This window comes from Trachurus trachurus (assembly GCF_905171665.1).
Source record: "Trachurus trachurus genome assembly, chromosome: 3".
Classification (NCBI taxonomy): domain Eukaryota; kingdom Metazoa; phylum Chordata; class Actinopteri; order Carangiformes; family Carangidae; genus Trachurus; species Trachurus trachurus.
This window is the reverse complement of record NC_139893.1, coordinates 32,688,762-32,760,850: the sequence shown is the minus strand read 5'-3', so window position 1 is coordinate 32,760,850 and position 72,089 is coordinate 32,688,762. Positions and strand designations below refer to the sequence as shown.

Below are 72,089 nucleotides of genomic sequence, written 5' to 3'. Positions count from 1 at the left end.
CTAACATCTCGTGGTACTTTTCAGTATTTACTCTATTTATATTTACTGTCTTGGAGCGACATTCCCGCGCTGGCGCACAGGAAATGATGCGTTCTACTCTTTACCTGGCAATGAGAAGGGAGGGGGAGGAGAGCGCTGCTAGTAGCAACATGGCGGAAAACCCGAAGAAGCGACCAAGAGGTGGATCCGAAGTGGTGGATCCCACTAAAAAGCCTAAAAAACCTTCACGTTCGGCAGAAGGTATCTTGGCAAAGAAAGAGAGTGACAAAAGGAGAAGACAAACACGGGTTATCATCGGTGTCGCTTTTCCTCGATGGAGAGCCCTGAAGGAGGAGATTGGACAGTTGTAGCCCGTGTACCGTGACGAGAAGTACACGTTGTGTGGACAGTTATAGCCCTTGTACGTGATCCGTGACCAATAGCATGCGAGTGTTACTCCGTGTACGTGACGAGCAGTAAACATTTTGGTTACACCCCGCCTTTCCGAAACCCCGCCTTTCCGACAATAGACTTCCATTCGTCGTAATAGCGGGGTTTTCTATTTTTTCTAAAGACCCCGCTACTCCGATAAGGCTATTGGGGGAAACCCCCCCACTCCGAACGGACAGACGGACGTAATCAGAAAGGAACCGGAGGCTGTGCAGTGCGCAGTGATCCTTTTTTCCTTTTTGGGATCAAACGGATCATGTGCATAATTAACTGCAAAACAAGCAAATAGCCTACTTCATATTAATGACATATAATGTTCATTAAGGTTCTAGCCTGTCAAGCCTCTACCTGGTCTTTTTTACTAAACTTAACCAACTCCTTTCTGCATTGCCTAAGCCCAACCAAAGCATCTCCCTCAGTCAGCTGTCAGCACGAGCGGCGGCTGCAGCAGCCTCGCGCCCGTATGAGCTCAAGCTGGGTTCAGCCGCGCTCGAGAGGAGCGGGGGGGCGAGAAAAAAAGTGTATTTCTATTAGCCTACTGTGTGGAGATCTCCAACAACGGAGTCGGGGAGAAATAAAGTGGGACAGATCTGCCCAGTCCCTGAGCAGCGCACGTTTCATAGACAAGCCACAAAGCAGAATGTAGCCTAAACAGATCACACGGTTCAGCACCTTGGACAGCTGCGGGGGGGAGGGTGTCGGAATAGCGGTGTTTCGAAGTGGGGGTATTTCGGAACAGCGGGGTGTTGAAGTGGAGGTGTGTCGGAATGGAGAGCTGTCCCCAAACATTTTGTAGCCAGTGTTACTTTGTGTACCGATACAAACAGTATGCTGTGTCTGGTGAGTGTTACTGTGTGTGATGTGCATTACATGGTACCGTTACGTGGAGAGCTCCACTCCAACAGAATTTACAACTTACATAATTTTCATTACAGTTACGAAAAGTACTCTAAGGGGCCATTATCATCAACCCCCATGAAGACTGACAGAAATATCCGCCCACCTCCTCCCCCATCACTTTCCGGCAATGGCACTGAATCTCAAAGGTACAGTAGTTAGTGTCTGTGTGAGTATGTGTCCTAAAACCAACATACAGCCTGAATTCGTAGCTGTATGGCTCTCTTGTTTTGTAAATATCCACACGTGACATTTCTACATGCTCTTCTGCTAAGTGTGTTTGCTTGCTAATCACATTATACCTACAAATGTATTTGCACTTGTAGGGATGATATCTTCAATGTGCTGGGGGTTGGTCCTCTCCCTGATCCAGAGGATGTGATTGATATCTTACAGGAAAGGTAAATCAATCATCTGCTAAATGTAAAAGAGGCATTCTTTTTCCTGTTATATTATTTTGAAATAATGAGAGAGTTACTCATAAATATTATCACCTTTTATGTGCAGCATGCACTCCCTGAGTATGGAGGACAGTAACATTGTCGATGAAGATGAAGCCAACAACCTCAAGAACAGTGTGTAAGTGCTGCTGATAATGTACAGTTAGCTTTGTATGCTATGCTTGTTGTATTTATAGTGTGACTTGCGCACATATACACGACATGTGGACATTGTTGTGAAGGAAGATTTCAAGGCAGCACTGTTGACTGTTTTTATGTTGACTGCACATGTGTAGCATAATATTTCTCTTTTTTTTTCTTTTTCAAATTATGTTCAGTCATTATGGAATGCTTACAAAATGTGTGTTTTCTTTTTAGTATTGAGTGGGAGAATGAGGGAGAAGGATCTGACTTTGAAACAGAAGTGTCAAAAACAGAAGAAGAAGATGATGGAAGCTCTGATCCAGATTATGTTCCCCCTCTTTGTCTGCGGTATGTTGTCTGCAGTGTGGCCTAGATTGCCTCTAAAATAGTGAAGATATTTCATGGTGCAATAGTTATTGAAGATTATACGGCTCTTACGTCTGGTTAAAATGTGTGTATGACTCGTATAATTACTAACAATTCTAAAATATGTCGTTTCTCAACATAGAACCGGTGCTGCTCTAAATATGCCCTTCGCTATTGAAGCACTCCCAACTGTAAGCATTGACGAAATGGTCCACGATTTGAGAGAGAAGGAAGATACTCCACCTGAGAGCATGTCTTTTCCTGATTACCAGAGGGTTTTATGTGAAGATGACATTGTTGGAGAGAAAGCTGCAATTGCATATGAGAAAAACCTGAGACAACTTACAGGCTTTCTGAGATTCCCACTGGAGAAATGCAAATTCAGTGATCCTCTACTGGGAGTTGAATGTGATGCTGTGCAACCCTTTGAGGTTATCATCAAGTCACGGGGAACAGCAACAACAATTGAATGGGTGAGTAAGCTATTGTAGCCCTCAAGTTTTGTGTGTTCCATTTTATCTATAGCCATGTCCATCTGACACACTCTTGACTGTAATTTTGTATAAATGTTGAAATTATTTAGGATTTTTTTCTTTGTCACTTTTATGCACAGGTGTGTTCGCGAGGTCACATCCTGTGGACATGGAACTCGCAGCCTATTTTCAAGTTTGGCCTTCAGGCAGGGGACTTCATGCTGGCCACGAACATCCTACTGTCTGGAAACAATTATCACAAAATATCGCTGCTGTTCAAATTCACGAACATGGGCATTGTAACGAAGTCCACTTTCTTTGCCGTGCAAGACTCTTATTGTGTGGATACTATCAAGGAGTTCTGGCAGTAGAAGAGATCCGCAATCATCAACCGGCTGCGTGAAAAGGACCACATTGTGGCCATAGGTGAGTGCACTGACATACATGAGATGGAAATAAATTGAGTTTAGCACTTTTGAAAATGTTATAAAGTGTTTGCTTTTGACTAACTTTCTCGTTATTTTTTCCAGCTGACGGAAGGATGGACTCTCCAGGTAGGTACTGCAGTTATTATCATTCTGGTATCATATTCCTTTCTAACATTATTTGGGATTGCGCACAAACATATGAAACATTTTATCAGTTTATATATTTAGCATAACATGGTTCCCACCTTCTGTATTTCATGTACTCCCACTCATTACAAAAATGTATTCTGATAATGTTACCATACAGGGCACTGTGCACAGTACTGCACGTACACAACAATGGACTTTGAGACCCGGAACATAATCAACATAACGACAGTTGACAAAAGAGAGACAAACAGAAATTCTGTTGTAATGGAGAAAGAAGGCTTCATCAGAACAATGGACCAACTTCTTTGTGAAATACCCCTGAAAGAGATGTGCACTGATGCACACATTCAAATCAAGGCTCTGATGGGTGCCCTTGTACTGAGATCTTGTTACTAATACCTGTAACCCAGCTGCATTTAGGATAAATCACACTTACAGCAGCTTTTTGTTTTTGTATGTTACAGATCCCAAGCGTGGGAAGTATGGTGACCAGGGAGTAATGCACACCTTGGACATGTGGCACGGAGCAAAAAGCTTGGCCAAGAAACTTCATGCATAATCACTTTTATTAAAAGTGGTTTGAGCTGTGGCTTGATTTAGGCTCTGTTTTATTTATTTTTTGTCTTTTATTTTTCTCAACTCTCTGGTCAGAATAATGCCTTACAAGGCCATGTCTGCTTGTTTACATACGTTACTGCACTGCCTGTTGTTAAAGCAGAAGTAAGTGATATATTTGTGTTAATATAAGTCTTAAATAGTTATATCTTCTGACAGCAATCACTTACATAGAGTGTTTGGACCGAAACACGGGTCTGTCAGTCACTCTGCTCTGCTCTGAGTCGAGGAGAAAACATTTATCGTATCCTACAGTTTTTATCCAATGAGGAGAGAGAACGGCATGCAGGGCTGTGTGTGCAGCCAAGGGACGCCGTGAATGTGGTGACGTAGGGACGAGGACTGTTATGGTGCGTTCAAGGAAACTCATAACTCGTGTTTTTCCGACCTGTGAAGTTGTACCAGTTCGATCTGGTACGAGTTCACGGGTCGGAAGTTACGAGTGGCCGTTATAGTGACTTTCACAGGTAAAACAGGTCGGAAAAACACGAGTGGGTTGCCTGAAACGCTACAAAGTCGTAAGTTGTGACTTGAAGCTGTAATTTACGGTTTCAAAAGCCTACCTGGAACGCAGCATTAGCCAAAACGACCGGATCGCTTACTTCTGCTTTAAAAGGCCATTTGGGACGTGTAAGTAATAGTTCACCAGTGAGAGTGCTTCTGTACAATGTTCAAATCAGTGCAGTTGGCTACTTGCATAGCTACTTCTCAGAGCGGTGTCCTGATTTTTGTTTATTGTTATTGCCGTTTCCTGTTTTTTTTTTTTTTTTTTTTTTACAGCTCTACATATATTTCAAAAAACAATGTAAAATCAGAACAAATGCTTTTTGTAAGTAATTGTTGTTTACTTGAACATTGAATCAGAAAATAAATACAACTGTAAGTGTAATATGTCTCCATTTCACTTCCACAATTAAAGTTGCCAAATCTGAAAATTCAAAAGAACCACTTTTTTGGACATTATCCTGTAATTTATCTCTTGAAGCAATTTGTAAATTTTGGATCACATTTATGAATGGGAAGTATTTTTCAAAACTCAGGCATTTATAGTCCACCAGTCATTTACTGATGAGCATTAAGATGCATTAAAGCAAAACACTAAATAAGGAAAATATTGTCTTAATACGTCCATGTTAATGTGGGATACCTAAGAAAGGTAGAAACAGGGGTTCCAATAGTCCATATCTATAGCCCAGCTATTTCCTTCAGAGTGATATACAGTTCTGAGGCTGTCTTCCAGTCTTGTGGCTGTTGTAGTCCGTGTTGTTGCACTGCCTGTTGTAGGTATTCCTCAATGTCTGGATCACCGCCTAAGTCAATCACTTGCCTTGCCTCAGTAAACACATCCAGTTCCCTGTCTTCAACAACAAATCCACAGTCCCTTGAACCAAATCTGCAAAATTAGATGACAAATGATATAAAGGACAAGGTTTGAAATGGTCATTGTTAGATTTGTTTGTTTGTTGATATACAGATATTTATAAACAATGTTAGAAACAGATAGCTTCTAAATTCAACAATGGATTATACGAACACATACAATTGTCCAAATATATCCCAGTTTAGGCTATACCACAACACCTTACATTTTTTTGTAATGTATATGATAATTACTACCTGTGAGGCAAGAGATACAGTTCATTTGGAATCCCTCCTGGACATGATGCATGTCTGCTTGGTCGAATCCGGTGCTTGTTCCATAGGTCCACACATTCATCCAGGTCTTGCTGCAGAACATTACTGAAGCAAAATCTCAGTAAGCACTGGTGTTCGTGGGTTCCATTGAAGAGTCTCTTAGGTCTCCAAACAAGTCCATCCAAAACTGAGACCTGTGGATGCATTATAATAAATAATAATAAGTTATTTACAATGCGATTTTACAAGTGGTCAAAGAGACTTACATACAAATAACACTTAGTTGCGTCTTCTGTACAGCCCCGCTTCTTTTAAACGCGTCTTCAGCGTACGCAGACTCATGTTTACGTTGTGATAAGTTGACAGCATGTCCAGTATCACTTCATATTCATGTCGCCCGATGGTACCTACCTTTTCCGGTTTGGTTAATGTCGTTGTGTTTTCTCATTTTGTGTTGTGTTTACTCTTTTTGTGTTGTGTTTTCTCTTTTGTCGTTGTGTTTTCTCTTTTTGTGTTGTGTTTTCTCTTTTGCCGTTGTGTTTTCTCTTTTTGTGTTGTTTTCTCTTTTGCCGTTGTGTTTTCTCTTTTTGTGTTGTTTTCTCTTTTGCCGTTGTGTTTTCTCTTTTTGTGTTGTTTTCTCTTTTGCCGTTGTGTTTTCTCTTTTTGTGTTGTTTTCTCTTTTGCCGTTGTGTTTTCTCTTTTTGTGTTGTGTTTTCTCTTTTGCCGTTGTGTTTTCTCTTTTTGTGTTGTGTTTTCTCTTTTTTGTTGTGTTTTCTCTTTTGCCGTTGTGTTTTCTCTTTTGCCGTTGTGTTTTCTCTTTTGCCGTTGTTGTCTGATTTGCCGTTGTGTTTTGCACTTCAGGGCCACCGTATTAAGGTCCTGACTGGCTACAATAACAACACCACAGCCACAATACCATCAGACAGCACTAGGGCTGTCAGAACTTCGCTATTCGAATACAATTAGAATGTTAGTCAAAATGAGAACATTCGAAGGTGGAAACTGACATTCGAACGTTTTTAACGAGGCAAATTAACGTAGCGTCGCGACGTTCGGAGTAGTACACATGTTGATAAAACAAAATGCAGTTGTAGTTGTTCACAAGGTAAAGCTGCAGCTTCAAATATACGAGCAGAGTTTTTTTAATTGCCCGTTCATTCGGCTGCCACGGTGCGCGTATGTGTCCCCACACTACACGCACACCTTTTTTTTTTTTTTATCGATAGAACCGCGGACCACTTGTGTGCTGATCAGCTGCACGGATCAGCTGTGATCTGTTGCACCACTACTCTGTGCCCTAACCCCGCAGCCCCTGCAAGGAGGGGGACGCCCCCGCCTGTGAAGCCGTGTTTCCACCGAATCAACGATCCTCTTTTTTTTTCTTTTCTTTTTATACCGCAACATATGGTTCACGTCAAGATAACTTATGTATTTTTGCTATTCAAACTTCCACAGTCCATAGTTCTCTTTGTTTAACACTTCAAGAGACTTTTGGTTAAAGATGCGTTCACACCGGACCTTTTATTTGTGTCGCTGTCGCTCGTATCGCTCCGAAAAACCGCTCCGTCACTCAGGTGCAGACGCTCGTCAATTTGGCACAGAGCCAGCAGACTCATTTTCGCTTCGATGACGTCATGCCCACTGCCATGTGCCTCTGTTTACACCGGCACCACTGGGATTACGGCAGCCAATCAGCGCTGAGCGACGAGCGACTGACAGCCGGAGAGTTGGGATTTCTCATCTCGAGCGACAGGAACGTCTCGAGCGAAAAACGCTCCATCGCTCGTTTGTATTGACTTAACATGTAAACTCGTCGCTCGTTCTAAAACAATGGACAGCTCCTATGCAGGATTGTTCTGCTGTGTTGTTGTCGCCACCGTCATCCCTGCCCTTTGAGTGTCAGGAATGATTTCAAAGACGGACATACACATTGGACTAACTAAAAGCAGCGTTTATTGCCTTCAAACACAACTTTTCACCGCAAAACAGCGAAGGTAAGACATCGTTTCTGGTTCTAGCGGTAAAATAGTGTTTGTTATTTTTGCTCATCTCTGGCTGCTGGTTTGCAGAGTTTTGGTCGTAGGGTGACATGGATGGTACCGATGGAATCAGCTGAGTCTCAGCTTTCATATGACACTGTTTACGTGTGTAGCTTGAAGTAGCATGCCACTAGCGGTGAAAATGTTTGAATGGATGGTGAAATGGAGATTGTGATATGTGGTCATCAATTGCTTGGTGTTGGTGCTGTCTTCAGTGAATGTAAAAATGACTTATATGAGCTTGTAGCGGAGTTTCTTCTGATTGTTTTGATGTGTAGCATGAATATGTATAGTTATATGTTATGAATTATTAATATTCTGTTGGACGCTATTTATTTTACGATGCGTCGGTAGAGCCCAATTGGGGTCCGCTCGGGCTCAGACTTGCCCACTTTCATCCTGCAAAAGGGTTTCCACCGGATTTTCTTCACGATGTATTGGAAGGAATTGTACCCGTGGAACTATGCATATGTCTTTCAGATTTGATTGCTAAAAAATATTTCACATTGAATGACCTTAATGATAGGATGGCATAATTTCCTTTTCTGACAAAACTAACAGACCTCAGACACTACACACAAACTTCTCAAAAAAAGGAACGATCGGTGGCAACGGCCATGAGAACTGGGCCCTTCTGAGATTCCTCCCATTGTTGATTGGCCACCATGTTCCAGAGAGTGAAAAGACTTGGTCTGTGGTCCTTGAACTGAAAAATATTATGGAGCTGTTATCAAGCCCTTCCTTCACAACAGAAACCCTGTGCTACCTTCAAGCCAAAATCTCTGACCACAGACAGCTGCTTTTAGAAGTATTTCCTGGTACAAAATTACGTCCCAAACACCACTTTCTCGAACATTATCCTGTTCTTATCAAGAGATTTGGACCATTATTTGGCAACTGGCAACTTCAAAAATATTCTGCACACTTTGGCCACAAGGCATCAACTTATGTTGTCATATTATTTGGAGATGCCAACTATTTTCAAGCCAGACATCGGTATCAGCTGTGTCTGTGGCCATCTTAGATGCTGCCATCAGAGAAGCTATATGGAATAAGTTTGAAGGTCTGGACTCCATTTCACTCACCTCCATTGCTTACGTAAAGGGGACAAAGTATTCTAAAGGAATGGTGCTCTCAGTTGGACAGACATGTGGACTGCCAGATTTTGGGAGGGTATTGGAGATCTGTGTAGTGGGTGGCTGCATATCATTCATCATGGAACTTTTCACAGCGAGCTTCCTGGAGCATCTAAGGTGTTACCAGCTTGCCAGAAGAGACCCTGCAGCAACTGTGTGTTGTTGATCCTGATGATCTGAATGACTACACCCCCCTTTCTGCATACCCTGTTGAAGGAAAGCTGCTCATCACTCCAAGGACATTCATGTTACATTAAGGTAATCTTTGATTGGGGAGGATGTGTAACATCCCCAGCAAGAGGGTTGCTGTCAGTTGCTGTCTGTTGTACCTTATTTCACAATGATCAAAGATCAAGTCTAGTGAAGATGGTCGAGGAAAAAAACGCATTTGATGTTTTGGACACGTTTACGTCCGTGTGTTGTAAATCATGTTGGAGCAACAGTGTGTAAATAAAACAATTTGAAGTCGAGCTGAGTCGTAATTCATCACATCACCTGCCCACAATAAGTCATTAACATGTGTCAGCTGTGTGTCATCATGAGTATTTGGGTCGATCTAAATAATGGGTTGGACCTAATGAAGGCAGGAATTGTATTTAAGAGAAGTGAAGACAATTTGAAGACAATTCAGGAATCTTTGTCCTGGAAACCTTATATTAGAGCCAGTGGCGAAAGTACCATTAATGCAAGTAATGCCGTTGCATTAGGGCCCGTGGCCAAAAAAGGCCCGCGGTGAACGGTAGAAAAAAAAAAAAAAAAATTAATAAAACATAAAAAATAAAATAAAATAAAAGTTTTAATTGATGGTATAGGCTACTGTATTAAATCATCTTGGCTTTTACATCATTACTGTAATTCGTTAACGTTATTCTGGATTATGAACATGCGCGCGTGACAGGACAGTTCTCCTGTTGTCGGCAGCGCGGCGCCGTCCCTGACCGTCTCTCCCTGTCTCTTTCTCTCTGTGTCTCTCTGACGAGCAGTGACACGTTCAGCACCGAGACAGCGGACAGCGCTGTCACTCACTCAGGGCCCGGTCCAGATGGATTCGGCTTTTTTGAATCTGGATAAATACTTTATCAGATCGGCATCGCGTCCAGGCGGACGGCGTTTTCGGGGGGTGAAAACGGTATTTTTTTAAACATGTCCCAGAGTGGGAAAATCTGAAAACGCCGCCTCAGCGTATCCGTCCGGACGCCCAAAATTGATTTTTTCTGAAACGATGTCATGCCCCCCGCCGCTCTACCTGTAACCTGATGAACGCACCGTGAGACACACACACCGCTGCAGCAGCTGCACAGTCTATGGACGTAACAACAGCGGCCGACTGCCGTCGGGTCGCTCAGACGCTGCGGCTGAATCACACCTGTTTAATCATCAGTGATATTTACTCTGACACGACTCCCTGTCAACATTTAATCCCATGTCTGAGTTTGAATACAGCGGGGGACTTCCCGTCTTCTTCTCTGTCTTTAGTGTTTATGTGTGTGGCGCTGTAGCGCTCCACACAGGCCTGGAGTAGCCTATACTACAGTCTAACCCCCCCCCCCCCCCCCCCCGTTATTATTATAGGGCCCGCAATTTTTTTTTTTGCATTAGGGCCCGTAGCAGACAACTTTCGCCACTGATTAGAGCCATAACCACAAAGATGGCCAAAAGTATTGAAATACTTGGTAAAATTCGTCTCCTGATCAACACTGAGGTTGCTATTATGTTATATTATGCAATGGTTTATCCATATATAAATTATTGTAACATCATCTGGGCCAGCACTTACCAAGCTGTGCTCATCAAAGACATTCTTCACAGCCTTTATTCTTTCAGTCTGGTATCCTCAGTGTTTATCAAGTGAATCATCTTCAGATTGGTTTATTTGTTTTTGGTTCCCTAAAAAAACTCCTCCCATCTTTTCATTATATATTTGCATATAATGATCAATTTCACACCTATTCCACACGTAACTCTTGCCACCTTAGAACCCAATATTGTTGTACCTCCCAATCACAGTTCTGTATACTTTATCGTGGGCCAAGAATATGGAATTTATTACCTGTACATTTTTTTAATTTATCTTTACAACAATTTAGGAGGGCACTAAAGTCACTCCTGTTAACCAGTCAATACTTTCCACATGGTCTGCCTATCTAAACTGGGATTGTTTTATATTTCTTATCATATGTTTATCAAGCTTTTGTATTGCATTGTACAATGTTAAATCATGTTAAACCATGTTTGTATTTATTATGTATGAACGGTTTTTGTACCTCTCAAATGTATGCTCACTAGCTTAGAACTGTATGAGAATGCCACCCTACAAGCCCCTGGAGGTTTTCTTTTGGCATTTCCCCTTCACATTGTCTTGGATTCTATATGTTATATCTTTTTTAACCTTTGATATGTGAAAACAAACAAACAAGAGAAGTGAACATGAGTGAACAGCTACAACAATGGATGGCAAAATAGTCAAACAAATACGTGATTACTTAATCCATAAGAAGTTTCCAGTGGGCTCCGATAAAAAAGAGCGTTATATATCATAAAAAAGAAGAGCATCCAATTTCCTAATCAAAGGTAAATATCCCCATACCTTTCCAAACTGTGTTCATCAGTGACATGTTGTTCCATGGGCAGCAAAAGGGGGTGAAAAGTTAGGACGCCTCCAAGGGACCATGACTGACAGAGGCCTTGGTCATTAGAACATAAATTCATGTTTGTAAATTGTCATCGTTCATCATTAGTAGACATCAGAACCACATGTCTTGTAGAGGTTAGTCACTAAATATTGCACAGTTAGTGTTGAACCAAAAGAGTTGCCACCATGCACAGTGTAATTAAAGGGGAACTAAACCCCTCAGTTTTGGATGACGTGCTCTAAGCTTGAAATTCAAAAAATGCCTTGATTATGGGCGGGACTCCAGGAGCACTCTCCGATCCCCCCTCCCCCCTGCGCCCCATTCACACCCGCGAAATCACACAAGAGAAAAAAAAGTAATAAACACACATCGACACTTCTGCTAGCGCTAACGAGCTACTAACGAGCGACTCTACAGTACTAGTAGGGCGGACACTACTAGGAGAGGACGCCAGAGCCGTGACACAGCATCTACAGCTGATCCGCCGGCTCGTTAGCGCAGGCGGTGGCCGCAATAACGATTCCCGTTCAGGCAGCTGTTAGCAGCCGTTAGCTGCAGCAGAGCAGCTAGACTGCCTAGCAACCGTTAGCGGCAGGCAGCAGCCGGTGCTGATTGGTCGGGGAGCTGGTGGCCGGTGACGAAAGCTGCCTCCAAAACGTCATCTGCCTCCATCTCAGCCAATAGAAAAATTCGATTGTAATAGCCGTGTTTCAACCCATAGAGGGCAGTCACTCTACATTTTTACTACAAAATACACCAAATTGAAATATTTTGACTAAAATGTCAAAAGTTGGACCAGAATCAACTGACAACACCACCTTATACCCAAATATATTTGTTTTCAGCAGAAAAAAGTGGTTTGGGGGTTTAGTTCCTCTTTAAAAGTGCTGAATGGTGTGGTCACAGCTATTATGCATAGTCGATACGGCCTGTGCCTGGTGGTTTGGCCAAATCTCATGTCTTTTCATGGGCTCAAAATCCCTGGCAGTGCCCGAGTGTTGTTCCTCAGTCAATTCAAGAATCTCACCCTCTGTAGATGGAGAGCTGTTCTACATTTGTAGACGAAAAAAAAACCGAGGGGAGCATGTGGCCAAGGTGGTCACGTCACAGGAGGAGGCTGATAAGGTGTTCACCGATTTTCACTGCAGTGAAATTGGTGCCCATTATGGTATTGATAAGACACACCATCAGGGTCCGACATAACCCATGGCCCGCTGGCCCGGGGCCAGTAAAAGTAGGTGCAGGGCATGTCAATTGGTCGGGCCGGGCCAGTGACTGACCAATCGCTGATTATAGTGATTGGCCAGTCGCCCGTACGACAATCGTGATTTGCTAGAATGCACGCGGGAAAATTTAAATGCTTAGAGTGAGGACGCCGGCAGGACAGTGATTCTGAAAAATGTCCTGCTACGAGTCCGAGAGGAGGAAAAGGAGATTTCTCTCGAAGTGGAGGGATCAGTATGCATGGCTGAACCACCGCCACGTATTGCAGTGGTTTCCAACCTTTTTTGGCTCATGACCCCATTTTGACATCACAAATTTCAGGCGACCCCACGATCACGTGCAATGTGATCGCGGCCGTCAATCATGCGCATTTTATTTTTTTTTAGCAATTACTAGACATTTCAGGCGACCCCATTTGAATTCCAGGTCCCGACCCCAAGGTTGAAAAACACTAGCATAATGTTTTGTGATTTATGTCGGAGGTTTCCGGTGAAGGCTGACCGCGGTGGATCATTTTTTAAAGGCACCGACAACTTCCGTAAACACACACTGGACGCCCATGAGAAAAGCAGACATCACCTGCAATGTCATCAACAGCAACATCTGCTGTTCTTTGTCCTGGTGCAAAACATACTCGAAGCCTTGAGTTGGTAGGTTTCTTTTAAACGCATCTGTGAGATGTGTTTATTACTGTTTAAAGCTATAGTGTGTAACTTCTACGTGTCTGTAAATATCCGTTTCACCCAAGCCACTACAAGAGGAGATGATACAACGCTGATAAAGCCGTTCGGCTCCTCTAACGCCTTGCGGTATTTTTCAGTATTTGTTCTTTTTGTATTTGGTGTAGTTGGCGACATTCCCACGCTGGCTCACGAGAAACGACCGAAACGACGTGTTTTACTCGGTTTTAATGAGAAGGGAAGAGGGAGGAGAGCGCTGCTAGAAGCAACACGGCTATGAATGTAATTGTTAGCAGCCTGGTGTAGCCACATCGTTAGCCTAACGAGCAGTAAGTTACAAGGTGTGTAGCCTGTGTTGCTGTGTGTAACTTACTGCGGGGAGTCTGTGTGCTGCGAGTGTGAACGTGTAACGTGAAGAGCAGTACACATTTTGTAGCCAGTGTTACTTTGTCGAACAGTATGCTGTGTTTGGTGAGTGTTACTGTGTGTGATGTGCATTACCGGTACCATGGAGAGCTACAGGGGTAGCGGTGGGGAGGGGAGGGGAGGGGAGGGGCGGGTAATAACGCAGAAATCCTCTAGGGGGCGATAGAAGTTACGCACTATAGCTTTAAGTTGTAGAACTGAGGGAAATAATTTTGTTAATTGTTGTAGTCTGAGCCTCAAGCTTCAGGAGGATGGTCTTACCCTCCCCGGGGCACTGCATGCCTTTGAAACTGCGGTGCTGATGCTGATAGGCATGGAGACAGAGTCAGGAGAGCATGTTGCAGACTTTCTGGCACAAACTCAAGAGGGAAGCTTTCACAATGTGCAGTTGGTGAGGTTCAGAGAGAGAAGAGAGGGGTTCATCAGGTAAGCATGCTCGGTCTGGTGAAAGTAAATCTAGCCCGAGCATGTGTTTATGGGCATGATTGTATTGTATTGCATATGTTCAACGAACCATGTCAGCCACATCTGTATAGATATATTTTTATATTTTGATGAATCATGTCAATTGCAATTGTATACATTTCTTTTATAATTCAACGAATCATGTCAAGCACAACTGTATAGATTTATATTTTTATATTTAAATGAATCATGTTAATTGCAGCTATATAGATTATATATATATATATTTTTTTACAATTTAAAGAATCATGCCCAACCCTGTAACTATGTACCTTTTCTGTTATCTACTGGTCCTCCGTCTTTATGGACTTTTTATGTTAATTGTTGTATTGTTTTGGGGACTACGGATGTAATTTAGCACATGTGCTAAATCCGGTGTATTTACTGTGGGTACTCTAGTACTCACTGTTCATTAATATGCATTGTCCCGACTAAATAAACAAATAGAGTAAAGTAAGTAAAGGTAGATTGAAACATGATGATGGAAATCTTCTGTAAATTGACAATTCTAATTTAGCATATCTCATAAAGAGATCACATTTTCCCATTTTTGTTCCCCAGAGAGAAGAGAGAGCTCTAAGCCTAACCCAACCCTCTGTGGTCTCCACCCTGAAACACCGTTTCCAGGGTGTTGAATCTCATCAAGTATTGCTCGCTGCATCAAGGCTTGTGGATCCACGGGAGTGGCCTGTTGAACATGAGGAGCTGGCCAGCTACGGAAGTGACCATATTCAGAAAGTGACTGAGCACTGGTGTGACTGGGAGAAAGCAAGGACATGTGGAATAACTTTGTTTCCATTCATCTGGCAGATCAGTCAATGCCAAGTGTGCCAGGCAAGGTGGATCAGCCTCAAAGAAAAATCCCAATATATCCCAATAGAGGTGAGGTGATTAGTGTGACTGGGTGTGCTGACTAACATTTTCGATATAGTATACTGTGGTTAACCCTCAGTTGTATCTTTCAGGTATCAGAGCCATTTGAGCTTGTGGGAATGGATCTTCTCAAGCTCACTGTCACTGAGAGTGGCAATCAGTACATATGTGTAATGGTTGACTACTTTACTAAGTGGGCAGAGGCCTATCCTCTTAAAAATAAAACAGCAGATGAGGTAACCCATTGTATTCTTGATTTTGTATACAAATGTGGGGTACTTCTAAGACTGCTAACAGATCAAGGAACAGAGTTTAAAAACAAGGTGAGATAACAATGCATGTTTACTGTAGGCTACCCCAGAATGTTTATCCATGCTCACTTGTGTCTATTGGCATGTGAAAGATCAACACCACACTCTGTGAAAAATTGGGCATAAAAAGGAGCTACTGCGCACCCTACCACCCGCAGAACAATGGGCTGGTGGAAAGACTTAATAGCAGTATCCAAAGATAAGTTGCATTCATAATGCTCAGGACCACATCACAACAAGTCAATTGTAAAAATATAGAGTTGATGTCATACTCCCATGTATCTGAACATGTTAGATGTCTGGGCAAGCTGGCAAGAAACAAACCAGGAAAATGGGACCAATATCTGAAACAAACAATGTTTGGTCTCAGGACAAAGGTGCACCATACCACAAAATACAGCCCCTACTATCTAATGTTTGGGAGGGAGGCAAGGTACCCATCAGAAGTCCTGAGTGACTATGAGGTAAGGACATCAAGGTATTGAAATGTTTAACATAGGGCAATCATAGTGTGTGTGTGTGTGTGTGTGTGTGTGTGTGTGTGTGTGTGTGTGTGTGTGTGTGTGTGTGTGTGTGTGTGTGTGTGTGTGTGTGTGTGTGTGTGTGTGTGTGTGTGTGTGTGTGTGTGTGTGTGTGTGGCCTGTGTAGCCTGTGTAATGATGTCTCAATGTTCTCTAATGTAACAGCTAATACTCCTGATGTTGTTGTTGTTAATGAAAATCACAGAGAGGTGTTCATTCTGGAGGTCGGCTGTACCTTTGATTACAGCCTAGAGGAGGCCTTTCTGACCAAAGTGCTGAAATACCAGCAGCTGAAGCAGACAATCTCTCAGCTGGGCTACAGATGTAAACTTCTAGTCTTTATATTTGGTAGTCTGGGGCATGTGCATAAGTTGGTTGTGAGGGGCCTTCAGATGGCCGGCCTCCCTAAAAGAAGAGCTAAACAGTTGGCCAGGTACTGCTCAGTCTCAGTTATTATTGGTAGACATTCAATTTGGAGGAGACGTTGTTTTTTGTATCCTTGAATGTCTGTTTTCTATCTGACCTGTAGGTCATTTTGTATGTAACTGTGTTCAGCTGCACAGGCGCTTTGTGACTGATCGTCTTCCATTGTCAACTGCACTGGCAGTGTTTGTCCCTTGTGCAAGAACCCTTGTACTTCTTTATATGTGGGCATAAATAAATATTTCGTGTGTGTGTGTGTGTGTGTGTGTGTGTGTGTGTGTGTGTGTGTGTGTGTGTGTGTGTGTGTGTGTGTGTGTGTGTGTGTGTGTGTGTGTGTGTGTGTGTGTGTGTGTGTGTGACAGTCAATCAATAATGCACAGATGACAAAGTTGAAACGTTGGTGGGGACTGAGATGGTGTGTGATGGCATCCAAGACCTCACCAACGTCTACAAAGAAGTGAGAGAAAACGTCATCCGCTCGCAAAATAGGGTCAGAAAAAGGAAGGAGGCAAGGGGTCAGGATGAGAATTTTAAGGCTGGAGACCATGTTCTAATGAAGAACATCAGGGAACAGCAGCGGAAGGGGGGGAAACTGGAAAAGAACATGCTGGGGCCGTATGAAATTATGGACATAAGTGACAAAACCACACACCTTCGACCTCTCACAGGCACCTCCATAATCATGGCCAACATTGACCAACTGGTACACTACATTGAGCCAGAGGAGAGGGTTCCAGCCAAACTCAAAAAAAGAGAGGCAAGTCCCTCTCCTCTGGCCTCAGACAGCAGCCCATCAGTCACTGGCACCCCATCAGTTTCCACCATTGAATTGCCCTGCGGGGATCAATAAAGTCTCCTGTACCTGTACCAGCAGCCCAACTCAAACCTTTCAGTCTCCATCTGCAACCAGTAGCCCAACTCAAACCTTTAGTAGTATCATCATTCTGTGTTGTCTTTACATACAATGTTATTTTCCAGTCATGAACATATGGAACCAGAGAAAGGAAGTTTTGTGGGCAAAACTTGGGCCTTACAAAATCTTCACTGCAGATTTGCAAAGCCTTGCCCCAGGAGAGGAAATAGAGAATGATGTATGTATTCAGTCCTAAGCAGGTGTTCCAAATCTTAGGCAGATCTGCCTATTAATGTGTCAACTCTTTGCAGATATTGAATGCATATTTGTGGCTGGTGGCAAAAAAGGTGCCACTGAACATATTCGTAGTAGACAGCTTCGAGATGACAGCCATATGGAATGGCAATTCTCGTGGGCTGAGAAAAGTGAGTTCATCATTTTAATTGCAATAATGACTGGCATAGTGGAGTGTCTTGGTGGTTGAGTGGTTAAAGTGCATACCACAGAGGTGCGGTGTCGCTGGTTTGAATCCAGCCAGGGACCTATGCTGCAGGTCATTCCCCTCTCTCACCCATTTTCCTTCTTATCAGATACTAAATATCTAAATGAGCTCAGCCCAGAATTACAAAAAAAGAGAAAACAACTTGCGTATAATACTAACATTATTGTCACTCTTTGTAGCTGGACGCATCAAACATTCAACAGACACAGCCATTCATCTATTTTTAGAAAAAAACAGGCACTTTCTTGATAAAACAACATGTGTTGGTGCAGTATTTCTAGACTTGAAAAGGGAATTTGATACAGCACCCGAATGATCCTAGGAGCTATGTTGTCCGGGGCTTAATGCCCCTGGTAGGGTCTCCCAAGGCAAACAGGTCCTAGGTGACGGGTCAGACAAAGAGCGGTTCAAAGCCCCTTATGAAGAAGAAAACAGCAAGGAAGTGTACGTCGCCCGGACTGGCGTTACCGGGGCCCCACCCTGGAGCCAGGCCTGGGGTCGGGGCTCGCAGGCGAGCGTCTGGTGGCCGGGTCTTGGCCCACGGGACCCGGCCGGGCGCAGCCCGAACGAGCGACGTGGGCCCGCCCTCCCGTAGGCCCACCACCCGCGGGAGGGTTCATAAGGGGAAGGTGCCGTGTGATTTGGGTGGCAGCCGTGGGCGGGGGCCCCGGCGACCCAATCCCCGGACGACGACTCTGGCTTTAGGGACATGGAATGTCACCTCGCTGGGGGGGAAAGAGCCTGAGCTTGTGCGGGAGGCTGAGAGGTATCGACTAGAGATAGTCGGGCTCACCTCCACGCACAGCCTGGGCTCTGGAACCCAACTCCTTGAGAGAGGTTGGACTCTCTTCCACTCTGGAGTTGCCCATGGTGAGAGGCGGCGAGCTGGTGTGGGCTTGCTCATAGCTCCCCAGCTCAGCCGCCATGTGTTGGAGTTCTCCCCACTTAACGAGAGGGTCGCTTCCCTGCGCCTTCGGGTCGGGGATAGGTCTCTCACTGTCGTTTCGGCCTACGTACCCGGCCTTCCTGGAGGCCCTGGGAGGGGTGCTGGAAAGTGCCCCAACTGGGGACTCCATCGTTCTGTTGGGGGACTTCAACGCTCACGTGGGCAGCGACAGTGTTACCTGGAGAGGTGTGATTGGGAGGAACGGCCTCCCCGATCTGAACCCGAGCGGTGTTTTGTTATTGGACTTCTGTGCTAGCCACAGTCTGTCCATAACGAACACCATGTTCGAGCATAAGGGTGTCCATCAGTGCACGTGGCACCAGGACACCCTAGGACGGAGGTCAATGATCGACTTTGTAGTCGTGTCATCTGACCTCCGGCCGTATGTCTTGGACACTCGGGTGAAGAGAGGGGCTGAGCTGTCAACTGATCACCACCTGGTGGTGAGTTGGATCCGCTGGCAGGGGAGGAAGCTGGTCAGACCTGGAAGACCCAAGCGTATCGTGAGGGTCTGCTGGGAACGTCTGGCAGAATCCCCTGTCAGGGAGGTCTTCAACTCCCACCTCCGGGAGAGCTTTGACCGGATTCCGAGGGAGGCCGGAGACATTGAGTCCGAATGGACCATGTTCTCCACTTCCATTGTTGACGCGGCCGTCCGGAGCTGCGGCCGTAAGGTCTCCGGCGCCTGTCGCGGCGGCAATCCCCGAACCCGGTGGTGGACACCGGAAGTAAGGGATGCCGTCAAGCTGAAGAAGGAGTCCTACCGAGCCTGGCTAGCTCGGGGGACCCCCGAGGCAGCTGACGGGTACCGGCAGGCCAAGCGGACTGCAGCCCGGGCGGTCACGGAAGCAAAAACTCGGGTCTGGGAAAAGTTCGGGGAGGCCATGGAGGAGGACTACCGGTCAGCCTCGAGGAAATTCTGGCAAACCATCCGGCGCCTCAGGAGGGGGAAGCAGTGCTCCGCCAACACTGTTTACAGTGGAGGAGGGGAGCTGTTGACCTTGACTGGGGACATCGTCGGGCGGTGGAAGGAATACTTCGAGGATCTCCTCAATCCCACTGACACGCCTTCCGTCGAGGAAGCAGAGGCTGAGGATTCAGAGGTTGATTCATTCATCACCCAAGCTGAAGTCACTGAGGTAGTCCGGAAGCTCCTCAGTGGCAAGGCACCGGGGGTGGATGAGATCCGCCCTGAGTACCTCAAGTCTCTGGATGTTGCGGGGCTGTCGTGGCTGACACGCCTCTGCAGCATCGCGTGGCAGTCGGGGACAGTGCCTCTGGACTGGCAGACCGGGGTGGTGGTCCCTCTCTTCAAAAAGGGGGACCGGAGGGTGTGTTCCAACTACCGGGGAATCACACTCCTCAGCCTCCCGGGGAAAGTCTATTCCAGGGTGCTGGAGAGGAGAATTCGGCCGATACTCGAACCTCGGATTCAGGAGGAACAATGCGGTTTTCGCCCTGGCCGTGGAACGCTGGACCAGCTCTACACCCTCCGCAGGGTGCTCGAGGGCGCATGGGAGTTTGCCCAACCAGTCCACATGTGTTTTGTGGACTTGGAGAAGGCTTTCGACCGTGTCCCACGTGGCATCCTGTGGGAGGTGCTCCGAGAGTATGGGGTCGGAGGCCCTCTGCTGAGGGCTGTACGGTCCCTGTATGACCGGAGCAGGAGCTTGGTTCGCATTGCCGGCAGTAAGTCAGACCTGTTCCCGGTGCGTGTTGGACTCCGGCAGGGCTGCCCTTTGTCACCGGTTCTGTTCATTATTTTTATGGACAGAATTTCTAGGCGCAGCCAAGTGCCGGAGGGGGTACGGTTCGGGAGCCACTTGATTTCATCTCTGCTTTTTGCATGCACTGGGGCGGTTTGCAGCCGAGTGTGAAGCAGCTGGGATGAGAATCAGCACCTCTAAGTCCGAGGCCATGGTTCTCGACCGGAAAAAGGTGGCTTGCACCCTCCAGGTCGGGGGAGAGTTCCTGCCTCAGGTGGAGGAGTTTAAGTATCTTGGGGTCTTGTTCACGAGTGAGGGGAGAACGGAGCGCGAGATCGACAGGCGGATCGGTGCGGCGGCCGCAGTAATGCGGTCATTGTATCGGTCCGTCGTGGTGAAGAAGGAGCTGAGCCGAAAGGCAAAGCTCTCGATTTACCGGTCGATCTACGTTCCCACCCTCACCTATGGTCATGAACTCTGGGTCATGACCGAAAGAACGGGATCCCGGATACAAGCGGCCGAAATGAGTTTCCTCCGCAGGGTGGCGGGGCGCTCCCTTAGAGATAGGGTGAGGAGCTCTGTCACCCGGGAGGAGCTCGGAGTAGAGCCGCTGCTCCTCCACATCGAGAGGAGCCAGCTGAGGTGGCTCGGGCACCTGTATAGGATGCCCCCTGGACGCCTCCCTCGTGAGGTGTTCCGGGCATGTCCCACCGGGAGGAGGCCCCGAGGAAGACCCAGGACACGCTGGAGTGACTACGTCACTCGGCTGGCCTGGGAACGCCTTGGGGTCCCCCCGGAAGAGCTGGAGGAAGTGTCCGGGGAGAGGGAAGTCTGGGGATCCCTGCTCCGACTGCTGCCCCCGCGACCCGGACTCGGATAATGCGGCGGACAATGGATGGATGGATGGATGGATGGACTGGCATAGTGGAGTGTCTTGGTGGTTGAGTGGTTAAAGTGCATACCACAGAGGTGCGGTGTCGCTGGTTTGAATCCAGCCAGGGACCTATGCTGCAGGTCATTCCCCTCTCTCACCCATTTTCCTTCTTATCAGATACTAAATATCTAAATGAGCTCAGCCCAGAATTACAAAAAAAGAGAAAACAACTTGCGTATAATATTAACATTATTGTCACTCTTTGTAGCTGGACGCATCAAACATTCAACAGACACAGCCATTCATCTATTTTTAGAAAAAAACAGGCACTTTCTTGATAAAACAACATGTGTTGGTGCAGTATTTCTAGACTTGAAAAGGGAATTTGATACAGTGGATCATGCGGTTCTGTTAAACAAACATTAGCTTTTTAATCTCTAAGAACAGGCCATCATGTGGATAAAATCATACTTAGCAGACAGGAAGCAGTGTGTGGCTGTTGAAGGGATTCAATCCCCACACCTTAAGTGTACAATGGGGGTCCCGCAAGGGTCAATACTTTTCTAACTTTACATAAACGATATGCCACTTGCATGCAAAAACACTTACAAATGTATGCAGATGACGCAGTAATAATAACCTCATCAGAATCAACTCAAGAGGCTGCCAGCATACTTACAACAGAATTAATCCATATTCACGACTGGCTCAAGAAATCATGTCTCCTCTTGAACACAAAGAAAACCATTTGCATGTATTTCTCAAAACCTAACTCGCTCCGGTGTTTTTCTAGGAGGAGAGGAACTGGAACTTGTAACCAAGTTCAAGTACCTAGGAGTCACTCTAGACTCTACTCTCTCGTTCAAGAATCATATAAATAAGATCTCGAAAACAATCAAATTCAATCTTGCAAACTTCAAATCAATTAGGTCATCACTCACAACAGAGGCAGCAAGAGTATTTATGCATGCAATGGTACACACATTGAATACGGGTTCACTAACTGGTCTTTCACTTCCAAAACTGCACTCATCAGGTGGAATCACTGTGCAAAAGCGCAATACAAATACTGGACAAAAAAACAGTATCACATCACCACTGTCACATCAAAAATATGGTCTTCTCAGCTTTGACAATTTCACAACATTTAAGTATGCCTGCGCAACATTTAAGAACTTGAACAGCCTAGCACCGCCCCCACTATCTGCCTTGCCTATGTTAGACAGAATGAGAACGTCAGCCACACAACCAGGGCCACTACTAGAGGGGACTGTGTAATACAGTTCAGACGTACCTCATGCGGGCAGACAGTGCTGTCAGTCACAGGCAGTCGCATTTGGAATAGTCTACCTGTTATGATAAGAGACTGTAATACGTATGCCACATTCAAAACTAGTTTAAAGAAGTGGCTACTAAGTAAACAAAGTTGCAATCATGACCACTGATGATGAGTAATGTCACTATGCCACTTTCTTTCATGTAACTATGTTACAGTACTAATAATGTGCTATACCTCTATGTCACTTTCGCTTATGTAACCATGTTACAGTACTAAAAATGATATCATCATTTTTGGTACCTTATTTATTAAAGTGATAGTTCACCCAAAAGTCAAATTTCTACTCACCCTTATGTCGGCTAAGGGCTGGGAGAAGTGTCAGAGTCCTCTGTGCCTTCTCTGAGTTACAGCGGGGCTGCGTGCAGCACTGCATGTCCATATGACGGTTGCAAACGGAAGTCACTTTTCTTCGTCCAAAAAGACACCAAAAACCATCCAAATACCTCCATAGTGCTCGTCTGTAATGTCCCTCTTGTATTGAAGCCCCAACATGAGAAATTGTTCTGAAAAAAATTAAATAAGTCTATATTTTAACTTGTTTGTAGCGGAAGCTCCCAGCACTGCCCTGTTTGCAACCGTCATATGGACATGCAGTGCTGCACGGAGCCCCGCTGTAACTCAGAGAAGGCACGGAGGACTCTGAAACTTCTCCCAGCCCTTAGTCGACATGAGGGTGAGTAGATAATGAGTGAGTGAGTGAGTGACTGTGCAGATCTCCGGGTCTGCAGACACATGCTTCTCCCATGACATGTTACTGAATGCCATGCAAAACAAAAATGCATTTCTGATTTGTAGAACTGACAGTCATTTCAGTCTCAGTGTTGACCATTATGGCCTTATTATGGTGGTTTTGTTTTGTCCCAATGTAGTTACATTAACTGTGGTTTGTCCTTTGTCTGTTCTTTTGTTTTTGTCTTTTTTTGTTTTGTTTATTTGTTTTTCTATATTGTACATGTTTGTCTGATGAATCTATGTTTATCTATATGTTTGGACCCGCTCGAAAACGAGATGGTACATCTCAGGGGGTTTTATCCAAATAAACGAATTTTCAACACAAAACACTCAAACTGCTGAATGACACTAAAACAAACAATAAAACCCTGAACATTCAATGTTGTGCTGTGTTCTGTTTCTCTGAATAACTTCACAGATCATACCTTGATATATTGAAGCGCTGAATAATGTTCTCAGGCCTCTCCTGGCATAGGCTCATCTGGGCCCAGTTGTTCAAAAGGTGTAATCTGGATAAAAATTATCCGGATTTTGAAATCCCCTTTTTTGCTATCCAGGATCACGTAATCTGTTTTACTTTTATCCCAGTTGTTCAAAGCAAAGTTGGATTGGATCAGTCTGATCCAAATCCAAATTTTCAAGATTACCAAATCCGGATAATGAGTGCTCTAGATGGGACTGTGCATCACACTGAAGGCTGATTGGTCTGTTAACAACAGGTAGAACAGCAGCATGAGGTCTCTCAAAGTGTATGTATTGTTTTCTGTGCTCTTTGTTGTTTCTTCAATGTCTTTTAAACAGCCAGACTCCATCTGGTTGGGCTGTTCAAATAAATTGAAAAAAGCAAATATACAGTTCATTAGTGAAATTGTGAATATTTCCCCATGTGTTTCAAATTCAAACTTCAAATTTCAAAATTCAAACTTCAAATTTTCAAATTCAAACTTCAAATTTTAAAGTTCAAAGTTCAAAATTCAAACTTCAAATTTTAAAATTCAAACTTCAAATTTCATTAAATTCAGTTTGGGGAAAAGTAGTTGGGGAAAAGTTTTAGAAGTTGTAGAATATTCAAAAGTTAACATTATTTACTTATCACTGTTGTGGTTTAAAATTAGGTGCAAAATATAAATCAAGAACTGTATATATACTACTTTATGAATATTGTTTATTTGACCAGTTTGAATTTAATTTAAATCACATTTTGTTCTTGAAATCCCCCCTGAATCCACCAAACTGCTGGAATCAGAATAATCCTGATTTTTTGGATCAAAGTTATCCCGATCCTACTGAAAAGTTTTGAACAACACAAACTGAGGGTTTTATCCAGATCAAAACCAAGATTGGATTACGTGATCTAATCCGATCTCAGAATCCGTTTTTGGTTTTGAACAACCCATTTTCAAGATTTGATCCAATCCATTATCCAAAATCCGATTGGATTACCTTTGAACAACTGGGCCCTGGCTGTGCCAGGATTATGGCTAAATTCCACAGGAACGATGTGTAACCTTAGTGTTTGAGTTCATAACCCTGGCCATTTGTGTAGTAGTAGGTGGCTAGTAAATGAGCCCAATCTCATGCAGCTATTCACCAATTGTCATCAGTGTGGGGTTTCCATCGATGAAAAGAAGTTTGTAACACGTGGGTCAAAGATCAGGATTGGCTGGGCCCAGAGGAGTGTGGCAATCGTGTTCCCATGTTAGGGGACTGCCAGAAAACAATCTTTTGTCTTAAGCAGCCATTCTTTTCACAGAAACAACACTGTGTTACAGTTATAGTTGCCATTGAAGACTTAATAGGAATATGAAATTAAACAAGTATTATTTAATTGTCTCTAAGCATTTGTATGCTTTTTTCGATACAGGTGTTTGAGGCGACAAGTTCATCCATGATGAAGCCAGATGGTTTTCGCCAAGGGTTGGACCGTTCGATTGTCTCTGGGGTGTCTGCAGATATTGTAACGACAGACCGTGCACCTTCAATCCAGTTAGTGATGATACATTTTGTTAAAGTCATGCTGAAAATTGGACAGGGTTTTCTCATTTTCAGCCATAACTGTATATGTCCACTTTGTGTTATTTCTGTCAGGATGTGTGGAGAAGGACCCAAATGCAGACAGAGGTGGAGACACGTTTCGGTGACAAAAAAGGGATTTATTGTTTAACTCAAACCAAAAACAGGGAGCTGGCACACTGGGGAACACAGGGTAGAAACGTAGACGATCCAACAAAGACAAAGGGAGACACGCTGAGGCTAAACACACAAGGGAAGACACAGGTGGTGCAATCAAGACAGGTGAAACACATTAGGTAATCAAAAACAGTTTGAGTCGCCCTCACTCACTTGCCCTCAGCCCTTGCTATGACGTCACACGGAGGCCACTTGGAGGGAAAGTGGGCGGAGGAGGAGTGGAAGAGGTAAATGGAACACACCTGCCCTCGTTCACCAACAGCCCAGACAATCATGGATCAACCACACGTTGTTGGAGTAGCGCTATACTGCCTATTCCAAATTACACAAAATATGCGGAGACTCATTTCATTGAGACGAAGACGTATTCTGCGCTTGATGGCAATACGTCGGCACCTGGTAATTATCAGAATTATTCAGGCAATTCATTATTTATTCATTTTTTCTTTACCTTATAATTTGTAGACAGTTTTGTTGTTTAAATACATTTAACCTACTTTCAGTTTAGTTGACATTAGCTTTAGTTTTAGATTGTTTTTTCCTGATACTTATTAGGCCTGTTACCACAACCATCCTCCTCCTCCTCCTCATTGTCTTTATGGCCTTAATTGTTAAAGATTGTGGTTCAGACAACAATACAAACACAACACTTAAAGCAGAAGTAAGCGATCCGGTGGTTTTGGCTAACTTCTTTTCAGCCGATGGAGTTAGCAGTCCCCGCCCTCGTCCCTACGTCACCACATTCACGCGCATCCCTTGGCTGCACACACAGAGAGAACTGCCCCTTTATGCCGTTCTCTCTCCTCATTAGATAAAGGTTGTAGGATACAAGGAAAGTTTTCTCCTCGGCTTACAGCAGAGCAGAGTGACTGACAGACCCGTGTTTCAGACCAAACACTCTATATAAGTGATTGCTGTCGGAAGATATAACTATTTAAGACTTATATTAACACAAACATTCCGCTAACTTCTGCTTTAAATGTCATGTAGGATAGACGTTACAGGGAACAATAGTCTATAATACAATAAATGCTAAGAAAGCATAGTTTTTTGTGCATTCTTTTGTGATACTGACAGTTTTGATTTTATTTTTCCAGACACCCTCTGTTCATTATGCCGTCATCAACACAGCACTACCGTTGATGACAGTATATTTGGATCCACAGGAGGATCCAAAGAGGGATTTCCGTCTGTCACGTGATGCCATAAACATGTTGATGGAATTACTTGACATCAACAAAAGTCATGGCTGGGAACCTGACTTTGAAGTCCTTTTATTTTTGTACTGGCTGGCTCATGGGGCCTCTTATAGTGTTGTTTCCCGGACATTTGGTTCCCCGAAGACAAGTGTCTTCCGTGCTGTACATAAGGTGGCAGGCAAAATAGTGGAGAAGAGGAGCCACCGCATCAGCCTCCGCAAACCAAATGAGCTGGAGGCAACAGGAGAGGGGTTTGCTGCCCTTGCACAACATGAGGCATTCAAAGCATATGTGGGTGCCGTTGATGGCTGCCACATCAGAATAAAGGCACCTGCAGGTCCTGCCTCCATTGACTACACTAATCACAAGCTCTTTCATTCCATCCAGCTCCAAGCTGTGTGTGACAGTTGGACACATTTACAGGTTATCCTGGGTCTGTCCATGACACACGTGTGCTAAAGAACAGTCCCATTTACACAGGTGTAATGATGGTGGACACCCCTGCATTGAGCAGCCAGTTTGCCTAATGACACCATACAGAGAGCCACTGCAGTCCAGGGCCCAGGAGCGCTACAACGGCTGTCACTCCAGGGCCCATTCCCTCTTGCTGTTGAGGTCGGTGGAGCAGCACTTAGAGAAAGGCTGGCAGGCCGCATCTCCGCACCTGTCCAACAGCTACTGGACCATGATTACTTGTAGGGAATGTAAATATTGTGAATGCAAATGAGACACCACACAATTATGCTATTGAGACATTTATTTTTTCACATTTCTTTTCAAAAAGGAGAAAAGGTGTTTGCGCTCTTGCTCGCTGTCCAAAAAAAAAAAAAACATTTATTTTCCACATGGATGGTGTATTTCTTTTTCAAAGTTTTGAGTTTAAAAAAAAGATTGAAACTACATGAAATTTATGTTAATGTCAAAATAAAAGAAAGCAAATGAGGTTGTTGTGATTATTCATTCATAACTTTATTTCAGACCCAAGGGGATCCATATCGCCATAAAAGCACAATAAAATAATAAAAAAAGACAGAATAAGAGTAAAAAAAGAAAAGAAAAACACAAAGTACAGAGCCTTCCCCACTATTCAGTGTAATAATAATAATAAACTTTATTTATAGAGCACTTTTCATACATAAAAACATGTAACACAAAGTGCTTTACATGTTTAAAAGCCGCCCCCACCCCACCACACCAGTGTAGGCTTGCATATAAACATGTTCTAAAATGGTTCCACAGTCTGGACGAAAATCTTACAGAACTGCGTACAGGATTGACCAACACATTAATAAATTAATTCTCTGATTCTGACGCCCTATACATAAATCTGTGCATCAGATTGCGCAGAACAGCAGAGCAGGTGGGTAGTGATTAATTACTGAACCAGGGCCTAAATAATAAGTTACAAAATTAAATACACACTACATTTTGTCCACCATCTTCTCAAAAATGTTCAGCAGCCTGTCTGTCTGGGCCTCCAAACGTTGAAAGCGGTCGTCATCCCTCTCTCCTTCCTTCAGGATAATGTCAACAAGACGTTCCCTCCGGACTCTTTTTTTGGGTGGAGATGAATGTGGTTGTTGTGGTGGTGGTGGTGGTGGTTGCCACACCAGCAGATAAAAGAGAATGTGAGCATGGACTCAATAAAACAAGAATTAAAACATTTGCATAAAATTAAAAAGTTTACAATAAAAATACATACGCTGATGTACTACAGGATTCTTCCCAAAATCTATAGTCATCTCTTTGGTCTTAGCCACATTGATAGTTAAAAACGAGGACTCACACCACTCTAAAAAGTCAGCCACCACAGGGCCATGATCAGGGCTGACATGTTTCACCAGTGACAGGATAACAGAATCATCAGCAAACTTAATTATGTGATGCCCTGCATGATGACTCTGACAAGCATTTGTATCAAGAACAAATAAAAGTGGTGATAAAACGCAGCCCTGTGGTGATCCAGTGGATGATAAAAGAGCATTTGATAAAACACCATGCCAGTGCTGCTCGTTGTTGGTGGATCATTTCCCCCTGTGTATGAGGCAATAAGGACAGGTGGTGTTACTGATGGCCGTGACCCAATTGCCTCGTGCATCAGGGGAAACCACTGCCAGCTGTCTGCCTTTTCCTCCCACTGATCTGTTCTTGCTCCAGTAGGGGGGGCTTTCAGGTCCTATAGGGGAGAAAACAGAAGTAACACAGTCTCTATCTTTTTTTTTTTTTTTTTGTTAGGAGTGAATTTGTTTCACCAATTGTATACTGTAAACTAATTACCTTGCATTTCTTTCTTTTTTTTTAGGTTTTCCCACTGCTGTCAGCCTCCCCTGCAGACCCATCTTCTGTACAATGGGCTTTATGCACAGCTCCACTACTTCCTGAAATAAGCCAGCTTGTTTATTTCCTGTCTTACATTATTGGACCAATTGATTAATCCAGGTGTGTCTGACCATTGTTGTGAGGTCATTTGGATTAATCCGAATGTGCGCCGTTTTTTCGTGCACGGTGTGTGGCTGCGTCGTCGCAGACATGTAAATGACGGCGCTTGCGAGAGTGTGAGAGACGATCGTCCGTGTCACTGTGTCAGCTGACTGTGTGTGTGTGTGTGTGTGTGTGTGTGGCTGCATTGTTTCTAGGGATGAGCGAGTACAGCATTATCTGTATCTGTATCTGTATCTGTATCTGTTAACCATATGAATTATCTGTATCTGTACTCGGAGTGGGTGGGGTTTAACCCAGAAGTGGGTTGGGTTGTCTTGAAATGGGCGAGGCTTTAACCGGTATGTTATTTTAAGCATGCAATTGATATGGGTTGATCAGAAATTGTTGTAGTTATTGCTGATTAGAAAACTGTTTACAGGACAGCATCGGCATTGAGCTTCAGATCAATGGTTTTGATCACGATAGCAAACAAACTATTTACAGAACAAGTTTTGCAACAATGAATACAACACATACGGTTGCAATTATTAAGTAAAATGTAATGAACAAGAGTTTTCATACTCAACAACTTTTTTTTTAACTTTAAATTTTTTTTTAATGATCAGTGTGATTTTTCTTTTCTTTTTTTTAAATTTTATTTCCACACCAGGTGTGTGTGTGTGAGTGAGTAAGAGAGAAAGAGACAGCTGAGTGTCAGCTACTCTCTGTGTATCACTGATCATGAGAGAGAGAGGGGAGGGGGAATGTGTGTAGCTTAATTTGTTATTTATACCACTACTATTTTTTATGAAATACAGCAAGAAAGTGTCAGACACTCAGTGCGTGAAGTTAAAAAAAATGGTTAGAGCCAGCTGACGGTGTAAAAAAAAAAAAAAAAAAAAAACTCCAACGACTGGCAGAGAGAGAGAGAGAGAGAGAGAGAGAGAGAGAGAGAGAGAGAGAGAGAGAGAGAGAGAGAGAGAGAGAGAGAGAGAGAGAGAGAGAGAGAGAGAGAGAGAGAGAGAGAGAGAGAGAGAGAGAGAGAGAGAGAGAGAGAGAGAGAGAGAGAGAGAGAGAGAGAGAGAGAGAGAGAGAGAGAGAGAGAGAGAGAGAGAGAGAGAGAGTGATATTTTTTCAAGTGGTACACGATCCTGTTAAGATAAAGAAAATAGCATCTTTTTCAGTAAGTAGCTGGAACATTCAGGGCATATGCTCTTCAGTTTTTGGTTTGAAATCAACAAACCCTGACTTTCTGAAAAATATTAGAAATGTAGATTTAATGATACTGAATGAAACTTGGAATCAAAACCAAAATCAATCTAACTGTCCAAACGATTATATAGAACTCATTATACCCTCTGTAAAACACAAACATATTAAGAATGGTAGAGATTCAGGTGGTTTACTCATATGGTACAAAGGGGAATATAAAGATTACATCTCACCAGTTAAAAAAGGTACAAATCACATTTGGATCAAAATTCACTCAAATATTCTAGAAAACAACAGAGATGTCTATCTATGCGCAATATATATCCCACCCTCAAACTCCCCCTATTATGCAGAGGAGGTTTTTGAGGAACTCCAGAAGGAAATTTCCTTCTACCAAAGTTTAGGATCAATCTTAATATGTGGTGATCTTAATGCCAGAACTGGTAGAGAGCCAGACTTCATTAACTACGAAGGAAACAAACATATTTTCAAATACCCCCCTTTGTACCAGACCTGCATAAATACACAAAGACAAAGCTATGATAACACGGTTAACAAAACTGGCAAACAGGTACTACAAGTGTGTAAAGGTTTGGGTCTGTACATTGTTAATGGCAGAATCAGAGGAGACTCTCTGGGCAGACTCACACAATGCTCTGTGTTAGGTAGCAGTGTGGTAGATTATGCCATTACTGACGTTGAACCACAATATATAAATGCATTCACTGTATCACCACTACAGCCCTTTTCGGACCATAGCCAGATAACCTTATTTCTGAAAAAGTCATTGTCAACCACCGTAAATCCAAATCCTGAGCCAAGGCTGTTTCCTTTACCAAGGAGATACAAGTGGACAGAAGAGAGCGCTGCTGCCTATACCGCTGCGCTAGACTCTGCTCAAATTCAGAACATGCTGGATACTTTTCTCAACACCCAGTATCAGCCTGAAAGAGAAAACATAAATCTGGCCACACATCACTTAAACACAATATTTATTCATTTGGCAAAAGAATCTAAATTAAAAATCTCACAAACTAAAAAATCCAGCATGAAACAAAAAGAGCGTTGGTTTGATAAAGAATGTGCTGTATCCAGACAAAACCTGAGGAAACTGTCAAACAGAAAACACAGGAACCCAAATGACCTACCAGGACGACTTGAATATGTTCAAGCCCTGAAAGAATACAAAAAACTCCTTAGTGTGAAAAAAATGCATTATATGGAGGGAGAACTCAACAAAATTGAAAAAGCCATAAATGACAACACCTTTTGGAAACTATGGAAAAACATCAACAGAAACACAAGTACAGAGACCAACCCAATTCAAAATGGCAAAATCTGGAAAGATTACTTTGATGACCTCTATAAAAATCCAGAGTGTCACGGTCTGAATCATAACCAAATTTTAACAGTAGACAAACTGAAAGAACTAGAAAGGACAGTGAAGGACAACCAATGTGCCCTTGACTACCCCATCACCATTAAAGAAATACAGCACAAAATCAAAACCCTTAAAAATGGAAAAGCTTGCGGTATAGACAGCATTAACTCAGAGATGCTGAAACACAGTAACTTAGAACTCCAGCTTGCCATGCAAAAACACTTCAACCTGGTGTTGGCCACTGGATATTACCCCAGTGTTTGGAATAAAGGTCTCATTTCTCCTATATTTAAAAATGGAGACAGGTATAACCCCAACAACTACAGAGGCATCTGTGTTAACAGCAACCTGAGTAAACTCTTCTGTAGCATCCTTAACTCTAGATTAATCACTTATCTTACTGAACATAATATTCTGTCTAAAAGCCAGATTGGCTTTTTACCCAAACACCAAACATCTGACCACATATACACTCTTCATACACTCATCCAACACCATGTTCACAGAAAACACAAAGGAAAGATATTTGCATGCTTTGTAGATCTAAAAAAGGCTTTTGACTCAATTTGGCACAACGGGTTATTTTTACAACTTCTCCAATATGGAATTGGGGGTAAAATATATGATCTAATCAAATCCAAATATTCTGACAACCAGTGCTGTGTTAAAATTGGAAACAACAGAACAGAGTTCTTCAAACAAGGAAAAGGAGTGCATCAGGGATGCAACCTGTCTCCTACTCTGTTCAATATTTATATCAATAAATTGGCCACTCTTCTTGAACAGTCCCCAAGCCCAGGATTAGATCTACAAGGCAAAGAAATCAAATTCCTCATGTATGCAGATGACCTGGTTCTACTATCCCCAACAGAACATGGTCTACAGCAGAACCTCTCTCTGCTGGAGACGTTCTGTCAAAACTGGGCTGTAGATATCAACCTTGACAAAACCAAAGTCATGGTATTCCAAAAAAAGGCCAGGCTGCAGGAATCCAAACATGTTTTCAGGGTAAGAGGGACCACACTTCAGCATACAATGGAATATAATTATCTCGGCATCATTATCAATGCATCCGGTAGCTTTAACAAAGCAATAAATTCCCTCACAGATAAGGCACGCAGAGCCTACTATAGCATCAAAAGCTCACTATACAAATTCAATCCTCCAATTACAATTTGGCTAAAATTATTTAACAGTATAATAAAACCCATACTTATGTATGGAAGTGAAGTGTGGGGCCCTCTAATGACACAGAGGCACACCTCGTGGGACACAACACCCACAGAGAAATTTAATCTTCAGTTCTGCAAAGAAATCCTCAAGGTCCATAGAAACTGTCCAAATCATGCATGTAGAGCAGAGCTGGGACACTTCCCTCTCTCTCTACACATGATTAAAAGGTCAATTAAGTTTCAGGTGCACTTAGCACGAGCTGATCCTGACTCCTATAACCACAGAGCCTTTCTCTGTAACAGCCTCTGCCCAGAGACAGACCCCCTGAGTAACACCAGAGAAACCTACCACCTCAAAATCGAAGACCTCCAAAATCTCTCCAATACTCACCTAATATCAATCGACAAAGAGAACAAAATAAATTATATTAACAATTGGAAAAATGAAATTAAAACCATCAACAAATTGGAATGTTATCGCTCACTGGATAGAGAATACTCTCCAGCACAATATCTAATAAGTGTACAAAATCCCAAACAAAAACACACATTGGCAATGTACAGGCTCTCTGACCATCAACTAGAGGTGGAAAAAGGTCGGCATAAGAAAGAGTGGAAGCCCAGAGAACTAAGAACATGTAAACACTGTTCTTCAGGAGAAACAGAAACTGAGGCCCATTTTCTCCTCTCCTGCCCTCTGTACCAAAGTGAGAGAGAGGTGTTCATACAAAAGATAACTGCAGCAGATCCATCATACCAAGAGAAAACAGGTGACGATCTGTTAAAAGTATTTCTGGGAGAAGATCCACAATTTGCTAAATTAGCTGCACAATATGTAACATTCTGCCACGATACTAGAAAAGTACACGAATGCTGATCAGAGCCACTATTGATGTCATTTAATATTGTTGTTGCTTTTTATTATCATTTGTTACTATCAGAACCATTATTGATGTCACTTAATATTGTTATCATTTTTTTTTTTTTTTTTTTTATTATCATTTGTTACTCTCATCACTTAAGAACAATATGTGTATGTTTTATATAGTATATAACAACTTGCAACAGTCTAATGATGCCCAAGCACACACATGCATGCTCTCACACACGCATAGGGTAAATCATTTTATGTATATTTTTTATTTATTTGTATATTGTTGTATATATTCATGAGTTGTACTGTGTCATTGATTACTAATGCTTTGGCAACATAGTTCTTTTAACTGTCATGCCAATAAAGCGAATTTGAATTTGAATTGAATTGAGAGAGAGAGAGAGAGAGAGAGAGAGAGAGAGAGAGAGAGAGAGAGAGAGAGAGAGAGAGAGAGAGAGAGAGAGAGAGAGAGAGAGAGAGAGAGAGAGTGAAAAAAAAAAAATCTCCGACAGGCAGAGACGCAACGCGAGTCGGCACCACGTCTGAACCATAGACTGTAAAAAGAATGGACGTAGCGTCCGTGACGTCACCCATTGGTTTTGGGGAGTCGTTTTTGTGACTCAAATATGGCGGCCTGAACAGCGCCATGTTGGATTGGCCGGCCGAGAACCCGCCCACTGGCCTCGAAGCAGCTGTCCACGGAGCTGCTCGGACCTGTCACTCAACGTTTCCGCGCCCTAATTGGCCAGAATCTTAACCTAATAACAGTAAAACGGTAGAGTTAAAAAAAAATTCACCCCCCTCAGAGTGTGTGCGGGGGTAGAAACTATCGATTGAGAAAAAAAAACGTTCTGACACCAGGCTTTTAACATGTTTATTGAGGATGTAAAATCGGCGATTTTAACATGGGGGTCTATGGGGAATGCTCCCTTCTGACACCAGCCCCCAGAGGAAGCCGGGGGGATTACAGTTTTTTGAACGTGGAAGTGAGCTTCACTTCTCAGACCGACAACTGCCCCCTTGGTCTGAACGAACCCACGTTTACCAGAACTCTACTGGTTAATAAGTAACTGAAGTAAAAACAAACCTGAAGCTGAAGAAAGCCTAAACGTTAAAGCAGAAGTGAGTGATATATTTGTGTTAATATAAGTCTTAAATAGTTATATCTTCCGACAGCAATCACTTACATAGAGTGTTTGGACCGAAACACGGGTCTGTCAGTCACTCTGCTCTGCTCTGAGCCGAGGACAAAACATTTATCGTATCCTACAGTTTTTATCCAATGAGGAGAGAGAACGGCATGCAGGGCTGTGTGTGCAGCCAAGGGACGCCGTGAATGTGGCGACGTAGGGACGAGGACTGTTATGGTGCGTTCAAGGAAACTCGTATTTTTCCGACCGTGAAGTGGTACCAGTTCGATCTGGTACGAGTTCACCGGTCGGAAGTTACGAGTGGCCGTTATAGTGACTTTCACCGGTAAAACAGGTCGGAAAAACACGAGTGGGTTGCCTGGAACGCTACAAAGTCGTAAGTTGTGACTTGAAGCTGTAATTTACGATTTCAAAAGCCTGCCTGGAACGCAGCATTAGCGAAAACGACCGGACCACTTACTTCTGCTTTAAGGGAAAAGACCTGAGTGATTGAGGGAGAGACAGACAGCTGTCAGCTGTTCTGTGTGTGAGTGATCAGAGCGGGACACAGCAACACATCTGCATGTGTGTAGGGGAGGGGCTGTAGCCTATCACAGAATGCAGACACAGTCAGCTATCCAATGAGGATTTTCATTCAATCTTTTTTTTTTCTCCGAGCACAGATATTGACTCGTATTACTCGTTTAATACTCGTACTCTGCAAAAGTGCATTATCCGTACCGGATACTTGTTTCAGCCGAGTATCCGGCTCAACTCTAATTGTTTCACTGCTGACTTCCAATCAGCTTGTTGTTGATGTTTGAGCGCTACACACACCTGCAGCAACAACAGTCACTGCAGCTTCTAGTGAGAGCGAGTCCGACGTAACGCACGTGAGACAGACACACGGACCGACCGTGCAGATGTCGTTGTGCTCAGTGGTGCCAGATTGGGCGGGTGGTGTTTTCAAACTTCTAGCTGAGGGTTTGGCAACTTTCAACAAGTAGGTAGTGCTGCTGTGACGAGGAGCCCGCAGACCTGGCGCACACACCCCCAACCCCCCACGCGCATTGTTCGTGCTGAATAAATAAATAAAAGCATTATCTTTTAAAATGACGTTAATGTGAAAAATGTTACTTTCGACCCTGCTCTCCCCTACTACAGCCCGCTGTCTGAAGAGAGTGCATAACATCCTGTGCGACCAACACCAAACGGCCCATCACCTGTTCCACCTGCTGCCCTCAGGCAGACGGTACAGGGCCTTATCAGCCAGAACCACCAGAATGGCCCACAGCCTGAACCCTCAGGCAGTGAGGCTGCTGAACAGGGGCCCCCTCCCCTCTCTCCTCCCCTCACATGGACAGTAACCACACCCCACCTTACCACAACTGTGAACTGGTCTCTGCATTGCTGCACACACTACACTACCTCTGACCATGTTCTGTTTCTGATGCCCCTGTTTTTGTCTTTTTTTGGTTACATTTCATGCCTATGGGATACTAGCCCCAAGCGGCAGCTCTGGGACCAGCGAGACAGCCACAAGCACCAGTAGTGTGTCTTCCCTTGTGTATTTAACCTCAGTGTCTCCCTTTGTCTTGGTCAGATCATCTGTGTTTCTACCCTGTCTTGTCCTGAGAGTCCCTGTGTGTTCAGTGTTCATACCCAGAATCCTGAGCCCTGTGTTTTTGCCCTCGTACCTGTTTGCATTGAGTCCTTGGTTTTTTGTTCTTTGAGTTGAACTTTCTGATTGTACTTTGATCTTTAGCTTGTCCAGGACTTAGGCCTGTTGACCCTTTCTGTTTTTCTTCCTTTGGACCTCCTGTTTTGTTTTTTTACCTGTTTGAGTTTAATCAAAACCTTTTTTGCTCCGCCCCGTGGTATTTGATTTTGGGTCCTGTTATCCCTATACCCTAAAGCCCTGGTTATACTTTCGCCCGGCTCCGTTCGCCGATGGTGCGCGCACCTCAGCAGATCGCACAGGCGTTTATACTTGGCACATTCTCCGTTGCAATATTTGCAGCAGAGACAGGGGGCGGTAGAGAAAAAATACAATAGGAAGTAGCAGAAGCACCCAAAAAACAGAGAAGAAGAATCCCCCCCAGGCACCAACACCTGACGGGAGAGGAGGCCTTTGGGGGCACACAAGCTCCCGGCCCATGACTAGGGAGCGCTGCCACAGAGGCAACCCCGACCCAGGCAGACAGGAGGCCCCACACACGGAGCCCTCTAGCCACCCAGGACAGAGCCATCCACAGGACAGGCCCCTCCCATCAGTAGACCAAAAACTCCCAGAGTGGCAGGACCCCAGGAGGAAACACCAGAGATAAAAACAAATAGACTAACTGTGCGTTCACACCAAAAGCTTCCAAAGCCTCAAAAACGCTCGAGGGTGGGCGTCAGACAAGACAGCTCCCAAAACGGCAAATATTTTCAGCCGCTTTGGCCGCTTGTCACATGACTGACGTCAAAGTTCGATCACGCTGGTCATTGGGGAGCCGAAATACAAAAAAAAGGCAGCCGACGGACATCTCTATTCTGACAGCCTGCCGCCGGTTGCCGCCGAACCGCGTCATAGCTAATTACCCTAAAGTTAAACCTGGCTCAACTTCTCGTCTGGTGATGCTTTGGAAGCTTTCGGCGCGATTACAACGCTCGCGGTGCACGTGTGTATTCCTCTCTCTTCAGTCTGGTGTTTGGATGCACTTTCAATAAGAAAAGTTCCATATGAGCGCGATCAGCTGAGACAGAGCACAATGGATGTGGCATTGATCAGATATCGCAGCGCACATGTGTATTTAACGGCAAAAAAAAACATTGCTCCAATTTTTTATTTTCTTTCTCATGCACAATAAAGCAGGAAACACAGTTATGTTGAGTTCAGCTCAGCTCAGCCAGTCTTCCCACAAATTCATCCATTTTGAACCGGGCAACACTCGCGAGACAAGTTTCAAAATCCTGGAGGTGCGTGCCAGTGCGCAGCGTCGCGAAGTGCACGTTTACGTCATTTGTGGTGTGCGAACCTTGTGCACTCTGGACTGCGTCGAGCATACACTAGGCTTAACAGTTGGTGGATCTGTTCTGCAGGGACAAATTGTCAAGTGTGGCCAAACATATAAGAGACATTAATCCCAAGTCAGTTCATTGCACGATCCACAGTTTGAGCTTCAAAGTGCAATATTGGACGTGTTGCCTTCACAACATACACAATGTAATTAAAAACTCACTGAAACGATTTGCCATCTTTAACATGATCAGTGCAGCCTCTTCTGCCACATCCACCACCAGCCTGAAATCACTCTGCCCCACTCACTGGACAGCCAGAACCAGTGCAATAAAATCATTGCTTGATCATTTCGAAGCTGTCTACGGTTCCATACTGCTATGTTGGTTATTAGATGACTGATTTTATGTCAATTTATAAATATTAGGCTTCTCATAATTTTTCTTGTGGGCTTTTACACAGTAGGTTTATAAGGAAAATTACCAGAAAATCCCAAAAGAGGAAATGCCTGTCCAGCTGCATCCTCACTGAGGGAGCGTGCCTATGTTCCCTCAGCCCTATGTTCCCTCTGGACTCTCTCTACCTATCTGGACTCTGTCTATCTGGCCTGTCTAGCCTCTACCTGGTCTTTTTTTACTAAACTTAACCAACTCCTTTCTTCATTGCCTAAACCAAACCAATGGTGGGACCAAAGGGCTGTGGGAATAGGGCCTAATTTTCAGTGACAACAAAAGTTAGAAATGAGGGAACATAGGGCTGAGGGAACATAGGGCCTAATTTTCAGTGACGACAAAAGTTAGAAATGAGGGAACATAGGGCTGAGGGAACATAGGGCTGTGGGAACATAGGGATGACCCCCTCACGGACACCCCAGAGAAGCAACATCAAGAAAGCAGCAGAAGAGGAATCTTTCTGTATTGTTTGTATGGAAGATTTCTCCAACAGCCGTTCAAAGGAGGTATGGGAGCAGTGTTTCATGTGCAAGCAGTGGGCAAACCAGCTCTGTACCCTGGGACTGTCCAGTCCCTATATCTGCCATCACTGTCTCTCAGATAGTGAGTAGGCCAGGTATTTTCTGTAGCTCTACTGTGATTCTATGATGGTTCTTTTCTATGATGTTCTGCATTTTTAACAACAAAAAACATGAGTCTCATGTGTCATGTTTATGTTCTGTATTTTTCATGTCATTTGAATAAAAATTCACTTTAAATTTTTATTCTAACCATGACCATGATTTTTTCATTTTTTCCCATTGAAATTACATGTGACAACCAACCCCATAGCGTGTGACAACCAACCCTGTGATGGGGTTGGTTGTCTTGTTTTCTTGTGATAACGAGATCATTTTCTTCCGTTTTCTCGTGATAACGAGATCATTCATTTGCGTGCAGTGTGTCTGCTGCTCCTCTCACTTAGGAGAAACTGGACACAAATAACCGTCTGTAAGTCACCCACATTTATCTTCTAAATAGACGCCCAGGGCCTCGTAGCTGGTCAACAATGTAGTTGATGACGACATCAAGGTCAGTTAGATTGCGCCTCCAATAAAGCTGAAGCCTTGCTAACCGTCTTTTCAGATGATGCACACTAATGTGTACATTATCTGTGATAGCAAGGCATAAAGCTATTTCAGCGGGAGCGTGCCTATGTTCCCACAGCCCTATGTTCCCTCAGCCCTATGTTCCCTCTGGACTCTCTCTACCTATCTGGACTCTACCTATCTGGCCTGTCTAGCCTCTACCTGGTCTTTTTACTAAACTTAACCAACTCCTTTCTTCATTGCCTAAACCCAACCAATGGTGGGACCAAAGGGCTGAGGTAACATAGGGCCTAATTTTCAGTGACAACAAAAGTTAGAAATGAGGGAACATAGGGCTGTGGGAACATAGGAATGACCCCATTTCAGCATGTGTCAGGCCTTGATTGAAGAGATATGTGATGTGGTGATCGATATTCTCCTGCTCCTGCTCCTAGCAGGTAGCTTAAGCTACCTTGTAATGTTGGAATGACTACTCCAGGATGTTTTGATGAGGAGATATTCATTCATTCATTAGCACTCCCTCTCGTGTGATATTGCTTAAATTAGTTTAATTGGACAAAAGTTTCAGCAGTATTGGGGTTTCATTTTGGTGAAATTTCAAAACTGTAGCATGTGTCATGGGGCCGAACGTTTCTGATAAGTTTTTTTTTCACTAATTATGCAGACCTGTCAACCTTGGCAAAATATTTTGAGTACCTTTGTATTGCGCAGCTTTTTTTTTTTCTCGCAGACTTTTGCAGCTACTTTGCTTTGCACACAGTAATTTCCCAATGATTCACTGGCTGGAAAGAGGGTATGAAGTCACATAAAATGTCCAGGTTTTCTGCAAGGTACTGGACAGCTTCAATCCAGGAACCCCATCTGGTCATCACAGCAAACACTGGCATAACAGGAGCCAAGCCCAATGCCTGCATATAGGCCCGCGACGTTGAGGTGCCTTGCAGAACACTATCTTCCCCAGTGCACACACCCTGTTAAGGTCCTCAAAAGTATCTGGGAAGACCTGCAGCACCAAGTTGAGGAGATGTGCCAGACACGTGACATGTATGGAGTTGCGGAACAGGCCATGAAGCATGGTGTTGAAGGCTTTCTTCATGTAGCTTGCCGAGTCGATGTTGTAGCTGTTGAGGCAAGAAATGACACAGTGTATAAGTTATCACTAATAAATAAACTGCAAATTGCTCAGAACAAGGCAGCACGATATTTATTGCGCTGTCCATATAGAATCAATGTTAATAAAATGCATAACTGTCTTGCTTGGTTGAACGTTAACAACAGATTTACTGCCTCAGTAGCAGCTGTTATTACAAGACTGTCTATGACGAAATTGCCAAGGGTTCTATACAAACGTTTGTCTTTCAGTTCAGATGAACACTGTTACAACACAAGACATGCTACGGAGGGTAAATTCACCTTACTCAAAGTGAAAACAAACAAGATGAACAGTACGGTAATGTATAGGGCCATGGTGATATGGAATGCTCTGCCAGGACATATTATCCAAGAACATAACAAATACAGATTTAAAGATCTATTGAAAGAACATTTATTAGTCTAACAGCTCTCTATCTAGCTGAAGCTATTTGGTACAATCAATTAGTGTTTGTCTGATTTACTCGAAATATCTTAAGTCTGCTTGTGTATTGGGTACTGTTTCTGTAAGTTAATGTAATTTTTCGGAACGTATGTTTTTGAACATCTGATTATTTCACAACTATGGTAATAGCTACACTGTGGATATATATATATATATATATATATATATATATATATATATATATATATATATAAAGGGAGTGGAATATGTATATGCTGTTTGTATTGTGTTGTTTTGTTGTTTTGTCTTGTAGATCGTTGTGAGTTGTTGTGGTTATGGATGTTGTTATTGTGTTTATGGTGTGATGTGTTTCTGTAATTATCTACTGCAAAGGATAGTTAATCTGTGAAGGTAGACTCCAGGAAGAATAGCGATGGCCTTAGCCAAAGCTAATGGAGATCTAAATAAATGAAATGAAACTCTGTCGATGAACACAACATCTGCTGCCAGAGGTGGCCTGCCAACAGGTTGCAGAAGAATCCGCCCTGCTTGCAGTATTTCTGCAGAAAAGCAGCCAGCTCGGGGGCCTTCTCAAGTGGAATATCGGCTTCAACCAGAGCCTTGGTAAAATCTAGCACAAACTCCTTCCTCTCAGCAGTTGATGGGGTCTTGGAAAGGCAGGCAGCTAGGGTTCGAGTCCTAGATCGTACTAGAAGACAAAGAAAAGAAAAAGAATAATTGAAACATAGTATTATTATTACACAGAATGTAAGATAAAGTAAACATAAGCTTGTACTTTTACTTTGTTTATTTAGATGGGTCGTGCATATTAAGGAGCAATACATATTTGATGGCATGTAAATGTACTGCATTTAGCAAAGATGCCAATTTTAGTCCATAGTAAAAAAAACAAAAAAAAAACAACAACAAATAAAATAAAAGCAGCTTGTTTTAGAGCCATACAAAAAAAAAGAGAGATCACAGCCTGAAGCAACACTGTTGCAAGTGGGACAGATCTGCCCAGTCCCTGAGCAGCGTACGTTTCACAGATGCCACAGCACAGACTGTAAACAACCGTCACGCAGTTCAGCACCACGGACAGCTGCAGGGTGGGTGGGTGTCGGAACAGCGGTGTTTCGGGCGGACGTTCGGAATAGCGGTGTTTCAGAGTGGTGGGGTTTCGGAACAGCGGGGTGTCGGAATGGAGGTGTGTCGTAATGGAGAGCCGTCCCCATCACTCAGCATGAAATCACATTGGAAATGAATGTGGGTCATTTTAGGCCCATATTGCGCATTAGAGGGGTAGTGACACAAAAAATGTTTTTATCCAAAAAGTAAAAAATAAAGTAAGTATGTATTATGATCAAAAACAAGTTAATTGAGGAATACCTGGAATACTATATGATGAAAAAAAAATTTCAGCACAAAAAACTCACTCGGGTCACCTTAGACACATGTTGTGCATCAAAGGGTTAAGACATGCTGATAGAGGATACCCACATGGTTGTGCGTAATTACGCAGCAGAGCGCAGACAGGGACTAGTCTGCCTGTCTATGGACTCTACCTGGGGGACAGCTCTCTATAGCTTGTTTTCAGTCACGTGGTTATGATGACGCGAAGGGGGCGGGGCGATGTCAGATGGAGGGCAGGAAGTGGAGAGCGGTGCCTGAAAATAATGGAAAGCGAGTACTCCGAAGCTTTTGGTCGAGCCTGCACGTAGCAGGTATACCAAAAATTAGAGAAATATATCGGATACGATCCATACAACCTTAAATCGGGAGAAAGGAAGCAGTGAAACACACCGCCTCGACCAGAGCGATTGATATAACAGAGTGGCGACACTCCCATAGGACTCCCATAGAAATACAGAGTAATGTTAAGTCATAAAGTGGTAATAATCTTTGCCATGTACAGTAACCATGTCGATTTAACAAAATAAAATGTATTAGACTGATCGGTTCATTGTAAAACATTTATTCATTTACGTAAATGTGGTGATTTCAGTCCGTAGCCCAGAAGCAGCCCTGCTCACTTTTCATTCAAACAAACTAATGCCACTGCCACAGTTAAATTTCATCAATGAGACCAGCATTAAATCTCCTAAAAATAATTTAACCAGCCAGCGGTAAACCTCTAAAAGTGTGCGGATACGTAACTTACTTGGCTCGTTTCCTCCTCCGGGAGGAGGACAGTCGGCCCGCCGGCAGATCAGCTCGGTAGAGCGGCTGCTGCTGCTGTGACAGCCGTTACCATGGTCCCCGGTCGGGGCTCACACAGACTCTGCACTTCTCCCAGAACAAACACCGGAGCAAATTCCCCAGCGTTATAAACTGACCACAGACTCTGGATTAAACGGTGACGTGTTAACAGCGCTAAAGCCACAATTAAAACAGTTTTTAGCAGCTTTACTGGCTGTAAACTGCATGCTAATTTCTGTTAGCCCGTCTATGGTGTTTTACATATACGTTAGCATTAAGCTAGCGGGCTTTATATGCTTAGTTGTGACACTGGCTGTGTGTGTTTTGAACGTTGTTTCAAACTATGTGGGTTTGGCTGAACATCGTTGATGCTTAAATATATATTGCCGCTTAATATATTGCTTTACTCCTCTTTCTATGTGCCATTTTTACTGTAGAACAGGCTAGAACACCGTTTGTTTACTATGGTCACTTCCGTCCCTCCCACACACCGTTTTACTGTCAGTTGTTGAAATTTGAGTCCTTTATGTCTTACTACCTTAGGAACTCTCAAGTAACGTTTTTGATTTTCCCGGTTTGACCGTTTTGAACAGCCGTAGACAGCGCAGACAGTAGGCATTTTCCTATTGTTTTCCTGCGGGCAAAACACTTCCTGCCCTCCATCTGCAGTCGTGACGTTCCACGTGACGTAATCTGAAAACCACCTATTCCGACACACCTCCACTTCGACACCCCGCTGTTCCGAAATACCTCCACTTCGAAACACCGCTGTTCCGACACCCTCCCCCCCCCAGCTGTCCAAGGTGCTAAACCGCGTGACGTTGTTTACATTCTGCTTTGTGGCTTGTCTGTAAAACGTGCGCTGCTCAGGGACTGGGCAGATCTGTCCCACTTGCTTTCTCCCCGACTTCGTTGTTGGAGATCTCCCACACAGTAATAGAAATACACTTTTTCTCCCCCCCCTGCTCCGCTCGAGCGCAGCTGAACCCGGCTAGAGCTCACACGGGCGCGCGCCTCATACTGACAGCTGACTGAGGGAGATGCTTTGGTTGGGCAATGAAGAAAGGAGTTGGTTAAGTTTAGTAAAAAGACCAGGTAGAGGCTAGACAGGCTAGAAGCATAATGAACGTTAGGCCTATATGTCATTAATATGAAGTATTTGCTTTTTTTGCAGTTAATTATGCACATGATCCGTTTCGACCCCAAAAAGGAAAAAAGGATCAATGCGCACTGCGCACTGGGGGTTTCCCCCAATAGCCTTTTCGGAATAGCGGGGTCTTTAGAAAAAATAGAAAACCCCGCTATTACGATGAATGGAAGTCTATTGTCGGAAAGGCGGGGCTTCGGAAAGGCGGGGTGTAACCCTCTACCTGGTCTTTTTACTAAACTTAACCAACTCCTTTCTTCATTGCCTAAGCCCCAGTGCAAAATCTTTTGGGGAAAAAATACGCTATTAAAGGAATTGTCGGAAAGGCAGGATGTTTAAAAAAAAAAAAAAAAAAAAAGGAAAAATAAATGCCTCATTCCAACCATAGGAGGCGAGAATTGTCGGAATGATGGGACAGTTGATAGAAAATTTAGACAAGAGGCCTATGTCGGACTGGTGGGATGTCGGAATGATGGTTGTCCGACAGGCCTCTAATTGTCTAAATGGCAACACTTAATTTTCTATCAACCGACAATTCTTGCCTCCTATGGTCAGAATGACGGTATTTTTTTTCTTTTTTTCAAACATCCTGCCTTTTCGACAATTCCTTTAATAGTCTTTTTTTTTTCCCCCAAAAAAAGATTTTGCACTAGTTGGGCTTAGGCAATGAAGAAAGGAGTTGGTTAAGTTTAGTAAAAAGACCAGGTAGAGGCTAGACAGGTAGAGGCTAGACAGGCAGACGAGTCCCTGTCTGCGCTCTGCTGCGTAATTACGCACAACCATGTGGTATTCCTCTATCAGCATGTCAAGGGAGCTCTCCATTCCGACACACCTCCACTTCGACACCCCGCTGTTCCGAAACACCCCCACTTCGAAACACCGCTGTTACGACCAGGGTTCTAAATTAACACCCGCCAACCCGCCAAATGCAGGTAAAAAATCATTTTGGCGGGTGTTAATAAAGACTTACTAGCCAGTTTGGCCGGTGATGCACAAGGCAATCATCACGGTCAGAGCCGCTCTCCTGTTCTCAGTCATTTGTCCCCTGGCAGCACTTACTACATTTCCCATGAACACTGCATGCTATGTGATGACGTATCAGACGCCCATTGGCTGCGCGCAGGCCGGTGTTTCACGCTACAGCAGAGAGGAGACTCCAACACGTCGCTCGCGACATGCTCGCAACTCACACCGGCCCGCTTGGTTGAAGCGTGTGTGCGTGCATGGGGCCGTTCAGATGCAACGTGTAGACGCGCCACATGCCCGCTCACAACCAAGGTGAAGCCGTAGCGGTGGCAGACGATGCGTCACGGTTTGTTTTTTCGTGCATGTCCGCGGTGCACAGATGAAAAAGCTCAACTTTTTGGGAGGCAGCAAGCAAACTGCACGTGTCATGTGAATCGATCAGCTGCACGGACCTGCTTCTCCTGCAGCGCATGCTACCTGGCTCTCAGTGCATGTCGGTGTTGTGTCAAATCCTGGTTCCCTGTCCAGCTGGTTCTCCCCTAACTTAGGCCTACTGTTTCCCACAGAGCTCTGCCCCCACATGTAGAATGTGTTTTATAGAAGAGAAACACTGAAATATCCCTCATGTCCACATCTCAGTCTTAGCCCAGTCCTTCATTGACAATAGTTACTGGACTAGTTTTTTTTTTGTCTAGCTAACAGAATACAATTGTGTGTAAAACTGAATAAATACCTAAATAAATAATAAAATAAAATAATAAAAACAGGATTTTAGGGTACAGTAAACAGTAGACATCACACATTACCTGTACTTAATCATTTGCAAAGCTGTACGAAGACATTTAGGCTACAATGTGATGAAATGAATGAGAAATACAATTCTTTTGTGAACATTTGCCAAGTGGTTTGGAGGTTTGTCCATGTTGTTTTGAGGGGAGCGTGCCTATGTTCCCACAGCCCTATGTTCCCTCAGCCCTATGTTCCCTCTGGACTCTCTCTACCTATCTGGCCTGTCTAGCCTCTACCTGGTGTTTTTACTAAACTTAACCAACTCCTTTCTTCATTGCCTAAACCCAACCAATGGTGGGACCAAAGGGCTGAGGGAACATAGGGCCTAATTTTCAGTGACAGCAAAAGTTAGAAATGAGGGAATATAGGGCTGTGGGAACATAGGAATGACCCCGTTTTGAGAATGTGATTTCTGTTTTGAAAAATGAGCCAAACCAATGGAGAAAAACTGTAATAGAGGAGGCACAATACCTGAAAGTAATTATTTCAGTTGTCAGTATGATAGCTAGGCTAAAAACATGCTATTTTCATGGGAAACACAGTACGAATGTAAAGAATCTCTCTTATTTTCACCGGGAAAAATTTGGCTAGTGGAAATTCTGATTGGCTGGTGATCTAAAAAGTTAATTTAGAACCCTGGTTACGACCCCCCATGGAAGTCTATTGTCGAAAAGGCGGGGTGTAACCCGCTCGTGCTGACAGCTGACTGAGGGAGATGCTTTGGTTGGGCTTAGGCAATGAAGAAAGGAGTTGGTTAAATTTAGTCAAAAGACCAGGTAGAGGCTAGACAGGCTAGAAGCATAATGAATGTTATAAGTCATTAATATTAAGTATTTGCTTGTTTTGCAGTTAATTATGCACATGATCCGTTTGACCCCAAAAAGGAAAAAAGGATCAATGCCCACTGCGCACTGCACAGCCTCCGGTTCCTTTCTGATTACGTCCATCTGTCCGTTCGGAGTGGGGGGGTTTCCCCAATAGCCTTTTCGGAATAGCGGGGTCTTTAGAAAAAAATAGAAAACCCAGCTATTACGATGAATGATAGTCTATTTTTTATTTTATGTATTAAGCAACGTGGAACTTGGGAAGAAAAATACCACCACAGCAGAATTTGTTGAAAATTAGTTTTAATTGGCTATGTATTCAGGGTGGCCAACAACACACAGTGAATGAACCAATAAAAAAACATAAAGCTTGTGCGTCAATTAATGCGCTCTAGGCTTATTAAACATTTGAAAAGCAATGGTCATTACCTGACGCTGACATGACTTGCCACCAAGAAAAAAAAGGCCTATTTTATAGAAGGGAACTATATAGTACAACTGTAAGCGCTTTATTTATTGAAAGCAACTTAGTGAGAGCCCTGTGCTTGGTGGGCCGCTGCCAGCTTTTTCTTGTCTGGACACTAGGATGTTGGTTTCAGTCTGAGAGCGCCAGAGCCAACCAGGTTAAGACGGTTGCGGTACTTCGTCTGCATGTGGAGAGCTTGGCTGAATCCCTGTTCGACGAGATACGGCGTGGGGAAAGTGAGGAGCAGGAGATGGACCCTCTCCCACAATGGGGGGGAAACGCTGACCTTGCGTTACCCACATCGCACGCCAACCAGAGGTCCGGAACGTTGCTTTTGCCTCTTCGTCGTTCTGGAGATGAATGAGGCTCTCTTAATTTCGGGCTCACAGCTGGCAGCGTCCGCTCGTCATGGCTCCATCACCCAGTCAGGCATTCAACTGCTGCTTGAGATCCCTGAACCCAATCACCATGTCGGCCTTGACTGCCTTCAAGTGGTCGGTGTAGAACAGCAGGTGACTGTCAGTCAGCTCATCCAACACCTGAACAAGCACAGTAAAACTATTATATTTTATAAAACGGAAAGGTGAAAGCCGGCGATCTGATTGATTAAGTGTAGGCTATCACTCCGCGTCAGGCACATATGACTGGTATGAATGGCAGTTGTTGTCATGTATCCATGACAACGGACTGTTGCAGTCCATAGCAAAAGACAGCTGATGTTTTTACGATGTTAAAAAATGGACTAAAGTAGTTGAATTCACATGTTTAAGGTTAACTTTAACCTCCGGAGAAGGTTAACTATGGTAGAGGGGAATGAGCAGTGACTTAACCTGAAAAAGCGGAGGAAAAGACAAGATGCAGAGCTAACTTGGAGCTAACATGTGGAGAAGTGGGACTATTTTATTGGATGATGATATGTATTTCTGGTTGAATAAAACTACATGAAATTGATTGTGTATCCCTCTTCCATATTGTCATTATTGGTAACCGTTTTATAAAAGCAATAGGCTATATCTATATATTGCTTAAGTAGCCCACGCCATGTGTATGTGTGTGTTGTTATCAGGATCAGAGAACGACAGTTTTCCTCTGTTTAAGTCCAGATTCACTCTGATCCTCTGCAGCTTCTTCTGCTCTGGGAGATCACTCCATGAAGTTGATGGTGACTTTGTTTTGTATTTATTTCCACTGAACAATAGCACCCATAATCCAGACATTAGCTGTGTCCCAATTCAGGGGCTGCAGCCTTCGGAGGACCCAGCCTACGCGGTCTCCGGAGGCAACGGCTTTGGAGACTCCTCCGGGGGCCGCATCAACGGTCGGTAAATGGGACGGTCTAGCCTTCAGAGCCTTTCCTGATCCGAACGTAAACAACGGCCGAACGTTAAACATTTAAAAGTGGCGCTTGCAGCGGCTCTACCGCTCCTCCGCTCCTCACTTTTTTTTTCTTTTTTTTTTTAAAGAAGTAGAATCAATACAAGGGCAGTTATCATTAATATACTAATAAACAAACCATTGAACAGCAGCCAGGGGGGGTAGGCTTCAGGCTATTAAGTGAATAGAGAATAAAGAGCACAAGTGATGTGTTTTCATAGGTTTCTTGTTAAAAGTTGTCACACTCAGATGCTTTGCCTCCGCTCCTCACCTGTGCAGCCAGAGCAGAGCTCAGCAGCGGGCGACTACGCCTCCGAGCCGGCCTCCGAGCCGGTTACCGTGGCTACAGCACAGAGCTGCTACCGTTCGATAGCTAGCGGCTAGTTTGCTAATAACAACAACGGTGCAGCAAAGTATCTTGGGATACGGGAGGCCGCGAAGGATACTAGCGGTGCATCCTCCGAATGCAGGGGAAAGGAGGACGCATTTGGAGGGGCCTTCGAATTTAGACGAATTGGGACAGCCTTTGCGCAGCGCTGTGACGTAATTGGCCTTCAAATGCACCCTCCAAAGGATGCAGCCCCTGAATTGGGACACAGCTCATATGTATCCCTTCCTCTGCACAGACTCCATTAAAGGGATAGTTCACTCAAAATTAAAATTTCACTCATTATCTACTCACCCTCATGTCAACTAAGTCCTCCGTGCCTTCTCTGAGTTACGGGGGGGTCCGCGCAGCAGTATTTGTCCATAATGGTTGTGAATGGATACCACTTTTCTTCGTCCAAAATGACACACCAAAAAACATCCAAATACCTCCATACTGCTCGTCTGTAATGTCCGTCTTGTATTGAAGCCCCGACTTGAGAAATTGTTAGGAAAAAAATTAAATAAGTCTATATTTTAAGCTTGTTCGTAGCGGAAGCTCCCTGTGTCAGTGCAAATCACGCGACCGGCGGAACAATTTCTCATGTCAATGTCAAGAGGGACATTACAGACGAGCAGTATGGAGGTATCTGGATGTTTTTTGGTGTGTCTTTTTGGACAAAGAAAAGTGAGCACCATTCACAACCATTATGGACAAATACTGCTGCGCGGACCCCCCCCCCCCCCCGTAACTCAGAGAAGGCACGGAGGACTCTGAAAATTCTCCCAGCTCTTAGTCGACATGAGGGTGAGTAGATAATGAGTGAAATTTTTTTTTGAGTGAACTATCCCTTGAACACACCCAGTGTCCAGTTTGTATTGTCTCCAACCTCGACATCCCAGCTGTGAGTCCCTGAGTTAAAACCCTCAGAGCCCAGGACAGAGCAGTAATACCGGTAATCATCAATCCTCTCTGGATTGTCAGGAAGCTGCTGTTTGTCTCCTCGTCTCACACTGGTCAGATCTTCAGACAGGATGAGTTCTGGATTAGCAGTGTTTGGGTCCAGAACCGTAGGGGACCATGTCCGTCATCTTGTTCCAGATGTTGAAGGTCAGGTTGCCCAGGCGTTTGGCCTGGTCTAGCAGAGCTCCTGAGTCCAGCTGTGGATCCTCCAGCAGGGGGCGCTGCTGGACTCTTTCCACTACAGCCTTGTAGTTGAGCAGGAATGAGACGTCTTCAGCTCTCAGCTCGTCCTCTGTGGCTCTGACTGTGTGTGAAAGCTGCTATCTCTCTGCTCAGAGCCTCCATCTTCTCCTTCATCCTCCTCCTCTTCTAGAAACTGGTGAAGCTTCTTAAACTGCCCCTTAAAGGGATAGTTCACCCAAAATTCAAATTTCACTCATTATCTACTCACCCTCATGTCGACTAAGGGCTGGGAGAAGTTTCAGAGTCCTCTGTGCCTTCTAGGAGTTACGCGGGGGTCCGCGCAGCAGTATTTGTCCATATAATGGTTGTGAATGGTGCTCACTTTTCTTCGTCCAAAAAGACACACCAAAAAACATCCAAATACCTCCATACTGCTCGTCTGTAATGTCCCTCTTGTATTGAAGCCCCAACATGAGAAACTGTTCCGCCGGATTTGCACTGACACAGGAAGAGCAGTGAACCGAGACACTGGGAGCTTCCGCCACAAACAAGCTTAAAATATAATTAACTTAATTTTTTTTGGAACAATTTCTCATGTTGGGGCTTCAATACAAGAAGACGAGCAGTATGGAGGTATTTGGATGTTTTTTGGTGTGTCTTTTTGGACGAAGAAAAGTGAGCACCATTCACAACCATTATATGGACAAATACTGCTGCGCGGCCCTTAGTCAACATGAGGGTGAGTAGATAATGAGTGAAATTTGAATTTTGGGTGAACTATCACTTTAACAACAGCTGAAGAAGGAAACTTCTGGTAGGCAAGGGAGGCAGGGAGAGTTATGAATGAATGAACTAATGCCTAACAACAAGCACAAGCAAACAATAAAAATCAGAGCACTAGCACATCATAAGTGACAGGCTACTGTACATTCAATTATGATGCTGAATTTTAAAAAAAAATGTTCTAATTGAACTTTCCACAAAGATTTTTAACAAGTGAGGCATATTTCTTAAAATCCATCTGTGAATAATCTTTGAAGAGCAGTGTTTGTTAATATATAAAAGGTGTCTATCCTGTCCTAATTGCTTAGGTTTTTATGTCAACAGATTATTGCCAACATGAGTTTATTCAATGCTACTGTTTCTACAGTAGGAACAGTTTACAACAGTAACTTTAGTCACAATAAACTCAGGAACAAATTTAAATTTTCACTAAAATCAAGCTGAATGAGTGATTCCTCCTGTTGCTGCTGTGATTCACTACGTGCTGTACATCCTGGTAGCCCAATGTTAGACAGGGGTTTGGGGCTGGTTGGTCTCAGCTAAGTTTTTGTAATTTGTGGTCAGATAAACAGCCTGTCAACTGTCATTGTTCTTAACAAGCTGACTGCAACAGCTTCATAATGTTTACCAATAAGAGCTTTCATTTTACTCTGCTCTATCTATTATTGATCCAGTTTTTGTTATACAAAGATCTATTTTTATATTGAATACTCCTGTTGTACCAAATGTAATGTAATGTAATGTTTGTACAACATTTTCCAAGCCAGCAGAACTTGCTTGTGAAAATTAGCTAATTTCACAGGTAATTTATCAGGGTTATAATCACATTTTAGCAAGAATTTGAGACCTCCAATTGAATTAAAAATGAATTTAGGGAAAGCATTCCAAATATTATCATCTTCATTAATTAATTTTGTTAGCCATTTTATTTTAAAAGTATTATTTAATGTTTCAAAACTTAGGACTTCATTGAATACAGCAACTAAGAACGGGGCTAAATTTTTGATAAATGTTTTATAAAATGTATTTATCAGACCATCACTACGAGGAGACTTGTTGTCTTTTAGGGAGCCAATACACTTCTGAACCTCAATCAAATCAATCTTCCGGTCACAGGTTAATTTAAATCCTTCATCAATACCTCTGATGTCATTTTCAATTCCTTTAATAAATAAATCAATGTTATCTCCACTTTCATTATCATTAGCATATAACCTCTGATAGAAATCAGCAACACGTTGAGAAATATTTTTTTTGTCTTCACATATCTGGTCATTAATTTTAAGTTTAGATAGGGAAGATACTTTATAGTTCCTTTTTTCTAAATTAAAAAAATATTTTGTACACTTTTCCCCTTGTTCTAACCATTTTCTTCTGGACCTAATAAAGGCACCTCTAGCTTTTTCTTCATACATTTTGTCTAATTTGAGTTGTAGAGCTGCCAACTCTCCAAGTTCCCTTTCAGAAAGACCTACTTACCTACTACTACTCAGATAATCTAATTATTTCTGTAATTATTTGGGTTTAATTCTCTCTTTTACTTTTAGCAATTCTCTTCTAAGTGATTATAGCTAAATTCCTAATCTCAAATTTCATTAATTCCCAACACTTTCCAAAATTGTTTAATGTATTAGCTTGTCTCCAATATTTTTCAATAATATCCTGGGTATCCTTTTTAAATTGTTTGTTCTGTAATAGTGTTTTATTTAATTTCCAGTCTATTGGAGTTACTTTTAAATAAAGCCATGTTGATGTTAGGGTAAAAATTGTCTTAACATTGAATGTTTGCCTTTTACTAACTGAAGTTGATATTGTGCCTTACTGATTAATAAATAAAATAGAACACCAATGTTTTACTGACTGATGAAATAAAGCTGAACCTGTGTCTCTACACTGGAGACTGCAAAGCTGCACACAGTTACCTCATCACCAGAACTAACACTGAACATATATTCTCCACTTTGACAGTACTGATCAACACTGAATATATCTCACTGATGATTGTTTTATTAGACTGAGCACTTACTCATTTTACCCAATTAAACAAGTTAATCCTGCGTGGTGTGAAACATTTGCCTTTATGTACCTGTTTATGCATTCACTTTAAGTGGTAGTAGAGTTTAGCCTTGTGTTTTAACTAACCTGTTGTGCCTTATATTTTTGACTAACCCCCTGAGTTTAAAGCAAACCATATAGATTTGTGTTCAGCTTAATTCATAATGCAATGAATACCAGTAACCTGTTTGATCATTCAGAGGTAAACTGAGGGCACACAGAGCCACAGTGAAAGTAAAACATCTCCAAGGCCGAAGGGAGGAGAGGATGAGAGGCCTGTGGCCCGCTGAATGAAGCATTGTGTGGTCTGTATTATCTGCCCTGACCCCTCAGACACCTGGGATGGAGAGGTATGTCAGTGTAGGGAGGGTTTCTTGTGTTTCAGGCCCGGAGGTTCGTGTGCTGGGAAGATGGGACCAACATGTGCCAGCCAGAGGGCACCAACGAAGGGAGGGCTAAGTTTAAACCACAGCCACTCCCCACCTGTTTTTGACCAATAAGGATTAATTACACACACATAGTGCGAAATATTAAAAAACCAATGTAACGCCTTTGTCTGGGCCAGATGCAAATTGCAGAAGACAGAGAATTCTCGCTCTCTTGGGATGGTGGTTGCAGCTAACTGCTTGCAGACTGCGATTTCCTGAACAGGAGAGTTTCTTGTATCTGAATCCTTTGATGATCCAATTTAATAAATATTTGCCCGGAACGTCGTTGTTTGTCCTCTCTTGGAATAAACGAACACGAATGTCAGTTTTCCTGTTTTTTATCCTGACATTGACCATAATCATAACAGCTGGGTGATCAGTAAAAACCGCGGGCTCTATTATGATGGATTCCACTCTATTTTCAATGTCTGAGGAGATCAACCAAAAGTCAAAACGAGGTTGTTGAGATTTGTCCTTGTTTGACCATGTATATGAGTTTTGGTTTTGGATTTTTGTATCTCCAGATATCAATGAGGTCCATACTACTACTGATATTGACTAATTTGTTTCCTACTTTGTTCTTTGGGGGCCATCTGTCCATGGAATCATCCAACACTGTATTAAAATCACCTCCCCATAATACCTTGGCAGTAGGAAATGTTAATAACAGTTGATTTATTTTACCTTCTATTATTGAAAATAGAGTTTTGTTAGTTTGTTTATTGTTATAGCCATATAGTAATGACAAATTGAGAATGGTCAATGTCCAAAAGAAGTATTATCCATCTACCATTTTTAACACCCGCTTCTCATAACGGCTCTCGTGCTCGGTGTGAGGGTACAACAAAACACTAGAGGCTCCCGTTATTGGTGACGGCGTCTATCGGTCCACGGCTCCGGTGCTTCACTCGGACTGTGTTTGCTTTCTTTTGCTGTCCTGACAACTGCTGCTGCTGCTGTCAGGGGCAGGAGGCTAACGTTACACAATTTAGCCCGAGAGGAGGGAGGGGCCCAGTTTGAATGTTTAAAACTGCAACAAACAAAACTCTACATTTAAACATTAAATTAAAGAAAATGTGGACTGATCGGTTCATTTTAAAACATTTATTGATATAAATGTGGTGATTTCTGTACACACATAGCCCCGAGGTAGCGCTGCTCTTCTGTTCAGCAGCACACACCTGAAGCGGGGTCCGCCCGCTATTTAGACATCCCGCTATTCCGACATGTCTCTATTTAGACATCCCGCTATTACGACATCCCTCTATCTAGACATGCCGGTAGTCCGACACTTTTTGATACCGCTATTCCGACATGTCGTCTTTTTTTTTTTACAGCTGCGATACCCAGGCGCCTCTCTCTCTCTTTTCTTTTCAGCATGCCTATCACTGGTTTGATGAGGGAGTGATGTTCTTAATCTCAACAACTAAACTATCAAGTCACAAACAAAACTGACACACATGATAAAAAAACAGAACTATGCTGCAGTTTGTTTGTCAAGTTAACCTGTCACCTTCAGCACCACGGACAGCGCGGCGGATGAGCCGCGGAGCTGCAGCTGTCAGCGTCTCTGGGCTTAGGGCCTCATTTATCAAAACTGTAAGTAAGCAGTGTAAAACTGCTGCTCCTAAATGTTTTGCTTAGGCCTACGGCGAAAAGACACACAAAATATTTACACCTTTTTCAGACCTTTTCTATCAAACTGTGCGTGCACAACTCTCCGCAATTTCTCTTTGATAAATCAAACTGGATCCAAGAATGGTGCGCAGTTGCGCACTTGAACACACCTCCGCCCCCGGAATGCCTAGACACAACCATATATGGTCAGCACGTGCATATTAATTTGCCATGTGCGCTTTGTGGAGCGGCAACAAAGTGACAACAAAGACAACGGGCGGAGGGTGGGGGAAAGAAAGCGAGATACACGGCATCGAGCAATAAATCAGTCAGAAAAATGATCTTGCATTTTAATAAGCTACAATAAAAACAAAAACCTTCCAAATCTCAGCTGCCTGTGTGTTTTTAAACTTGGAGGGTTGGTTTTTTCTTCTCTAATAGGCCTATGTATTTGTGTATGAGAAACAGTGTCTCAGATGAAAAAAGAAAAAAAATCAGAAGGACACGTCTGACTATAAGGTAATCAATCAATGTCGGAAAAGCGGAATGTTTGAAAATTAGTAAAGTGCCGCTGCACCGACAATGAAAAAAAAAATGTCGGAATAGTGGGACGCTTGAAAAATAATGTTAATTCCGCTATTTCGACAATTAGAAGTCAATGACGAAATAGCGGCATGTCGGAATAGCAGCATGTAACCCCTGAAGCTTCACTTTTAATTAAGACAAACTAATGTGACTACCACAGTTCACAGACCAACATTTATCTCCTAAAAAAAATGTAACCAGTCCGCGGGAAACCTCTAAAACTCTGCGGGGTTGTCATGTTTTGTTGACATTTTGTAAAACATGTGCAAGCGTGTACGTTCGGTTTAGCATCGATGCTACGCTCTGTTAGCGTCGATGCTACTCGGTTTAGCATCTGTTTCTGTATCCGTCCCTTCTTGTCATAGAGGCACCATTCAATGACCGTCGGAAAGCGGAGAATCCCGCGATTCAGATGCAGTTAACAGCTCGTCTCTGTCATGAATGGTTCAGGAGATATTTCATGTTTTGCACCGAATCAACACTCATTTTCAGAGGGTTTAAGTTGCAAGTCAACTTTAATCATCATTTACGTGCCTTTTCTCAATTATCTGGACTGTGAAACTTTGGGAGATTGTTTTTGAATGTCATTGCTTTGAAATTAGGGTAAAAAAAAATTTGTCAGCTGATTATCTAAAAATAGAACATTGCGACATCCGACTCATTTTGATAGAACGGGTCACATTTGTCCTGTTTCAAATCCAGACGTTTTATTGTTGCCACCAGGTAGGCTGGTCTGCTGTAAAGCCGCTTGTGCGCATGTGGCAACGCAGGTGATTGGTTGTTTGTGAAAGGGGGCGGGATATGCGCCATCTTTGCCGTCGCAGATTTCCCCATTCAAAATGATGGTCTGTCTCTACAAAATATAACGTCTCTGCCGATACCAGTATTTGGACAGATATTCATCGTTAACATGTCCAATCATAATAACTTTTCCTCGAGTGCCACCATGAGGTGGACAGTAGTGTTGTGAACTTTAGACACATGATCCAAACAGGATTAACTGTGATGATTCTGATGATCACATGACTTCTCCTCTAGCACCATCATCTGCTCAAATGTTTTCATTTATCCAACAACTAAAGATGTTCCCTCCCATCAGCCTCATCTTTAATTTGTATTTAATGCTAATTAGCATGTAGCCTACTACTAGTTGTAAATAATAGGGGAAAAAATCTAAACAATTATATTTAACAGTGAGATCATTTTCTACGAGGAATGAATCTGATGCTAAAAAATGACAAATTTGAAAATAAAAACAGAGTTAAAACAATCAAGTTTATTTAATAATCACTCAGAACAGCATCAATCACAAACAATAATCACTAAATACATTTTGTTATCAGAAAAAAACAAAGAAACTGAATCTAATTTAGGTAAAAATAACATAGGGAGCCAGTGCATGCACCTGTTCAACAGAGTTGTCATGTCTGACAGTGATTTTGAAACAAGATGAGTAGGAAAGAAAAAAAAAACACATTTTATGATCATTTTGATTCAGAGGTTATTGTTGGCATTAAATCCAGTCGGACTAGTGATTATATGCGCGAACATCCCAGCTCTCCAACCCTGATGGAGATCGTGATTATCTCGTTGATCTACAGCTGATCAGATTAATAAATGCATGGATACTTAGCGACTGGTCTGATTTTCATGGCGATAGTCTTCAGGGAGTAGTTATAGCCTTTCCATGCGTACCATACAATTTGGACATTTCCATATGCGACACCAACAGGTGCGTACAGGCCGTTGGGGTTTGAGTGGTGGCAGCCGCTAAACCAGAATCCACCAAGATAATGCTGAGCACAGTTTTTATCCCACAGATCCTGGTCTTTGTCATAGGTGGAGAACTTCACAGAGTTGTGGAATGATAAACTGTCCCCTAGAAACAACACAGTCAAAATGTAATTTCCATTTGGAACGGGGGGAAAAAAACTGCAGTTAATTCAGCTAAAAGAAATTTGTTTGTTCAGTGAAATCAGTGAAACTGCCAAATTTTTCTATTTTCTAAAATTATTTTTTACATGATTCAGAATAATAGTGGTATAAATTCACAAAAATGTAGCCTGTTCGTCCACAGTGTAACATTCAGCCTTCACCTGGCTCATTGTTGAATACCTAAAAGTAAGAAAAGGAAACATTTCCATAAAGTGACCCTCACCTGCCGTTCCTCCTGTGAAGCCGCCCAGATCCAGCTGATATCCTTCCCTCTCAGAGTCGACGAAGAAAGATGAATAATGAGCAAAGGCCTCCCCTCCCTCAAAGTCCTCCATGTCCACCCGCAGCTCGTTCTTCTTCCTCATCGTCAGCAGGAAGATGTTGTCCAGACCTGAGGAGACACACAGACACAGCTCTGATTACACTTAGGGCCGGATTTACTAAGATCCCAGATAGCGGGCGCTAAATTGTTTGCACCCGCTAAAATGTTGCGTGTTTGGTTAGTGCACGCAAAACAGCTGCTCTACTAAGAGTAGCCCGCTAAATGAAAACACGTGCAAACCACAATAAATGAGGGTTTTGTGCGTGGTAATCGTTTCCGCCATGGAGAGAGTGGACAGAGAGCTGGATGGACGAAGGGACAGAATGACATTTGATCCGATGCATACAATGACAGCATGTGTGTTCATCTCTCTCGCGCTGTTTAGATTAATAAACACAAATCACTACATACAGTGACGAACAGGCAGCAGCTGCAGCGACAATCACACACCTAGAATGTGTGTGTGAGTGTGAGTGTGCCGCCCATGATCTAGTGGATTAATAGAGAGCTCAGGTGGGACACACGGATCTAAACGCTCTGACCACTGACCAGAGGGATCAAAGACGGGTGAAGGCAGCGGTGACGTCTCTCAGTCTGGGACCGGGACTGAGAGACGGAGCTGAGCAGCCAGGTACTGGAGAGGGAGGAGAGGAGAAGAGAGGAGAGGAGAGGAGAGGAGAGGAGAGGAGAGGAGAGGAGCACACTGCAGGACAGACGTGTGACGTGCGTCACAGCGCGTAAAAGACTTTTAACACGGCTGAAAAACTGTTACAGAATTACCCAAACGTGAGGAAATGCAGAGATGTAAGATCATGGGGCTCTAGTAGGCATCAAACCAATAAACGCATACGTTTTGGCAAAGTTGTATCAGTTAGTACATGGTTTTCAGACGTGGTAAATAAAGACGCAAAAACAGCCACCGCAATCTCTTCCTGGTTTGGTAAATCACATTGCGTGCGCTAAATAAATCGATTTGCATCTGCTCCTCCCAGTATTCTGCACGTTCTGGCAGAAAAGCCCATATTTACATATTCATCAAGGCAAACACGCTAAATGGATCGCACGTGCTATTCTGCCCGTTTGAGAGACGCAATCCTCGGTGCGTCCGGTTAGTAGATCAGGTTCCACGTGTGTTTGCGCGTGCAATCACGTTTGCACACGTTTTAATACACGCAAACCTTTAGTAAATCCGGCCCTTTATCTCTTGCACCAAGGATCTATAATATCTCTCTACTTTCAGGTTCACTGCTCCGCTGTGTTCACCAGCCACTCACTGACTGACTGACATGTGCTACTGCTGCAGGCTTCTTTTCGTTTTTCTTATTTATTTGGTCAAAGCTGCTGCCTGTTGTGACTGAAAACAATGTAACTAGAGCATATTTAATCCAAAAATACTTGAATATACCTATAATTCTCCCTCTAGGACTCACCCAGCCAATGCTCCCCTGCTACATTCCCAAATCCACTCTTGTAATGTTCCCATGGCCTGAAGAAGTTTTCACTCCCATCCAACCTTCTCTGAAAGACCTGAAAGGGAGAATCACAACAATTCAGTCAACCCAAAATATAACTATATACAATTAGCAGGACTTTAAAAAAAAAAAAAAAAAAGGAAAGAAAAACAAAAACATCTTTTCAACTGAACCAGTGAGTTTGCAATCACAGTTGCTGTAGTGTCTTTTATTTTTCTCCGTCACATGTTTAAGTGACAGAGATGATATGAACATCATCACAACAAACTGCGGTGATGGACAAACTAAATTATACAATGTAAAATTGTATAAAATTTCTCAGACTTTCTAAAAACAAGTGTTTGCTGCTGTAAATATTGTTTACTTGGGCTACTTCACGAGAAAATACATTGTAAAAATGTTTTCAACAAAATCAGGCATTTTGATTTATTTAATACACTAATGTTTGTTTGTTTTTAAAAAAAAATATATATATATATATATGAAAACTGTGCAAGCTGCCACAGGATGTGAACTCTGACAGCTGACGAGTCAGATGATGATGTAGTGTGTACTGACGGTCCATCTGCCCCCGTCAGTGTCCATGTCACAGAGGACGTGCAGGGGTGAGGTGGGGCCTCCTGGGTAGATGATGTACACCCCACTGGTGCTGGTGTTGTCATGGCGATACACGTCATCACAGTCAATGGGCAGGTAGCTCTGGTACGATGCCACCGAAACCAGCAGCCCCATTAACAGTGTTACCTGGGTAGATAATAATAATAATATGATAATGAATTTATTACTTTATTTAAATATCAATTTAGGGGTTCAGCATTGTGTGTGATCCACCATGTCAAAAGCAGCACTCAAGTCAAGAAGGATCAGGATTGAGGAGCCACCATTGCTGCACTTTGTAATAATGTAGGCTATTAAATTTTCATCTCATGATGTAATAACGCCATATTTTGTAATAATCTGACACATTTTGTAATAAAATTTTGAAGGCAATATAAACTTTGCCACATTTTGTAATTAGCTGTTACATAATGCACCAAACATAATGACTTTATTCTCATAAATTCCTGACTTTGTTCGTAATATTATGATTTTATTATCTCATAAATGTATCTCTTTATTCTCGTAAATTTACAACTTTATTCTTAAAGTCTGTGATTTTTTTCCCCTCAATGTGGCCCTAATACTCAGTCGTATCAAACTATGTTAAACAGTGAAAAACTAGCGAGCTAAACAAAAGTTGAAAGTTTTATGGTGACTTAAAATGTGTTGCTTTGTGTGACCACTGGGTCCAAACGACAAAATACTTAGTTAGCTGTGGTAGATCAGTGTGAAAACTGAAAATATTTATAATAAGCATTAATCCTTTATTAAAATGGTTGATATTTTAGACAAACTTTCTACTGATAAAGTAATTTGCATTTTCATCAGGATGAAACAGAAACTACATACACAAAAACAGATACACAATATTTAGTGTAAATTAAATGTGAGAGTCAGCTGCTCAACTTACCCAAAGACCCATGTCGCTGTCGCGGAGGTGAAGGGAAAAACTCTGAAAGGTTGGAGTCTCGAAAGTGGAGATGTCTGCCGTGGTCCTGTTTTTATACAGGCTATGTTGGATTTAAAAAAAAGGAAAAGCATGATAGAGAAGGAAAGGCTGAGTGCGAAGCGTGGGAAAGCACTGTTAAATTCACATGTGCAGCCACCTGCAGGGGGAGTGAAGGTTGGGCAATGTAGATAACGGCAACCTGCAAAATAGAGTGTAGCAATACCATGTAAACAATTTGCCAACAACCATATATGAAGGAGACAGATGTTTAGCCTATCTGTTAACTATAAAACTTATGGTCTTCATTATTGTGGTTGAATACATTAACAATTAACATTTTTAATGCTACCATACTGTATTAGGTTGCAACTGAATGCGGTCTGACTCACATAATACATACTTTTAGTTTTTAGAATTTTTTCAGTTTCTGATTTTAAGTATACAACTGATTCTGTTAAACACACAACGATAAATTGCTAAAAAAAATCCTACTTGTAATGACCTTCTGAAACTCTTTGCCTACTGATTGTCATTACCATCTGCTGTAATCATGCATTTTATGTAATTTTTACTTTAATTAGACTTTCAAGTCTCACAAGGGGGGAATATTGCGTAAAAATAGGAACAGAGTTCTGAGAACGTAGAGGGGTGAGATGAGTGCAAAGCGTGGGAAAGCACCGTAAGTTCGTGTGTGCAGCCTCCTGCAGGGGGAGTCAAGGTCGGGCAACGTAGATAACGGCCACCGGCAAGATAGAGTGGTGCCAAAGACGCTGAACTTGGGTGAACTCGGTACGTGGCAAAATGTGATACAGTCGTCGTATAGGGTGGAGATTATGTTGATGAAAGATCGCAACATGACATCTGGACAAGTCACAGGGCGTACACTGGGGAAGACGTGTCATGTTCACCTCTCATTTTAATAAGAAGGCGGGGCTTTTACAGTACAGTATATACCCAGGGGGCAAAGCAAAAAAACCGACACGGAGCGTTGTAAAAGGTTTGACACCAGAAATGATCTGTAGGAACTTGAAGGATTAAAACCTGGGTGGACAACCCGGTCAACTAGCTGCTGGAAAGATACAGGGGGCTAAAACCCCTTTCTGGGGTCATTTTGCTGGCGAAATGATGTAAATGCAAATATTTAGGTACTACAATGGCATAAATAGTCATACAACTATAAAATTTGGCAGAGAGTATCTTGACACATAGGGGGAGGCATGAAAAAAAGATTCTGGGGTTTGTTGCAACTCAATTTTAAGATATCTCCCTCAACATCCCAAAAAAGACAAAAAAAAGTACTGTTCGCCTGACAAATTCTCATGAAAATTATTATTTTTCAGCACTTTATGGAGAATATCTATGCCTAACATGTATATAGAAAACTTCCTTAATTCATAAGCTTCCATTTGAGTCCAAGATAGCCTTGAGTCCAAGATTTTTTGGGAGTAAACTCTAACGCACTGAACTTCGTCTCTGTCTTTTCTAATCGTTTTTGTGAAGTTATATTGATGCTTTGATGACTATTTTTCTGTCATTGAATGTGGGAAATAAAGATCCTCGATCGCACCTGGCCCTGTTTTGGAACTCAATTTTTTCTCCAACAGTGAATAAGGAGAAGGTTGAGGATGAGCAGGGTCGGGAAATTAGTATTAGCTTTATTTTAAAGATACAGCTTGAGGTGGAAAATTGACTTGTTACAGCAGCAGATGAAAAACAACAAAGGTAAAAAATAAAATATTTAAAAGAGACATTGCAGAGTATTTATTTGATAATCACTCAGATCAGCATCAATCACAAACAATAATCACTCAGTACAATTTTTGATATGTAAAAAAAAATAATCAGGAAATTGAATTTTTAATGCATTGGGTATAAAAAAAACATAGGAAGCAAGTGCATGCACCTGTTCAACAGAGTTGTCATGTCTGACAGTGATTTTAAAACAAGATGAGTAAGAAAGAAAAAAAAAACACATTTGTGACCCGCTCTGGCGAAATGAGTCGGAAGTCTCAACGTTCTATTTTTGGATAATCAGCTGATAACGTGGAAAATCAATAAAAACTAGCGACATAGCTGCTGTGTTGATCAATTTTGCGGCCTGTAATAAAATAATCACTTGGTACATACAAACACGTTTTGAAATACAATGCTGCATGTTTTAAAATATCATTCACTTTACAAACATTTCAAAAGTGCATTTTTAAGTTTATTTTGAAGTCAAATTTGTCTTCATTAAATCAGAAGCATGAAAATATGCCTTGTAAATGCTTGGAAAGTGCTTGAATGTGATTTAAATTAATAAATACAGCAGTTTCAGGATGTATGGCCAAACAATATTTTTTTGCAATGTTTTAAATTTCTTCAATTACTTAAAGCAGAAGTAAGCGATATTTTTGTGTTAATATAAGTCTTAAATAGTTATATCTTCCGACAGCAATCACTTATATAGAGTGTTTGGTCTGAAACACGGGTCTGTCAGTCCCTCTGCTCTGCTCTGAGCCGAGGAGAAAACATTTATCGTATCCTACAGTTTTTATCCAATGAGGAGAGAGAACGGCATGCAGGGCTGTGTGTGCAGCCAAGGAACGCCGTGAATGTGGCGACGTAGGGACGAGGACTGTTATGGTGCGTTCAAGGAAACTCGTATTTTTCCGACCGTGAAGTCGTACCAGTTCGATCTGGTACGAGTTCACCGGTCGGAAGTTACGAGTGGCCGTTATAGTGACTTTCACAGGTAAAACAGGTCGGAGAAACACGAGTGGGTTGCCTGGAACGCTACAAAGTCGTAAGTTGTGACTTGAAGCTGTAATTTACGATTTCAAAAGCCTGCCTGGAACGCAGCATTAGCGAAAACGACCGGACCACTTACTTCTGCTTTAACTTTTGAAATACCCAAATCCAGCCTTTTATCTGGATTCAAGGGAGGATTGGATTACCAGAGCTGAAACCCCAATCTTCAGGATCAGGTGTTGAAATACCCAGTTTTCAGATCAGATCTAGATTTAATCCAATCTGACCAGGATAATCCTGTCACTTTTGGATGTGTTCTGGGATGGGCTACAGGAAAGACTTCCTGTGATGAGCGTCTTGGCCAAACGATATAAAGATGTCATCATAAACTCAGCAGATGCTGAACGAAGCAACAGCATTTACAAGCTGGTGTTGTCCAGCAGAAGGAGATCAATAACAAACAACAACCTCAAAGCCTTGGTATTCTTATACCACAACCAACAACTTCCTAGTGGGGCTTTTGAAAGGGATAAATGTTGAGGAAGATTTTGAGGAGAACATGGAGGACATTGAGGCCTAGTCATCTGTCAGGATTTATTGTCTGACGCTGCAGCCATCCTGAATCTGGAGGAGCTGAACACGCAGCGCCAGATGATGGGTGTTAATCCTCATGGGTGTGAAGATTACACTTCAGCCTGGTTATCAGGGAGGGCTCTGGGTTCACCAAGAGGAGCGCTAGGTGTATCTGGAGACCCACAGGGGCTGGGGTTACCAGTGCCAAGCTTCACATTGGCAACAGGGAGGTGAGGAGATAGATTTACTGAAGACTTAAACCCCTTCTCCAGCAGGGATCACACAGGTTAATGACAGTGTTTTTTTCTTAATTGCAGATAAAATGTATCATATCGTCAGTTTTGAAGAAACGGCGGAGGTAGAGGTGGTGCCGGCCTTGTGGGTCAACAATGGTGTCTGTCAGTGGTCCCCCTATAAAACAGAGGGTGTACAGAGGGCCATAAAGAGCCAGCAACAACCGGACCACACCTGGGCCTCGTATAATGCCAGAGTATTATACACAGCAAGTATGTGTAAATATACTTCTGTAATAAACTGATTTGTGAAAAAGTAATGACATAATATTAAATTGAGCTATGTTATAAACAGTTGATTATCACAAGGCAAGAAGAAAGCTGCCACTTGCAGAGCAGCAAACAGATCTGCAGTCGGATGCTGAGGCTGACTCTGGAAGGCCACCAAAAAGAAAGATCAATTAAGAATTTTGTGAATCTAGGCTAAATGTTGTAAGTGTTTTAGTGTTACAGCAACTTCTCTGCACTGCACTTTTCTCCCATTTATTGCACATATCCTTGCATCTCGAGGTCATTTATACATGTTAAATTGTTGGTTGTTGATATTTTATGGGAAGCCTAGTTACAGTAATAGGAAATACTGGATATACAGTCAATTATGGGTATGCTACATACTTTAATGTTCATGTAATGTAAGCTGTGTACTTGTCTCATCCTCTGTTGTATTTATTGCATGTTTGTCTCCAAAGGCCAACTACGTACATGGATAGCTATGAAAGTGAGGAGGATGCCTTTGTCCCAAAAAAGAGGGCACTTCCAAAAGCCCCCAAGTCATTCCAAAGATGCATGATATGCCCATCCAATGGTACAACGGAGTGCATTGCACTCACCCAGGGCTCATCGGATGGGCGGTCTACCACGACGTCAGATTATCAGGTAGAAGTGTAAATCTCACAATTTCATTCAATTTCAGTTGTTGGTGTTACAATTATTTTTCAGATGCAAAATGACATGTAATTCAGATGTCTAAATTAGTCATATTTAAGGATTAAAATCATGACAATATCTTTCATACCCCATGCCTAGGATAACACCCCCCTCGAGACCTCACTTCACCAGGCCCAGTGTTTCCCCTACCGTTCTATTGGCGGGGCGGCCCCCCTGAAAAACGGGACATCTAGGAGCCAATCGCGGTCAAAGTGGACCTGTTGGTCTGATAAAACTGTTTGAGCGCTCCACCTGAAGCACCCAAGCTGCCCAAGCAACCAAACGGCGCTATTCTCCCTCTGCCATCTGATTTTTAAATACCAGCGCTCACGCCGGGTACACACCGGACGAGGAAGCGCCGCGAATCAGATTCACCGCGGCGTGCACCTCCGCGGCCGGTTCGCGCCCTGCAGCAGTCGTTTTGGCGTCTGGTCTATTTTGTTTAATCATAAAACTGGCGATAAAAGCACCGCTGTTTCACTATTTAACTCATTATCAGCTGCGTCAGCTCTACTTTGAAAGTCCAGTGGATCAGAACGGAGCGTTTGTACGGAGGGAGAGATCAGCTGATCCGCTGCTGTTGACCTTCTCTCTGAGCGTCTCTTCTCCGCCTCCTCACCCGTTGAGCTGTGCGTCAGGAGCTCATTATATATTAGACTATAGCCTATATCTTATTTTTTATACAGTCAGTCACCACTGAAATAAGTTGTCCACTCACAGCAGGACAGATGGATAATCGGTAAAGTTAATAATTTCACTTAATGTGGCCATGAATAAATCAATTTCGATGTTTTGCCTGTTATATTTCAGTGTTGCCCAAACGCAAATCTTGAATAAGTCTTTGTTGTCTTTGTACAGAGACAATATGAAATTTGCTTGTAGCCACAGCACCTAAAAAACCCACTATTTTCATACGCACACTCAATAAAACACACACTCGTAGGCCTATTCTATGATTTCGATCAGTGAAATATATGAAAACAATATAAAATAACAAATACTAGAGGCCAATGTGTTTTCCCTATTTGTGTTTATTTAATCCAAACAGAGCGCACGAGAGATGAACACACACACCTTCACATACACCCCCCCCCCCCACTATAATAATTGTAAAGTGTCCTATAGTGAGGTTATAGTGTTCTATGGTACGTGTTGCCAGCATTGGTATTATTATAGTTTATTCTATAGTGCTATTTTGTTTGCTATGGTAGTTTTAAAATATTCCAATAGTAACTTTTCTTTTTAGTATTCCTGTAGTATATTAAATAGTATGGCTATAGTACATTCTATAGTGTTCCTGTAATTGTTTTTCAAGCACACTATAGAACGTTACTTAAGTAATCCTATAGTGTTGTTATATTAGATGTGTAGTATTACTATGATGTTTGTTAAAGTATCACTGTAGTGTTTTCATAGTATTTCTAAATCATTTTAAATAGTATAACTATAACATATTATAGTGTTTCTGTAGTTATTTTTTGAACAGACCACAAAACTCTTTCTTTGGTATTTTTAAAGTGAATGTTTAGTGTTCCCTGTCTTACCCTCGGGTTAGACTGGCAATTAAATGATTCATAAATAAGTTATGAATAAATTAATACAACAATCATTCTTTGGAGAATTTATCTTAATAAATGTATTATGGAGCATCAAGAAGTACAACTAAAATCCACAAAGTCATATACATTTCATATAGGCTATATGTTTTCATCCATCATAAAAAAGTGTAACAAGAAGTACAACTAAAATCCACAAAGTAATATACATTTCATATATATATTTTCATCCATCAGAATTGGTCTAACAAGAAGTACAACTAAAATCCACAAAGTCATATACATTTCATATTTTCATCCATCAGAATAAGTGTAACAAGAAGTACAACTAAAATCCACAAAGTCATATACATTTCATATTTTCATCCATCAGAATAAGTGTAACAAGAAGTACAACTAAAATCCACAAAAAGACAAGTATTTCATCCTGAGGCAGGCTTTCATAGAGTACACAGTACTGGATACTTAATCTCTTTCTAAAGTGTTGGGTAGAGGTACAACCCATCCATCTACATACACATTTACATTGGATATCTTCCAGGAAAAAAGCTTTGGTTCGTTGTGTCTTCTCAACTTTAATGCACACCGTCTTTGATGTGATACCAAGGCTTCGGTAACTGAACAAACTGTCAACTTTCTTATCATACAGCTGGACCAAAACAACTGGAATGGCCTTACACAAACAGCTCATTGTACAATTACAATCCAGCTTTAGTAGGAAAAACAGTAGTATTTCTCCACAAGATTCATTCTTGAGTTTGATCACAGTGTTATTCCTTTTCCCCGACCGCTTATAGTTTTTAGTGTGATAAATCAGGTTTCCAGTAATAAAGCGGTCATATGACACTACCGTTTTGACAGGAACTGTTCTATTCAGAAGTTCTTGCACAGCTAATTTTATAGATGTGGTAAGAACAAGTGAAGAGGATTTTCCAAGAGCTGTGAAAGAGCCAACCCTTTCCCTTACAAGTCTTTTGTCAGCAAGCTTGCCTACAAACATGCCAAAGTCTGAATGAGGGTCAAAACCTACAACACAAAGTTGTTTGGGTATGTCACGCCAAAGGACAAAGAGTTGGCAAATCTGTTCTGGGACATACTGAGTACCATTAAACAGAGTCTTTAAGTGTCCATTATTGCTCTCAAAGTTAAATGATGAAGTTGCCCAGAGAGGTCCCCAGTTCAGGACACTATCAGTTAGATGGATTAACTGATGACAGTTGAAAGAGACATTTTCTTGGCCATATAGTTCCCCCATCTTCACTACAAATAGTGACAAGGCTTTGTCAGCCAGCTGAAGCTCATGTGGAGAAATTGACTCTTGTAGCAACATGTGAATACCAAACATAAGTAAGAAATAATGTTGCAAAAATTCAGGTGGAAGGATACCTGGCAGAACACTGATGGAATAAAACAAAATGAATGCCCTCCACTCAGAGCCCTTCCAGAACTTCCGAGTCAGCAGTGACCGTGGTGCTCTGACTATTTCTTTTGGTGGCTTCAGAGAGAGAAGACGAGAGTCTAGCTGTGCAATCTTACGGCCTATATACCAGGGACTCAAACAGTTGCAAGTGTCCAACCACAGAGACATAAGCTGTCGAGACACGCCAAGCAGCACTGAATGAAGATAGTCAGGGACAAATCCTAAAACTATGTTAAACAGAGGAAGCATAAAAAGCATGGACAATCCTTTAACCCCATTTTGTGGGGTAGCAGATTGAACAGCCTGAATGCCATTGTCCCTGAACCCACTGTGTGTCCTCTTGGTTTGCTGATCTTCATTATACTGGTACGACCTGATGAACCCCCTGCCTTTTGGCATGACCACTCCGGGATGTAAACACCAGTCACAGCCGTACTCCCCGTTGAATTGTTTACAATTACGGAGGAGTGGCCTGGCAATTGCATCAGAAGAGCAAACCAAAGAGAACACCTTTGAGAAGTGACTGGTGCCATGTTGGTCTTTCCACTCAAATGGATTTCGGGACAGATTACAACATTCATCAACAAATGGTTTCAAAAATGTGTCCATTCTTGGCTTTTCCGAGCCGAACCAAAGTCCTGAAACCATCACATTTTCTTTCCTTTGACTGTAGGGGAGTTCGTTAATTGTGAACTGAAGTGGCCAAATTGAATAATTGGAGGAGTTAAAAATTGGTACCCCATCACAATTCCACAACAGTGTGAGGTCATCTTCTGCCAGTTTACCATTTCTCAGCAAATTCTGGTATGTCTTTCCATCCATCAAATCTTTAATGTTATCTTGTGGATGTCTAACAGTTTTAGGTGTTAATTCAGTCCCGTGGTTTTCAAGGGTGTCTTTAAGGAGGTCCTTAAGTGGTATGGACAAGAAGAAGTTTCCCCTTTTTGTATTAGTTTTGGAGTTGAAGGGTGTGCCACAGTGTGAACATAACTGATCTTCTGGATTTTTCCCTATGTAATTTTGGCAGGACCCACAGTAATAATGGTACACACTTGACAAATTTGGATCACCGAAAAACTTTTTGAACAGATATTTCGATGCAGGGACCAGGTTAGGGACGAGCAGATTTATCAAAGCCAGCAAGTCAGTAAAGGCAGCTCCAGTGAGATGGTGACGCAGAGCAAACATCATCACTGCCAGAAGGCCCTGTCCTTGCGTCAGTGTCGCACCGGGATACATCATTTGTTCGTTCTGAAAAGAAAGAAACATAACTTGGACACTTTATAACAAGAAAGGTAGATAAATTTTCACCAGGCGGCAGTTTGTAGTGGTGCACGATACAGCTTCAAAATAATACAACACTGTGTTTGCATGGAGTAAAGCAAAAAAAAAAGATTTTGACTGAAATTCTTTTTCAGGCTAAATCAATGCCCTTTGAGAGCGGTTCCTTTTTTTTTTGCCACACAGTTGCTTCCCAAATATTTTCATATAAAAAGGAGTATAGCCCCAGGTAAAAAAAAAAAAAAAAAAAAAGTAATATACTTAAGTAGGCTATATCTAAAATATAATGTAAGTTCATCAAGTTTATTTAAAGTGCAATTTCAATCTATGTAGGCTTGTCATTTAAAAGTATGTTAATATTATATTTAGAAAATATTATACTTTTAAAAAAGTTGTAATGAAATTCAACTTTAAAGTACATGTAATGTACATAAAAAATAAATTTACTATTTATAATGTATTTATGTAAAAAATAAATATACTATTAATAATGTATTTATGTAAAAATAAATATACTATTTTTCTTTATACTTAAAGTAAAATACACTTTATTTAAATTATATTATAAATATTATAATAGTAAACTGTGAAAAAGTATATTATTTAGAAGTTATATTATTAAAGTGTAGGCCACTAAAATAAATTGAGAAGTATGACTAGTTATATTAGACATACTTTTGGCAAATATAGTTTAGTATATTTAAATTAGCTAGTTGTGTATTTTTAGGCATTTTGTGTTGTGCATATAAAACATTACTGATAACATACTTTTGTAGTTTTGTAGTATACTAGCAGTCTAATAATAGTGTATTTAAAACAAAACAAACTAATTAACAGTATACTTTAATTTATTTATTTTATATTCAAAGTATAGTTTTAAAATCCAAAGTAACACAACTTAAATATGAATGAATGTCTTTATTGTCATTGCACAAGTACAACGAAATTGGGTGCAGTCAACACATACAGGAAACAACAACACGTATTCACATTCTGCATGTTTACATGCTAGCCATGTTAAGTGCAGCTATGGCTCTGGCATAAAAACAGTTCTTGAACCTGTTTGTGCGGGTTTTTAATCCCCTGTAGCGTTGCCTGATGACAGGAGCTCAAACAGTGAGTGTCCGGAATGGTGGTTCGCAATTTTCTTGGCTTTTTTTTGACACCGGGTGTTGTACAGTTCCTCCAAAGAGGGGAGTGGGCATCTTTTGGGCTGTGGAGACAATCCTCCACTGTGCAGCTGGAGAACCACACGCAGATGCAGTATGTGAGGATGCTCTCCATGAAGCAACTCTTTGTCCTTTGGCGTGACATACCCAAACAACTTTGTGTTGTAGGTTTTGACCCTCATTCAGACTTTGGCATGTTTTGTTTTATTCCATCAGTGTTCTGCCAGGTATCCTTCCACCTGAATTTTTGCAACATTATTTCTTACTTATGTTTGGTATTCACATGTTGCTACAAGAGTCAATTTCTCCACATGAGCTTCAGCTGGCTGACAAAGCCTTGTCACTATTTGTAGTGAAGATGGGGGAACTATATGGCCAAGAAAAAAACAAAATGTCTCTTTCAACTGTCATCAGTTAATCCATCTAACTGATAGTGTCCTGAACTGGGGACCTCTCTGGGCAACTTCATCATTTAACTTTGAGAGCAATAATGGACACTTAAAGACTCTGTTTAATGGTACTCAGTATGTCCCAGAACAGATTTGCCAACTCTTTGTCCTTTGGCGTGACATACCCAAACAACTTTGTGTTGTAGGTTTCATTCAGACTTTGGCATGTTTGTAGGCAAGCTTGCTGACAAAAGACTTGTAAGGGAAAGGGTTGGCTCTTTCACAGCTCTTGGAAAATCCTCTTCACTTGTTCTTACCACATCTATAAAATTAGCTGTGCAATAACTTCTGAATAGAACAGTTCCTGTCAAAACGGTAGTGTCATATGACCGCTTTATTACTGGAAACCTGATTTATTTGGTCGGAGAAAAGGAATAACACTGTGATCAAACTCAAGAATGAATCTTGTGGAGAAATACTACTGTTTTTCCTACTAAAGCTGGATTGTAATTGTACAATGAGCTGTTTGTGTAAGGCCATTCCAGTTGTTTTGGTCCAGCTGCATGATAAGAAAGTTGACAGTTTGTTCAGTTACCGAAGCCTTGGTATCACATCAAAGACGGTGTGCATTAAAGTTGAGAAGACACAACGAACCAAAGCTTTTTTCCTGGAAGATATCCAATGTAAATGTGTGTATGTAGATGGATGGGTTGTACCTCTACCCAACACTTTAGAAAGAGATTAAGTATCCAGTACTGTGTACTCAATGAAAGCCTGCCTCAGGATGAAATACTTGTCTTTTTGTGGATT

General features: G+C 42.5%; 1 protein-coding gene across 1 annotated transcript; it reads right to left on the bottom strand.

Annotated features, from left to right (window-relative positions):
• Nucleotides 1–40,223: 40,223 nt before the first annotated feature.
• LOC311008057 (microfibril-associated glycoprotein 4-like) lies at nucleotides 40,224–60,124 on the bottom strand (the record flags this gene model as incomplete). Its single annotated transcript, XM_084001490.1, has 6 exons — nucleotides 40,224–40,241; nucleotides 40,351–40,501; nucleotides 57,293–57,542; nucleotides 57,822–57,989; nucleotides 59,351–59,447; nucleotides 59,951–60,124. The coding sequence occupies 6 exons, from the start codon at nucleotides 60,122–60,124 to the stop codon at nucleotides 40,224–40,226; spliced, it is 858 nt and encodes a 285-aa protein (XP_083857616.1).
• Nucleotides 60,125–72,089: the final 11,965 nt, after the last annotated feature.